At 36.7% G+C, this 71834-nt stretch overlaps 5 protein-coding genes and 1 long non-coding RNA gene across 10 annotated transcripts; 2 read left to right on the top strand and 4 right to left on the bottom strand.

Annotated features, from left to right (window-relative positions):
* Nucleotides 1–14105: 14105 nt before the first annotated feature.
* Nucleotides 14106–14573, bottom strand: LOC141680653 (uncharacterized). The gene has a single exon (XM_074486823.1). The coding sequence runs from the start codon at nucleotides 14571–14573 to the stop codon at nucleotides 14106–14108; it is 468 nt and encodes a 155-aa protein (XP_074342924.1).
* Nucleotides 14574–15960: 1387 nt separating this feature from the next.
* Nucleotides 15961–17774, bottom strand: LOC141680652 (uncharacterized). The gene is made up of 3 exons (XM_074486822.1): nucleotides 17384–17774; nucleotides 16636–17248; nucleotides 15961–16552 (listed from the first exon to the last, which is right to left on the bottom strand). Exons 1-3 carry the CDS (start codon nucleotides 17772–17774, stop codon nucleotides 15961–15963), a joined length of 1596 nt encoding a protein of 531 aa, XP_074342923.1.
* A 356-nt stretch (nucleotides 17775–18130) lies between these two features.
* On the bottom strand, nucleotides 18131–26259 carry LOC141679115 (putative pentatricopeptide repeat-containing protein At5g08310, mitochondrial). Of its 5 annotated transcripts, XR_012558033.1 has the most exons (5): nucleotides 23616–26259; nucleotides 23413–23499; nucleotides 22776–22956; nucleotides 21837–21981; nucleotides 18131–18936 (listed from the first exon to the last, which is right to left on the bottom strand). XR_012558033.1 is itself a non-coding variant. In XM_074485607.1 (3 exons), exons 1-2 carry the CDS (start codon nucleotides 26122–26124, stop codon nucleotides 23459–23461), a joined length of 2550 nt encoding a protein of 849 aa, XP_074341708.1. In that variant the 5' UTR covers nucleotides 26125–26259; the 3' UTR covers nucleotides 21988–22956; nucleotides 23413–23458. The 5 variants fall into 5 exon arrangements, 1 of the variants encoding a protein (XP_074341708.1); XR_012558034.1 differs by lacking the exon at nucleotides 21837–21981; XR_012558036.1 differs by lacking the exons at nucleotides 18131–18936; nucleotides 21837–21981 and having other exon boundaries at nucleotides 21988–22956; nucleotides 23600–26259.
* A 1259-nt stretch (nucleotides 26260–27518) lies between these two features.
* LOC141678406 (sugar transport protein 10-like) lies at nucleotides 27519–30051 on the top strand. Its single transcript, XM_074484716.1, has 4 exons — nucleotides 27519–27752; nucleotides 27913–28238; nucleotides 28331–28957; nucleotides 29302–30051. The coding sequence occupies exons 1-4, from the start codon at nucleotides 27620–27622 to the stop codon at nucleotides 29821–29823; spliced, it is 1608 nt and encodes a 535-aa protein (XP_074340817.1). The 5' UTR covers nucleotides 27519–27619; the 3' UTR covers nucleotides 29824–30051.
* Nucleotides 30052–35625: 5574 nt separating this feature from the next.
* On the bottom strand, nucleotides 35626–40547 carry LOC141677144 (uncharacterized). The gene is made up of 3 exons (XR_012557346.1): nucleotides 40432–40547; nucleotides 40293–40352; nucleotides 35626–36116 (listed from the first exon to the last, which is right to left on the bottom strand). It is a non-coding gene; the product is annotated as an uncharacterized LOC141677144 (long non-coding RNA).
* Nucleotides 40548–41560: 1013 nt separating this feature from the next.
* Nucleotides 41561–44999, top strand: LOC141677454 (squalene monooxygenase SE1-like). Its single transcript, XM_074483398.1, has 8 exons — nucleotides 41561–42214; nucleotides 42645–42756; nucleotides 42868–43042; nucleotides 43247–43415; nucleotides 43603–43821; nucleotides 43947–44222; nucleotides 44354–44632; nucleotides 44732–44999. Exons 1-8 carry the CDS (start codon nucleotides 41888–41890, stop codon nucleotides 44834–44836), a joined length of 1662 nt encoding a protein of 553 aa, XP_074339499.1. The 5' UTR covers nucleotides 41561–41887; the 3' UTR covers nucleotides 44837–44999.
* Nucleotides 45000–71834: the final 26835 nt, after the last annotated feature.

Raw genomic sequence — 71834 nt, 5'->3', positions numbered from 1 at the left:
GCCTTCAAGTTGCCCAAGAAGAATGTTGCTGCTGGGTCCGGATCTAATGCCTCAGCAGAGGAGGGATCCCAGAGCAATGCGGTTCCAAATCCGGAACCTGAAGTTGTTGCGAATCCTGCTGGTCCAGAGCTGGATGCTGAAGTTGAGTTTGGGGATGAGTTTGCTAACCTGGAGGACCTTGGTCCTTTAGGCGAGGCTCCGGGTGGAGAATCTGTGAAGAAGAGGAAGAGGCTCCGTACCCTTGGGAGTAAGCCTCCCCGGGCCAAAAACTTTGAAGCTGGTTCCGGGTCCGGGGCTGGCAAGGGGAAGAATGTTGAAGGAGAAAGTCCGGATGAAGGTGGTCCGGAGCTGGAGGAAAAAGTCGCTCGCTTCATGGCCGAGATTCCTACTCAAACTGAGTGGAGGAGGATGAATGAGTCCGAATTCGATGCGACTATGAAGGAGTGTTCCCGGATCTGGGGTCAGGTATTTCTTCTTTCTGTTCTTGTTTCTTGTGTTGTTTTGCCTTAGGATTTTTTTCTAAGTTTTTCTGTTTTTTGCAGCTTGGTGGGTATATGGCCGGATCCGCCTCTCTTGCGTACAATGAGCTCAAAGGTCTCAGGACTGCTGTTGCTGATAAGAATGTTGAGATTAGCCGGCTCCAGGACCAAATCATCGTGAAGGATAATTCTTTGTCCGGGTTGAATAAGCATCTGAATGAAGTGACTATCCGGGCTGATAATGCTGAGAAGGAGGTTTCTGACTTAAAATCTGAATTGGCTGAGCTCCGGAAGCAAATGTCTGTTGTTCGTCCGGAGGCTGAGGTTATAGATGAATTTAAAAGATCTGAGGAGTACGATAGGGCCCTTGCCAATGCTGGTGCTCCGGAGATAGCTCGCTGCTGGCTGGTTGCTGAACGACACATCAAGACTAATCCGGAGGCCGATTGGGATAGCTTCGTCTCTGAGTTTATCAAGGCCAAGAAAGATATTGAGCTCGGATTGGGGGAACCGGAGCCATTCGACGGCCCCTGTCCCAGTTTCCTTCCTTCTAGTGCTCCAGACTCTTGACTTTATTTTTTATGAACTTGCTATTTGTTGAAGAATTTTGATACATTTGATTCGTGTAATATTCGTACTTTGCTCTGGGCTCGTTTGAGTTCGGTGAATCTCTAATGATTGCTTTCCTTGCTGTTATTTTACTCTGTTTCTGTAGTTTGTTTTTGCCTTAGAATATTTTTCCAAGTAAAATTTGTTGCTCTAGTCCTGACTAATCTTCTTGTCTGGACTAGTGGAGGCCTTTTAGTTAGAAAATTAATTCTAAGTAAAAGTGGTTGCTCTAGTCCTGACTAATAGCTTTTCCGGACTAGTGGTTGCTTTTATTTAAAAAATTAATTCTAAGTAAAAATTGGTTGCTCTAGTCCTGACTAATAAATTATCCGGACTAGTGGTTGCTTTTAGTTAGAAAATTAATTCTAAGTAAAAATTGGTTGCTCTAGTCCTGACTAATAGCTTGTCCGGACTAGTGGTTGCTTTAAGTTAGAAGATTAATTCTAAGTAAAAATTGGTTGCTCTAGTCCTGACTAATAACTTGTCCGGACTAGTGGTTGCTTTTACTTAGAAAATTAATTCTAAGTAAAAATTGGTTGCTTTAGTCCTGACTAATAAATTGTTCGGACTAGTGGTTGCTTTTAGTTAGAAAATTAATTCTAAGTAAAAATTGGTTGTTCTAGTCCTGACTAATAACTTGTCCGGACTAGTAGTTGCTTTTAGTTAGAAAATAGGTTCTAAGTAAAAGTGGTTGCTCTAGTCCTGACTAATAGCTTGTCCGGACTAGTGGGTGCTTTTATTTAGAAAATTAATTCTAAGTAAAAATTGGTTGTTCTAGTCCTGACTAATAAATTGTCCAGACTAGTGGTTGCTTTTAGTTAGAAAATTAATTCTAAGTAAAATTGGTTGCTCTAGTCCTGACTAATAGCTTGTCCGGACTAGTGGTTGCTTTTGAAAAATATGCAAATTAAAGAAAAAGCTTTTCATTGATCATTCATACAAGATAGAAGGAGTAACAGATTGGTTGCTTGCCATATTGGCTACAAGTATTTTGGTTGCTTTGTTTGCTTTACTACTGGTAAAATTTCCTTAGCCTTAGTCCATGCCAAGTGTTTGGGACTTCTGAGCCATCCATGTTCAGGAGCTTGTAGGTTCCTGGCCTGAGGACTTCTTTGATCTTGTATGGTCCTTCCCATTTAGGCATTAATTTTCCGGTGTTTGTGGGATCTGATGCTTCAGTGTCTCGAAGAACTAAGTCTCCAACTTGGAAGTTTTTGACTCTTGACTTCTTACTGAAGTGCTCTCTTGTTTTCTCCTTGTATTTCTCCATCCTTTCTACAGCCTGGTCCCGGACCTCATCAATTAGTTCCATGTTTGTTTTGAGTCCTTCTTCATTTGCTTCTTCTTCAAAGTTTATTGCTCTGTGGGAAGGAGAGCCCACTTCAATGGGCAGCATTGCTTCTGTTCCATAAGCTAGTTTGAATGGAGTTTCTCCGGTGCTTGTCCTTGGGCTTGTCCTGTAGGACCAAAGTACGCTTGGTAGTTCTTCTGGCCACTTGCTTTTGCTTTCTTTGAGTCTTTTCTCGATACCTCGGAGCAGGATTCTGTTGGTTACTTCTACTTGGCCATTTCTTTTGGGATATGCCACTAATGATTTTTTGTGCTTGATCCCGCGCTCTTGGAGGTAGGACTCGAACTCTGATCCAATGAATTGCGGCCCATTGTCTGATACTAGGACTCGTGGTATCCCGAACCTCATCAAAATGTTGTCCATAAACTTTATGCAGTCTTGCTGATTGATTGTCCTCATTGCTTTTGCTTCAACCCATTTTGTCATGTAGTCAATAGAGACTAGTAGGTACCTGAGGTCTCCTTTTGCTCGAGGGAAGGGTCCCATAATATCAATACCCCAAACAGCGAAGGGGATAGGTGACAGGACTGAGGATGGTAGGACTGGGCTTATCTGGGATATATTGCTGAAGAACTGGCATTCCTTGCACTTCTTGACGAATTCTATTGCATCCTGATGAATTGTTGACCAGTAGTAGCCTTGTCTTATGATCTTATGAGCTAGAGCTTTTGCAGACATGTGGTCTCCGCATATCCCTTCATGCACTTCTGCCAAGCAGTATTTTGCTTCTTCTGGGCCAATACATTTCAGGATAGGAGATGAGAAGGTCCTGCGGTATAGTACTCCTTCGAGGAAGAACTTTGCTGCTTTTGCTTTCAACCTTTGAGCTTTTCCTTTGTCTTCTGGGAGCTCCCCTTTGTCCAAGTAGTTTATGAAGGGAGTCATCCAATTTTGAGTGCTTTCTATTTCCAAGACCTCTCCAGATTTAATGGATGGTTTGTGGAGTTCTTCGAAGTAGACGGAGCAGTCCAGATCTGACAAATTCCGGACTAATTTGGATAGGATATCCGCTTCTTCATTTTCTTCTCAGCATATCTGAAGGACTTGGTGGCTTGGGATTGAAGCTAAGTAGCTCTGAACCAGTGCTTGGTACTTCGCCAGAGTAGGGTCCTTTGCTATGTATTCTCCATTTGTTTGCTTGACCACTATCTGGAAGTCGCTGTAGATTTTTAAGTCCTGGACCCTAAGAGTCCGGGAGAGCTTTAGTCCTGCGATCAACGCCTCATATTCTGCTTGATTGTTTGTTGCTGGGAAGCTGAAGGATATAGCTGTCTGAATCTTGAATCCCTCTAGACTCCTGACCTCTCACTTGTTGAAGAACCATCTACCTTTAAGGTCTAGGCTCCCGAACTAATTTCCTTTTTTGGCTCCTGATCCATGTCCATTGGTTCTTGGTCTTCTTCTGGGAAGTTGCATTCAATTATGAAATCTGCCATAGCTTGAGCTTTGATCGCAGTCCTGGGAATGAAGCTTAGATTGAACTGGCTTAATTCCACATCCCAATTGACAAGTCTTCCCGAGATATCTGGCTTGTGGATTATTTTCCTTAGTGGTTGATTTGTCACTACTCTGATTTCCCTCCCTTGGAAGTAGTGCCTGAGTTTCCTTGAGGTTGTAACCAAAGAAAAGGCAAACTTCTCCAATCTTGGGTATCTTGTTTCTGCATCTTTTAAGACCTGGCTTACATAGTAGACTGGTTGCTGTGTTCCATCCTCTTCCCTGATTAGGGCCGCTCCTACGGCTTGTGCTCCTGCTGACAAGTATAAGTAGAGAGGCTCTCCTGGCTTAGCTTTAGTTAGGACTGGTGGCTGAGAAAAGTAGGACTTGATTTCCTCGAATGCTTTCTGGCACTCCGGATTCCAGTTTACCTCTTTCTTGTTGGTTGCTCCTTTGAGTAAATCAAAGAAATGTAGGCACCTCTCTGCTAGTTTTGAGATAAATCTCCCGAGTGCTGCTAGTGATCCTGCTAGCTTCTACACATCTTTTTGGGTCCTGGGAGCTTTCATCTCCTGGATTGCTTTTATTTTTTCCGGATTGGCTTCTATGCCTCTATTGCTGATCATGAATCCTAGGAACTTGCCTTCTCCTACTCCGAAGGTGCATTTCTCCGGGTTTAGCTTGAGTTGGTTCTTCTTTAGGTTTTCAAAGCATTCCTTCAGATGTTCCACATGCCCTGGTATAGTTATTGATTTGGAAATCATGTCATCGACATAGCACTCCAAATTCCTCCCAATCTGGGACTTGAATATCTTGTTCATTGCTCTTTGGTAAGTGGATCCTGCGCTGGTAAGCCCGAAAGGTAGCATCACATAAGCGTAGACTGCTCTGTGAGTTATGAATGCTGTCTTAGGGATGTCCTTTGGGTTCATCTTTATCTGGTTGTATCCGGAGAAGGCATCTATGAAACTTAGCATTACATGTCCTGAGGTGGCATCTATCAGTTGATCACTGTTTGGAAGAGGATACGGGTCCTTCGGGCATGCATCATTTAGGTCAGTGTAGTCCACAGACATTCTCCATTTGCCATTGGACTTCTTAACCATGACCACATTAGCTAGCCACTCCGAATATTTGATTTCTTTGATGATTCCTGCTTTGAGTAGCTTTTCTACTTCTTCGTCAATGGCTCTTTGCCTCTCCGGAGTAAAGTTCCTTCTCTTTTATTTTACTGGTTTCCTGCTGGGGTTGACATCCAAGCTGTGCATTGCTATGGACTCATGTAGTCCTGGCATGTCCCTTGGACTCCAGGCGAAAACATCTCTGTACTCCTGGAGCAGGGATACTAATCTTTCCTTGAAGGACTCCTCGAGTTCGGACCCAACTTTCACTTTTTTGCTAGAATTGCTTTCATCTACCTGGACTTCTTCTGTTTCAACTGCGGCTTCGATTTTTGCTTGTTCTTTGTTTGAAATCATTTGATGAATCCAGGCTTCAGAGTTCTTCTTTAGATAGTTGTTTGCTTGTTCAGGTTCTTTGGTTACTTGCATGGTAGGACAAGGTTGGTCTAGGACTTGACTTGTCTTGTCCAGTACCATGACTTGGTTGCTTGCCAGTTCTTCTAGACTTGTTTTGTTTGCTTCTTCCCTTGTCCGGGGTCGGTGTTTCTTCATGCTTTGTTGTTTGCGAAGGACCGTAGCCTTCCTCTTGTTATCTTGACGGGTTTCTGTCATAATTAACCCCTGGTTGTAGCATATTTCAACAACTCCATAATCTCCTTTAATCTCTCCGACTCCTGTCGGGGTTGGGAATTTGATCTTGAGATGGGAGATTGAAGTTATTGCTTGCATCATGGTTAGAGCTGATCTGCCAATGATTCCGTTATATGAAGAAGGAGCGTTGATCACATAAAATTTGATGACATGAGTCACTTGGTTAGGAGCAGTTCCAAAAATGACTGGCAGGTACAAAGTTCCTTGGATCGGGACTAAGTTGTGCCCAAAACCATAGAGTGGGTCCTCCCGGGACTCATTTGAGCGGACGCTTCCTAACTGCATTCTATCCGCTGTGTGCTTGAAGAGAATATTTACTGAGGAACCATTGTCTATGAGCATTCTTCTCACTTCATTATCAAAGATGTCCAGAGTGACAACCAAAGCTGCATTGTGATGAGGGTGGACTCCTTCGTAGTCCTTGCTGCTGAAGGATATCACCAGGTCTGGGAGTGATTGGATTGAGAGCACTTCTTTGCCGAAGTCCAGGCTCCGGGGTGGGGAGTAGGATCCGCCTAGGACCACATTGACTATATTCTTTCCTTTCTTCTGCGCTTCCCCTCTGTTGTGGTCCCGAACTAAGTACTTGTTCATATTTCCCTTCTTCACTTGGTCCTCAATGAAGTACTTGAGCGATAAGCAATTCTCGGTCTTGTGGCCGTGGGTCTCGTGATAATCACATTGCCTATTGTAGGGCCTGCTTTCCGGAGGAGTTTGCATTGGCTTCGGAGGATAATAGAAAGGCTTGTCTTTGACCTCTTTCAAGATTTCCTCCCGGGTCATATTGAGAGGAGTCCAGTCCGGCTCCTACTTCGGCTCCCGAGCTTGCTTCACGGGTCCTGGGTCGCTGTTCGATTCCTGCTTAGGACCAAGTCTTTGGAAAACCGGGTTGGCTTGTCTTTCTTGGATTTGGTTGCTTTGCTTGAATTTCTTGTCCTGATGGTAACCCCCTTTCAGTCGGTCATCAGTGTTTTTACTCCCGGACTCCCCATTTCGGGTCATCCTCATTGCCTGGAGCACATCTGTTTCCTTAATGAATCTGGCATCCATGGAATAAGCTGCTGCCAGACTTTGCGGCTCCTTATTGATTAGCTCCACTATATATCTCTCATTGTGCTCTGGATCCAAGTTTCTTCTGAAAATGCTTAAAGCTTCCCTCTCATATAAACTCGAAACTTTATTGATTGCTTTCTGGAACCGGCGCATGTATGCAGAGAGGGACTCGTTGTCATGCTGCCGGATTGTCTCCAAGTGACACATGTGCATTTCGTGCGTTTTGTTTGCCCGAAATCTCCGAAGGAAGGAGGCTCGAAATTCCTTCCAAGAGTGGATGCTGCGGGAGAGGATTCTCCTGAACCATCTCTGGGCCCCTCCCTTAAGAGTTGAAGCGAAGAACCTTGATTTCGTCAAGTCGTTGTAGTAGTATATCTGCGCTATCTGCTCAAAGTAGTTTAGGTGCTCCTCCGGGTCTCCTAGACCATCGAAGGAGTCAAAGTTGTAATGTTTCAAGTCCCGCTGTCGGGGGATAGCTTCCAAGGAGTGGCTGAAAGGAGTGAGCGTTTCTCCAATCTCTACTCCTGAGTCTCTGTCCATCTTCCTCTGTAATTCATAGATCATGTCTTTGAGGTCCTTCTGCTTCTCTTCTTCTTCATCATCAGAAATCAGCTCTGGAGTAGGGTCTCTCCGGGTTCTTTTGCTCCTAGACTTGGCCAACAGCTTCTCTTCTTCTAATTGCATTCTCTTTTGGATCTTCAGCTCAAGCTTTGCTTCTTCTTCTTTCCTGATTTGCTCCCGGACTTCTTCCAACTTCCTCTGTTTAGCAGCTTCTGCTTCTTTCTTGCCTTGATCTTTTTTGCTTTTCTTTCCTTTAGCTACAATGCGGTCGAACACAGACCTCTTTGATTGCTGGAAGTCCCCGGACTCCTCCGGCTCCTCCTCTAGTTCGGCTTCTTCTTGGAGCCGGGTCTGCTCCTTCCTATATAGTCTGATTGCTTCTGCTAGTTCATCGCTTGTAAGGTTGGCCATGTGCTCTTCGGCTACCGGGACATTGGTGTACTTGTACTGATTGAGCTCTATGAGGGTCCTGACATCCCTGGTGTTTACAATTCTCTCCACTACGGGAGTATGTAGTGGTTGCTCTTGGAATGTTTCTTTCTCGGCTTCTGGGTCGAGGGACTGGGAGTGGTCCGGCTCCTGGACCTGGGCACTAGCAGATGGTCTTCCAGAGGTATTCTTTTCCTGGTCTTGCCATTTCTCAACAATACCAACAACAAATAACAATAATATGCCAACGGGAATATCGGTCTATGGTTGCTTTATGAAATTTGCAAAAACTACCCAGAATAACAACAAAAACTAACAAATAGCTTCAAGTTTGAATAAATAGACTCTTTGAAGAGTTTGTTGATGAAGGTGAATCCAGGGGCACCGAGACCCAAGGATGGAGAGCCCCTCCTTCTAGCGCCAAATGATAACTCCTGGTGGCGGGGCTGCTCCTTCGTCGCCGTCCTGGATCCTCCTCCGCTGCGTAGGTGGTGTAGCTGTGGTTGTGTGCCTACAAAGCAACGCCGGAAGGGGGGTTGGAGTCCCGCGGCGCCTCCGGCGTGAGAGTAAGAACTAGCTTTGAGGAAGATGAAAATGAATATGAATGTAAGGTGGCTGTGTGTGTATGAGTGTGAAAGAATAATTAACCCCAAAACCTCACCTTCTTGGGCTATTTATAGGCCAAGGGTAGGGTTTTGGGCTTGGTACCTTTAGATCATAGCCATTGGTTCTGGGAGCGGAGGATACCTGACTGGAGTGGATGTTTTACACGTGTCAGTGCGGGATTGGCCGATGAATGTTCTGGGGATCCTCTGACACGTGCCCTGATTATTTCCATGATTGATGTGTGACAGTTGTCCCCATCACGTGCCTGGGCCAACGTCTCACGTGCTGGGATTTACCAAGGTTAGGCTTGCGGGACTGCGCCGGTTAGGAGCGGTAGTATGCGTGACTACTCCTTTTAGGAGCTGCGTGGAGTTAGGGGCTTAGGAGTAGCCCTCCCATGAGTCATATGGAGTTGGGAGCTTAGGAGTAGTCCCTCCAGGAGCTGTATGGAGTTGAAGGCCTAAGAGTAGTCCTCCCAGGAGCCATATGGAGTTAGGAGCTTAGGAGTAGTCCTCCCAGGAGATGTATGGGGTTGAAGGCCTAAGAGTAGTCCTCCCAGGAGCCATATGGAGTTAGGAGATTAGGAGTAGTCCTCCCAGGAGATGTATGGGGTTGAAGGCCTAGGAGTAGTCCTCCCAGGAGCTATACGGAGTTAGGAGCTTAGGAGTAGTCCTCCCAGGAGCTGTATGGAGTTGAAGGCCTAGGAGTAGTCCTCCCAGGAGCTATATGGAGTTAGGAGCTTAGGAGTAGTCCTCCCAGGAGCTGTATGGAGTTGAAGGCCTAGGAGTAGCCCTCCCAGGAGCTATATGTACTATCACACATATGCTTGCAATCTTGCCATTAGCTATTTGGAATCAATTTGTGATTTCCATGACATCTACTGTTCAAGAGACTTCCAAAAATATTTTAATTGTATAATGTTTAAAAGACGAGGCGTCGCAATAATATTAAAATACTTTTGAATAAAAAATTTCCTTTAGCGGAATAATGACTTTTGTTTTAATGCACTAATTTATATGTTTTGTATATGTATTCAGGTAAAACATTATGGTTTTCAATTCAACAGTTTTAAAATAACTTATATTAGTATTTATATCTTTTAATTTTCAAAATTTTAAACTGCGAGGTGTCGCCGTAAGGCGACGCCGAGTAATATTGCACTATTTTTTTATATTTAAGTTATATATATATAGTAATACAGTTAGAGAGTAATTGTCAAAAATTGATTTCAAATTCACATGTGTAAGCAATATATGTAGAAATGTAACATTGTAGTTTTCAATTCAACTGTTTTAAAATAACTTATATTGAGTACTTTCATTTTTTAATTTTCCAAATTTTAAACTACGAGGTGTCGTCGTAAGGCGATGCCGAGTAATATACAACTAATTTTTTTATATTTAAGTTATATATATATAGAAATACAGTTAGAGAGTAATTGACACAAATTAATTTCAAATTCATATATTTAAGAAATATATATAGAAATGTAACATTGCAGTTTTCAATTCAACGGTTTTAAAATAACTCATATTAAGTATTTACATTTTTTTAATTTTCCAAATTTTAAACTGCGAGGGGTCGCCGTAAGGCGACGCCGAGTGATATTGAACTAATTTTTTATATTTGAAATTTATATACAGAAATACAGTTAGAGGAGTAATTGACAAAAATTGATTTCGAGTTTACATGTTTAAGCAATATATGTAGAAAAACATATGTGTGAAAATTAACTTTAATAGATTTTTTTAATCTCAATATACAAATATAATCCACTGTCAACTTTCATTATTGAAGTAGATACCATTGTATAATGCTATACAAAATTGAAATATCTGATTAGTAATGTTTAGACAATAATAAAAATCAACCAAGTTTTTCTATATGTCAAATATATTCACATAATGTGTACCAATCTAATGCAAAGTTTAAGCATGAACAAGATTGATAAAAATATTCTCATACTTTAAAAATTCCTCATGGTGTACTATTTATGTTATATAATATTTACTGGATTTTTTTAAAAAGTATTTAATTAAAAAAAATATTTACTCAGTTTTGTTATACAAATTATTAAAATATTGACTACTAAAAACGTAAAAGAGAAATGTTAAAATATGAGTTAAAAGACTTTTAAGTGGTTAAAATGTGAGAGAAAGAAAACTAAATTAAAATACTGAGATTTAACGTTAAACTATAATATCAATTTTATATTTCAAAATAAACGGAACCTAAATAACTGTAATAAATAAAACTAGAAGATAACCGTTTATGTTATAAAAATTACAAACTTCGTGAAAAAAAATTCAAAATTGAAGAAATTTGGAGCGCGCGTAGCGCGGACATTAACTAAATATAAATAACCCAAGAACCGTGGCAATAGCTCAAAATAAATGTAAATAACCCACCAAATCCTCTTAGGACCGGCTGTAACATAGCCTCAGTCTTGGCTGGATTCGTAGGGGCGAGCAGGGAACACGTGCCCCACGAAACAAAAAACTAGCGATTTTTTATTAAAATTTTAAGATATAAATATGTATAATTTATAAAGTGCCTACATTATAAAGTTTACGTACCCCTATAATGTTAATAATTTTTTTATAATTTGATTGATATTTAATTCTATTTATAATTATATAGTTATAAATTGAAGATTATATGATTGAAATACTACTTTTCAATACGTAGTATCAAAATAATCGAAAATCCTATTGAAAATGATTAATACAAATTTAATTTGAACCATTAACGTGTAAAATACCCACTTAAGTATATGGTGCCCCCATAGAGATCGAAACCTAGATCCGCTGCCGGTCTCAACGCTAAGTGACCATAACATACAGAGCCCCACAATCAAAGCTATAATGCGTGAACATGAAATATTAGGCACTCCTTGGAGGTGCCAAACATTACCAATTCACCCAAAATATTACTCCCTCCGTCCCGGCCAGTTGTTTATATTTGGTTTGGGCACGAAGGTTAAGAAATATGTATAAAGTAGTGAAAAAGAGAAAGAAAAGTGAGTGAAGTAGTGGGAACCATTGATTTTTAATGTATAAAAAGGAGATAGTGGAGTAAAAGTAGCGTGAAAAGGAAAAAAAGTGGGAAAGTGTAGGGACCCGTTTACTATTTTTGGTAAGTTTTGAAATGTAAAGAATTGGATGGGACATCCCAAAAAGGAAAGTGTAAAGAAATGGTTGGGACAAAGGGAGTGATTTTTTAACTTATCTATCAGTCAAAGTTGACACCCTTTAACTCCAATCGCCAACGGGCCCTCAAGGTGTTTAACGATCCTCATACTAACTCAACTAAAATCAACACCAGGTAAATAAATAAATAAAATATAATTGAATAGGTAAGATTATATATACATTTCTTACCAGAATTGGATTTTAGATATATTGAGGGGTGCCAAAAGGGTGTCAAAAGTTGGCCATTTTTCTTGGCAGTCTTCAAGTGCCCTTGACACACCAATAGTACGACATTCAAGAGTGTCATACCACATATGACTTGGCACCCGCCCTGGCACCCATATTGAAGCTGCCCTTGCACCGCAATATTATAAGAGCTTTTGTAGCTTTTGTACTTATAAAACTCCACTAAAGGGGACACCACTATGAATTGTTGCCTCAAATGCCACATTCTAGAACAAACAGAATCTCAACACCACCACCGTTACCAGTTTTATTTTATATTCGACAGAAATGCAAAATGTGGAACAAAGACATTAAAAATTAGTGAAACCACTGATTCAACCAAATTATGTGTAACTATCACGATTTGTGTTTTTACTCAAATTTGTAGGTTAATAGCTAAATCTATCTTGGTGTGTAATTTGATTAAAACTATAACATAAATAAAATGAGATAAAGGATTGGTGACGCGGAAAATCCCCGTGAAAGGATAAAAACCGCGGGTGGGATTATTGCCTAGCCAAAATAATTATCACTATGAACTTGAGGATACAATGAATACAATTTGCTTGAGTGTGTTGTCTAGTAAGTGTAGGTTGTGTATTTTACAATGTGAATGCACTTATATTTATAACACATCTTCTATATTCAAATTGCCACTATCTCCTATTTTTCCTCCATCATCCAACTGTTGGTTGAGCTCGTTGCTTCTTATCCCATATTTCTAGCACACAGTTTTGAATCCTTCTTCCCGTCATTGGTTACGTCCCGTCCTCTCGTCCTTCTGTCATGTCGTGCTAGTCGTCTTGTCGTCCTAGTTCACGTCATGTCCAAGGCTTGTCAAACTTGACTCCTAACAATAGTCCCTGATTTTATCAATTTATTTGTTAATTGATAAAATCAAATCCTTTAATCTTCTTATCAGATAAACTATGATGCCACCAAGGAGTCTTTTCGATGTGTGTGCTGCGTTGTTCTATTTCCACACGCCAAATCTATCACTTCACCTCATTTGTCAGTTTTCATCTTTCTCAAAAACCCTCACCCGAAGTCTTCTACAGATGGCTAAAAAGAACCTAAAAACACCTATTCAGTTAACACAAATTTCGTCAAAACCTTGTCTTATGCAAACAAATGGGTGCCCACTAATCTTCTCAACTCTCGTGACAGCAATCCAAGCTCCATGAAGAAAGAAAAGCTTGAGAAAGCTAGGCTGTTATTCTATGGGACAATTGAAGCCATGATCCCTGATGCTGACGAAAGAGCTGATTGGTATCGGAAGGACTGGGTTTGCTTCTACTACTATCCGTTCGATGTCGGTATGGTCTTTTCTTTTACTAATCTTGTGAAGGATGTTTTAGATAGCATGCATATTGCTCCTGGCCAATTGATGCCTCTTGCTTGGCGAATTCTAGCCTGTCTTGACACCATAAAGGCGAAGCATGATTTAAAAATTGATGTTAATATTGTGAAATACTGTTACTCTTTTAAGAAATTTAGTGGATATCGTTTTGGCTTTGTGAACAAAAACAAGGATGATCCCCTCATCCTTAATTGTGATGTCGTGAATAATAGGAAGTGGAAACTTGATTACTTTTTTGTTAATAAAGCCTCTATGGGAGATGACGCCGCTTATCTTCTTGATCATTGGACCTCTGATTGTAAGTGTTTTAAAATCTCTTCAATCGTATTCAGTCTATCCTTCTTCCTTAATCTGCTGTTGCATTCTTTTCTTGCATGTGTCTTCATGATTTTATATTTATGTCATTTAGTCATGTAATTCTTTGTCTTTCAGAACCCCACTTTGAATTTGATGAAAGTAACAGCTCCACCAAGGCCATTGTTGAGAAAGTGATGGCACTTTCTGTTGAGGACAGGTTGTGGCCTAACTGCTTGAATCATCATATCAGAAATTATGGGATCGTAGATGTTGAGGATTTCATCAATAAGATGAAGAAGGCCAAAACTACTAGTATTGTTGAGAGACCAATAATCAAATCCGTGGCAAACAGGACTAGGAGTAAGGTCACCATCAACACTCCACGGCTTTCTAGTTGTATACCATACAGCAAATACTCCTTGTACGCGTGTGTCCAATTGGTTGAACTCTCATTGTTGTCCAAGAGCATCACATTTGGCTGTTCCGTCAATCTTTCACTAGCCGATTTCATTATGTGAACAATCGGTACATTGGCTAGGCTGACATCCTTCAAGACATCACCCAATCATGCCAAGGCGTCTGCTTGCACATTTTGTTCCCTTGGTACTTGTTGGATGTTGAACATGTCAAATGAATGTAACACAATTCTGACAATGTCCAAGTATGTAGCCATCTTCTGATCTTTTGCTTCATATGTCCCATTGGCATGGTTGACGATCAGAAGTGAATCACAAACTATGTTATATTCTTGATCTTCATATCCCTGGCTGTTGTAAGTTCAATAATTAACGCCTCATATTCAGCCTCGTTGTTCGTAGTTTTGAAGTCACAACATACTGAATACATTAACACATCCCCCTGTGGCGATTTTAGGACGAGTCCCATTCCTGTTCCATTCATATTGGATGCACCGTCAGTGTATAATATCCATGGGAGGACATTCGTGGTATAGAATATGTGTTGCAATTTCGTTTCTGCTTGCGTCATTTGGCTTGGACTAAAATCCGCCACAAAGTCTGCCAAAGCTTGTGACTTAATTGCCGTTCTAGGATTATAAACAATGTCGTAGGTACTCAACCTAATGGACCACTTTGCTAACCTTCCTGTCAGTTCTGGTTTGCTCAGGACCATTCGTAACGGGAAATTAGTCATGACATGTATTCGATGTGACTCGAAGTAATGTCTCAACTTTGTAGATGTCATTGCTAATGCTAGCACGAGTTTTTCAAGTGACGTGTATTTTGTCTCAGCTTTCCACCAAACTTTTACTCACATAATAGATTGGTGATTGAGTTGCGCTATTTTTTTTTCACCATAACTCAACTCACAGCATGTTCCGTGACTGATAGGTACACATTAAGGTCCTCATTTTGAATTGGCTTCGTTAGTAGAGGAGGATTTGACAAGTAATCCTTTAGTTCTGTCAGAGCAGATTCATGTTGTTCTGTCCACTCAAAGCCCTTATTTTTTCTTAAAACGTCATAGAACAACTTGCACCTGTCTGAGGATCAAGATATGAACCTGTTCAAGGCCGCTACTCATCCTGTCAGCTTCTGGATGTCTTTCAGGTTTGTTGGGCTCCTGATTTCAAATATTGCCTTGATTTGATCCGGGCTTGCTTTCATCCGTTTTCTTGTCACCATGTGGCCCATAAATTTTCCCGAAGAGACAGTCAAGTTGCATTTTGCTGGGTTGAGCTTCGTGTTAAATGCTTTTAATATGTCGAATGCTTCTCGGAGATCTCTGACATGATTCTCTGCTTTTTTCTGACTTCACGACCATATCGTCAATGTAAACCTCCATTGTCTTGCCAATTTGGTCCTTAAACATTTTGTTGATCAGACGTTGAAATGCTGCGCTTGCGTTCCTTAATCCAAAATACATAGCTATGTAGCAGTATATTCCTCTTTATGTAATTAAGGCGGTTTTTTCTGCATCCGAAGGTTCTATTTGGATTTGATTAAAGCCACTTGACGCGTCAAGAAAACTCAGCAATTCATGTCCTGCCGTCGCGTCCACCATCGTGTCAATGTGTGGTAGTGGGTAAGGATCTTTGGGGCAAGCCTTGTTTAAATCTATGTAATCCACACAAACTCTCCACTTACCATTCTTTTTTTGTACTATGACAACGTTAGCTAGCCATTTTGGATAATCCACCTCTCTTATCATTCCTGCTTTCAATAGCATGTTGATTTCTTCATTTATGATCTTGTTTCTTTCAACCACAAATTTTCGACGCTTCTGCTGAATAGGGGTGTACGTGGGATCCACATTTAACTTGTGTGTAATGATTTCAGGGTCAATTCATGTTATGTCTTCGTGTTCCCAAACAAATGCTTCTAATCGTGACGTTAGGAAATCCACAAGATTCGACTCAATGGTTGGAGCCAAATCTTCACCTATTAAGACCTTTTTATCTCCTCATTGGGTCCACTTCGGCCAGTTTCTCTGGTCCTGACACCGTGACTACATTCTTTCTTGAGTCTTCATGGATGACACTTGGCTTTAAACATGTCTTGTAGCATTCTCTAGCTGTTGCTTGATCTCCTAGAATTTGCTGGACTCCCCATGGTGTCGGGAATTTTACCACCTAGTGATATGATGTTGAAGGTATGGCTTTTAGGTCATGGATCCATGGTCTCCCCAGAATAATGTTGTATGTTGAGTCACAATCAAGTATAACAAACTTTTTCAAGAGATTCACCCTTTGTGCATAAGTTGGCAAAACGATTTTTCCCATAGTCCTATTTATTTCTCCACTAAAGCCGACCAACGTCGTCGTCTTTTTTAGCATGTCGCTTTCAGCCAGTCCCATTTTCTTTAATGTTGTGAGCATCATGATATTTGCCGCACTCCCGTTGTCAACCAATACACGTTTGATAAGACAATTTCCCACATGAATGGATATTACCAAGCTGTCATATTGTGGCTCTCTCTGCCCACTCCTGTCTTCTTCGTCAAAATATACTATAGGTATATTACTAACTTGCAAGTTAGTTCTTGCCACATGTACATTCGATTCTCTAGCAATCCTTTTTGCTTGAAAATATGTTGCTCCACATACATCTGATCCTCCAGCTATGAAGTTGATGACTTTGTGGTGAGGAGGAGGTGGGTTTGTCGTGGTGGTGTCTGTTCTCTTCTCACATGTGCTATTTGCTTCATGAATTCTGAGAGGTAGCCTTTTTTGACAAGTGCTTGTATCACCTTTCGTAGTGAAACACAGTCATAGGCTTTATAGCCATAATCTCCATGAAATTCACACCATAGCCTTGAATCTGGATTAGTCTTGGGCTTGCTGGACTTGATGGGCCACTTCACCACATTCCCCAGCTTGCTAAACTCTCTTATCATGACTGATGGTGTTATTTCAAATCCGTAACTATCATATGTTGGGGGCAAATTCGGATCCTTCCTCCAATCCACACGTTCGCTTATCGTGTAGATATATGGTTCATCTCGTTTGTTCCTCATGTAAGGTTTATACTCCCTTGGTATTGTTGTAGATATTTTACGGATAGGACGATAATACATGTCATCTTCTTCCCTCCTGTCTTCTTCCAATCGCACCTGAGCCATGGCTTTGGCTTGGACGTTGTCCATTATGCTGCATGGATATTTAGTGAGTTCATCATAAAGTGGAGAATCTCTTTTTAATCCTCTTCTGAACGCCTCAATTGCTGTTTGGACATCACAATTTGTGATGGTCACCTTTTCCCTGTTGAAATATGTCAAGTAATCTCGCAAGGGTTCTCTGCGTCGCTGAACTATCTTATAAAGATCACTCGTAGTTTTTTCGAATATCCAGTTGTTTGCAAATTGTGCGTTGAATGCGTCCACCAAATTTGCAAAAGTTCCTATGCTTCCATTTGGCAATCCTACAAACCATTATAAGGCTGGGCCCGTGAGAGTGGATCCAAAGCCCTTGCACATGCATGGTTCCTTCAAGTCCATCGTGATTGGCAGAGTAAACATTCGTTGCTTGTATTGAGCAATATGTTCTATAGGATCACTGGATCCGTCGTAGGGTTTCATGTAAGGAACTGTGAATCTCTTCAGGATCTCCACCCTTGCTATCTCATCCGTGAATGGTGAATCCGCGTAACTTGTTGCTGTCGCTTTTTCCAAAGGCTTTGGTACCCCTGGGATACGTTGGATCATTTCTCTCACTTCCTGTAATTCTTTCTTGACAGATTCGGGAATGTGATTCTTTGCTTTTGATCTATGCCTAGATCTCCTCCTTTCATGATTTGTACTCCTTTTGTCATATTCTTCATCGTAGAGTGTTTCTCGTGCACCTTCATCTGCATCCTTGTCTTGCATCGAACCCTCGTTGTCCTCTTCAATTATAACCATATCGTCAGCTTCCTTCTCTATGTTTCCCCATCCAATGTCTTCATCCATATCCAGGCGTCGTATTATGCTTGGTACTTGTTTCTTGCTTGTAATCTTCGTCTTGGATTTTGACGTAGTAATCTCCTTTTTCAAGCTCGCATTCTCTGACTTCAATGCTTCCAGTTCAGCTTGTAGTTTCTTTAATGTCGTTGTCGTCTCTGAGCTTGCATCTGGGTCTTCTTAATTGGGGGTGAGAGTCTCATTCGTCATTACGTAGCACCGATCTGATTATTAGCTAATTTCCCACAGACGCCGCCAATTATTTTTGCTCAAATTTGTGGGTTAACAACTAAATCTATCTTGGTGTGTAATTTGATTAAAACTATAACATAAATAAAATGAGACAAAAGATTGGTGACGCGGAAAATCCTCGTGAAAGGATAAAAACCGCGGGTGGGATTGTTGCCCAGCCAAAATAATTATCACTATGAACTTGAGGATACAATGAATAGAATTTGCTTGAGTGTGTTGTCTTGTAAGTGTAGGTTGTGTGTTTTACAATGTGAATGCACTTATATTTATAACACATCTTCTATATTCAAATTGCCACTATCTCCTATTTTTCCTCCATTATCCAACTGTTGGATGAGCTCGTTGCTTCTTATCCCATGTTTCTAGCTTGCAATTTTGACTCCTTCCCGTCTTGGTTACGTCTCGTCCTCTCGTCCTTCTGTCATGTCGAGCTAGTCGTCTTGTCGTCCTAGTTCACGTCATGTCCAAGCCTTGTCAAACTTGACTCCTAACAATTTGATACCTTGAAGACCTACGAACAACACCAGACTTGGAGGTCCAGTGGTAGGTGCATAAGAAGTAAAGCTCGGTAGCAACACTGTGCAAGGTCTAATTTGGAAACAAAATATATAGGTGCGTACATACATACATACATATATATATATATATATCCTTTTGGAGCTCATCAAAATCTTCCTCTAAAATGAAATTCTTCCGCAAATTTCTTTCGACAAGTTCAATGTAAAAACAACCTCCATTAGAACTTGTATGATCTTCGAAATGCAGTCATCCATAAGAAGAAAGCTGGTTCAGACTAGAGTAGTTTCTTTCCTCATGTGAATAAAAGCATTCATGATCGAACTCTCTGAGCAAACATAGTAAGCATGGTCAAGTGATTCCATAGTTTGATGTGTGATATCACTGAGGTCCTCCAATGGATCTAAATATATAACAAAGTCAAGTAAGTAGCAACACACAAAGTCACAAACAATGGATTCAAGTAAAAATTAAAAGATATATCTCAAACTCAATTAAATCACCTAACATATATATAATTACTATCATCCAAAAATACGGTTAAATAACAGTCAAAAATTCAAAACTCATATGGTGATCAAAACATATAAAACAGAACCAAGCTACGAAGAGTATCTAAACGAATATGCAAACAAAACAAAACAAAAATCAAGGGAATATGCTAACAAATAAAAGTAAAAAGTGAGAGAAAAATGCAAATGAAAAAAATAACTGAAACACTAAAAAAGTTTGAGAAATAACATTTAGTTAGCAGTAGCAGAAGAAAAATGTCGAGACGGGGGATATGATGAGGATGAGTGTGTGTTAGTGTGTGTATTTGTGTATGAAAAGTGAGGGATGATGTAATGCATTTCGAAAATCATAAAAGTTCTAATAGAGGTTGATGTTCACATTGAATTTGTCCTATCGAAAGAAATTTGCGGAAGCATTTCATTTTAGAGGAAGATTTTGATGAGCTCCAAAAGGATACTATCATCGATGAGCTTTTACCGTATGATTATTAATTTAATACTTTCACGCGTATATATATTTATAGATATTTTGGGGACATCAAATGTACTCATCAATGTATTTTGTTTCCAAATTAGACCTTGCTCAGTGTTGCTACTTATAATCTTAAATCATATGTCTACTAGTTTGTGTGCTATCTCAAGACTCTGGACTGGAGAGTAGAGTACTAGACTGCAGCAAGCCAACCACTTCACTTTTCTGTTGGATTTTTGTATCCTAAATCTGAACTACTGAAGTCTGAAGACATGAACTACATGTTTTAGTTTATAAACTAAAACTTAATGTATGTTAATCAAATTAATATGACGGTCTTTAATTTATCTTGCTTTTTTTTAAAAAAAATAAATTAATTTCAAAGTGGCTGTAACTTGTAAGAAATAAGAATCAAAGATGGGACTTCATTTGTGTTTGCAGAAAGCCATAAACAGATTGTTTTTGAATATTTCGGTTTTTATAAACCGAACCGAATAAACCGAAATATTTCGATCCGGTTTCTGGTTCGGTTTATAGATAAGTTCGGTTCGGTTCAATCAGTAAAAATTTAGCAATTCGATTTTTGGTTAATTCGGTTCGGTTCGGTCTACCGAACCGACCGAATGCTCAGCCCTACTCAAAAATGACAAACCGAACCGACCGAATGCTCAACCCTACTCAAGAATGACGGGTTGTTCATGGTCAGACTTAGACAACGTACGTATATGAAGATTCATGGTATTCTCTATTCTCAATGCGTAATTAATAGGTATCCTGACTTAGCTGTCCAGTTCATATACAATAACCAGGTTGTGGCGAGTGTGTTCTTTAACTTGGTCCCTTCTTGGTTCCTAACAAACATCATGGTTAATTGTAAACATCAAGTTTAACAAACATCATAAACGTATGCCAGGGACCGGTCCCTGTCAATCGTATGCTAGGGACCTATTTTGCAACATACAGTTTTCCCAGTTTTCCCACTGTCAGATTAAAAAAATTCAGACCTACCGCAGAAATATTCCGTAGCATGGGCTATTTACCATTTTGCCTCAGCTTCATACAGCAGAATAATTCTGTGTGTCCCTGGCATAAACTAGTTACCATGGACTCCACTTCATTACCAGCATTTTTTTTCTTGCATATACTAGTTCCATGGACTCCACTTCATTACCGTGTTTTTTCTTGTTCGTTTACCTCATCTAATAATATCAAGGAATACCAATCAAACATATGCCCCTTTCTCTCTCAACATACCACCAACAAAAACAACAAAATAATTTCTTGAGAGAGAAACTTTACTAAAATTCACATAAACCCTAGACCAAGTATGATGAAACTACCATAAACACACACACATATATAAGCCTTTACTCCATGGAAAACCAACCATTTTATATTTGAAAACCGTGGAGAACCCTTGATTCTAATATAGAATCTCATCACAAATTGTAAAATTTTATTTCAAAAAATATGAAATTCGATGCTAATCTAGAATAATCATTATATTTGAATATAATAAAAAATTTAACAATTAAAATTTGAAAAAAATAATAATTTTAAATTTGATTCTACAGTGGAATAATTTTGAATAAGTATGATTCTACCATGATTCTACTATAAAACCACTTTAAACGTTTTCATCAAATTTCAATGATTTTTTAAATAAATAAATTGTGTAACTTCGCTTTTTAACTTGGTAATTAAAATTGTTAACTATATATGAATTATGATGAAAAATGAAATAAATTATATATTTTATATTTTTTAATAATGGTTAAAGTGGTTTAACCATATATATATATATGCATCAGACACCTCGATTATTTAAGCGCAAATCAATGGAGTCAAAGCACTAGTTTTCGAATTGATGGAGGGCTTGATGTGATTTGTGAGAGTTTAGGACTTTCTGAACCCAATGATTTTGCGATTTCGGCTGCTGATTGGGAGTCTAGGAAGCTACAATTATCTTCGGATATTTTATCCTGGTCGGGGTTGAATTAGTTGGATAATAGTTTTAGAATTAGTGAAATGAGTCACAAGTTTAGCGAGAATGTTAATGTTAGTGAAAGGGGGTCTAGGTTGAAAGGGACATATGGCACAATAATTCTGCGGTACGGAGGGGAGAGCAAAATGGTAGATAGCCCGCACTGCAGAATATTTCTGCGGTACGGATGAAATTTTTTAAATCAGGACCGTCGGTTGGACGATCTGATGGTGGGGAAACCGTATGTTGTAAAACAGGTCCCTGGCATACCATTGCCAGGTATCGGGGGCCTTAGGCAAGATTGTAGCACATGTAACAGAAGACAATTTCTTGACCTGATGTCCCTGCTTCAGGCTTTCAGAAAGATTGTAATGAACAGTTAACATTTCATCCCTGGCACTTAAATTCTCACTTTTGCTGTGGCATATCTTGAACAAATAAGCTCCATTTCCCCGAATGAATTTGAATCTTCAAGCGCTTCTGTGAATAAGGATCAGCTTTGTGGACCAAATCCAATATGTACTACATTGCTAGACTAAAAATAATGTTTTTTATCCCATATCTTAAGGTTACAAGTTTTTGACATGCTAAAAGGAAGCATTTTCTAAGTCGCTACTACTTAGGTTAAATATCAAACCGGTCACTGAAGTGAAAGCAATATAACGGGATATCATTTTGATCACTTAAGTCACATAAATATCAAATAGATACCTCCATAAATGCGACGAGAAAGTAAATATTATATTTTGTTAAGTTATACACATTTTTCTTCAATGCTACTATATCAAATGAAAAGGTATGAACTCTAGTATTTTAGATAAAATATCTACATTTTAAAACTTTATTTACTATTTAGTTTTAATTAAGTAAGATAAAATAACTGTAAAATTTAAAATAAATAGTAAATAATTTTTTTAAACTCTAGATATATTATCTAAAATAGTAGAATTTACAATAATTCATTTGGTTGTAGTTGCGTTGAAGGCAAATGTATGTAACTCAACAAAAGAATATATTTATTTTTTCATCACATATTTTGAATTATCTATTTGATATTTATATGACTTTAATGATCAAAATGATACCCCGTTAAGATCAAGATCAGTGAAGGAAGTGATATACGGCCTTCACTTCAGTGACTACTTTGATATTTAACCCATTTTATTACAAACTATCATAATAGACAGAAAACAATATAAAGTAACAAACGAGCCGTGGATAAATCTAGAAATCGTAAATATGTACACAACGGGACAGTTCGAGATTGAAGTCACCTGTAAATTTCATTAGGCGAGGCACATCATTGCTTCTACATAGTACCATCAGCCCGAGGATTCGTTTGCTCGTGCAATTTGTCTTAATTGTTCACGACATTCTTTGTGATGATTTGCTGCCTGTGGAACTTTCAAGGTTGTTGACAACTATTTATCTTAAGTTGACAAATCCACGGGCATCCTGCATCAAAAACTTGATTATTTATTGAAAAAAATATTGTTCTCTGGAATGAAAAAAATAAAAGAATGTCTTCCTAAAGGGAACTGTGAAAGATCTTCATCCTGTACTATGGAATCCACCTAGAAAGCATGAAAGATTAGCCAATGATCCATTGAATGCATTTAATGGACAGACCTATATTCAGGTTTATGTTTCTACATGATAGTTTGAGTTCATTGAGCAAGTATTAGAGCCCTTGCATCGTTTTCCTTCTTCTTTCTTCTCTATTTGTAGTTGATTTTAATCAAAGAAAAATACAGAACTACTTGATGTGATTGCACACCAGCATGGGTCAAAATTGGATGAGATAATTTAACAAACAATGAATTACTTCTACAACCTAATGGACTGAAACACACACACACACAAATAGATTTTCTGTTTCAAATTTAACAAAACTTAAAATAACAAATGTACCTCATCTAAGGGTTCCATATCCACGATGAATGAAAGAATATTACAGCTAATCAAATAGATGTGCTTCATTAATTAAGCAACCCCAACCTGCTCGAAAAACGTTGAGGAAAGCCGTTCAGTGAAAACTTATGCCTGATAATCACGAAACAACTTTTTTGAATTGGGAAGTAGACTTTCAGCCTTGTACCTCTAGTTCCCATTACCAGTATTATTCAGAAATGTAGGAATAGTGCCTTCTTTAAGAAGATTATTGATAGTAGAAGAAGTTCTTGCATCTTTAGACAACTTAAAAACTGCATCTCGTAATCTAACACAGTTCCTATCAAATGGTTCTGGAAACTTATTGTCCTGAGCCATCTTTACTAGGATCCCGATAGCTGATGGTGCATCTGAGTTGGAAAGGAAAGCTTCTAACAACGCAACATAAATAAAGGGATCAGGTGTCATCTGCTTATCTAGCATCTCTTGAAAAAATATAAAAGCTTCATCTGGCCTACCGCACTTGCAAATTCCATTAATGAAAGCCATGTAAGCAATGTTGTTTGGGAGGCAGCCTTTTCCTACCATTTCATTCCATAGCAATATAGCATCTTCTGACCTTCCGGCATTACATAATCCATCTATTAAAGTTGTGTAAGTAATGATATTAGGTTCCCTTCTTTTCCCGTCCATTTTTGAATGACATTCCATGGCTCGATCAATTTCACCACTTTTGCACCAAGAATCTATTAGCAAGTTGTAGGTGACAACTGACGGAATAAGATCCTTCTTTAGCATCTCCCTGAGAAGATCTTCAGCTTCAAACACCCTTTCGGCCTTTAATAAGCCTTTCAGAACAATGTTATAGGCAATCACATCAGGACAAAATCCACGAGCACAAATGCCCTTGAATAGCTCCAAAGCTCTGTCAACTTCTTTGATCTTGAAAAGGCCATCTATAGCTGCAGAATAGGCTATCATATTAGGGAAAAAACCTTCTAGAACCATCTTATCAAGAAAATCGCATGCTTCTATTGCCTTTCCATTACTGCATAACTTTTTCACTAGCAAAGTTGAATGCTTAATCCAGGGTTCGTGCCCACTAACACGCATCTCTCGCAGCAATGTAAGGGCTTTCCCCACTTCCTCTCTTCTACATAAGCACCCAAAAATAGAGTTGTGAGTAAAATGTGTTGGTTTAAGTCCCGACTCCTTCATATCTTTCAAAAGCCTATAGCAATCCTCTAATCTATCAGACTTGCTAAAACTGTCAATCAGATTATTGTAGAGAAGTTGATCACTTCTACACCCAGCTAGCTCCATATCATGGAAAAGCTTGAGAGCCATATCTAAATTAGCAGTCTGGCACAGACCATTGATAACTATACTATAAGAATTTGAGTCTGGATGAACCTGATTCATATCCAGGACAAATTTTTCCACCTCAGGGTGCGCACTAGTATTGTCCCCTATCATTGTCCTCAACAAATGATACGCTTTTTCAACTGATCTATTATCAACTAGGCCCTTCAATAGAGAATTGTATAGCAAAATTATTGATTTTTCATCTAAAGATTTCATTGTTTGCTCAATTAATTTGATAACATCCTTTTCGTGGGGCAAAGAAGATAGAAGTTTTGTGAGTAACTGAACATCAGGACTAATACCTAATTCATTCATCTGTCTGCACAGATGCAACACTTTCTCAAACTCTTTATTCTTACAAAGCCCTCCAACTAGAACATCATACAATGAAAACTCCGGCAAAATTCCTAAATTCAACATTTTATCAAACAGCTGAAGAGCTTTATCTGTTTTACCCTCCTTTACAAACCCATGTATTAAAACATAAAATGTCTTCTCATTAAGTCTTACATCGACCTGTTCCATCTTTTCAATTGTCTCAACCGCCTCATCAATTTTCCCCCATTTACTAAACGAGACCACTAAAATCGAAAGCACACGCGAATCAAGCCAACCCGATTTACTAATCACATTATAAACTTCCAAAGCTTTATCAAACTTCTTGGCATTACAATAACACTGCAAAACCGCAGTCAAAGTAAACTTGTCCGGCTGCCATCCCCTATCATTCATCTCCTTCAACCTCATTTCCATTAACTCATCCTCACACGACTTCGCCATAACTTCTAACAAACAATTATAACTATAACTATTTGCAACACAAAGACCCGACACCTTAAACTTATCAAACACCAAAACTGCTTCTTCAACCAACCCCACCTTCCCTAAACACCTAATAAAAAACCCCATTGCCCCAGAACTCATATAACAACCCGAATTCACCAACTCAGACGCAAGAACTTTCAGCTGGGCATTTTGTCGAACACCTGATAGAATAGAAGCCATGGAATTAAAAGTATAAGCATTGTGCTTATACCCACTTAAATTAGAAGCCCATTTGAAAAATTCAAGAGCTATTTTCCAGTTCTTGAAGCTTTGAAGTACAGATTCAACAATCTTGGGAGTGAGAAAAGGACCCAAATGAGCCAATTCTTGATTTTCAGTATGATGGAGTTGCTTTGTAAATGCATAAATGAGTTTATGTGTAATGTCATTGTTATTTGTATATATAGAATCAGAAGAAGAGGAGGAGGAGAAAAGGGTATGTGAAATCTTGAAGTTTTGATTAGATTGAAGTAATAAAGATTGGATTTTTAGGTTGAAATGTTTGAAAAAGATGAGATTTTTAGATGATCTGAAGATTGACATTTTACATATGATGTGTGTGTGTGTGTTTTTGTGTGAGAGAGAGAGTGAGAGAGAGAGAGAGAGAGATTGTTGTTTTATAGCCTTATAGAGAGCAAGATTGAGCTACTCTGTAAGCTTTCAAGCTCAAACTAAATTGCCGCGAGAATCTTTGTCCCAGCAAACAGTTTTAAATTTATTATTTTTCCACATTATATTATTTTTGTTCAGCCAGAAATGAATTGTAAATTTTATTTTATATAATCTGTCCATGAATTTTATTATTGTTTTATTTAATCATACTGCAGGAATTTTAACTGTAATTGCCAAAGAATGTGCATTGATTCAAAATCAAATAGAAAATATGCTTAATGTACCATGTTTAATCAACCTGAACAATTTTTTTTGAGACAAACAGAGAAGGGAAGGGAAGAGGGAATGTGAGGCAGAAGGAATTTACCATTAGCTCATGATAATTGGGAGATCTTACTGAAGTTGTTTACGCTGCCTGTGGATCGTCGTAAACTGTTTACAACTCTCTGTATCGGAAAATTACATTAAGATTTGTCTGTTTTTTAATCAAAAACTATGATTTGTCTCGGATAAAAAATTTGAGAGATTTATTTCTCTTGAATGAATATGAAAAAGGGGAGGTAGATCAAAGAATATAATGTGCATGGCTTTGCAGTCTGCAGACAGTGCTCTTTTACAAGAGACTGCATGGATCTGCAGAAATTTTGTTGAGCTAAAGGAGTAAATACATAAGAAACCAAAAAGAGAATAAGTCAGGTTGTGTGCAACACACTTTGCAATCAAGATTACAAGTTACAGACAAAATAAAATGGGCTGAAACATGATGAGAACTCAGAAGAACTAAAACCAAGTCCAGCTGAGTCATACTATCTATCTCCTAATTGGAGATCCATTTAGAAAACATGCAAGATTATACCGGCAATGATCTTACAGACATTTGGTTTACAGCCCTACAGATGATGTTCTACTATTCCCCTGTAAATAATCTTTTTTCAAATTCTAATTATCCGAAAATAGGCTCACTGTTCAGTTCACCTTACTTTATATCTATATTTTTTCCGAAAATAAGTTCACCTTATCTTGTATCTGTATTACAAACTATCAAGAATAAATTTATCCAAAACTCAGATTGTATACCAATATATAGTAAGTTGAAGTGTGTGACTTGTTTGGTTATCCCAAAAAGTTAAGTGTTCCTTTTTTCAAGCAAAAGTGAAGAAGACTTGTTCAGAAATTTTTACTGGATGGCAATTGTTGGTAGTATGTAAAAGCGGGTCCAACGCTTGTCCTTTGTTTTCAAAACAAAACACACACACACAACATTTATAAAACCAACATTTGTCACTTGCTTTACAACATTACATCCCTCTTTAGAAAAATGCATGAGTATGGAAGTGTGAGATTACACATAGTTTATATAAATAAGTGACAATTTCTTATTGATTAATCAACTCATATATACACACCAGGTTACACAGTAAGGAAAATGGCAGGTGGAGGATTCGTAGTCGAATCCACTGTTAAACGATATGAAGGCCATCTCACGGCCTACGTTGTTATTAGTTGTATTGTTGCTGCCACCGGAGGCCTCATGTTTGGTTATGATATTGGTATTTCAGGTAAGCAAAACAAAAATTGAACACTGAAAAAGGTATAATGTCGTGCCAGGACGTAGGTTAGGGGAGGGTGAGACGTACGCAGATGTTATGACATTGTTTGTTTTTGAGGTTTTTTAATGAGATGATTAAAAGATGTTTGTTTGTGTTTATTAACATGCAGGGGGAGTGACATCTATGGAAGAATTTTTAAAGAAGTTTTTTCCATCTGTGTACAGAAAATCTGAAGCTTCGTCAACAGATACTAATCAGTACTGCAAATTTGATAGCCAATTGTTGACGTTGTTCACGTCTTCGTTATACCTAGCAGCACTTGTAGCTTCTTTTGCAGCATCTGCAAGTAACAAGCTTTTTGGGCGAAAAATAACTATGCTTGTTGGTGGGATCATCTTCCTTGTTGGTGCTTTCATTAATGGATTCGCTCAGGATGTTGCCATGCTCATTATTGGCCGCATTTTGCTTGGCATTGGCGTTGGATTTGCTAACACGGTTTGTATCATATTATGTATTAATGTTACATAAGGTAAACAAGTTCTGTAATGAATGGACAATTTATAAGCTTTTTTTCACATAATATGCAGACAGTTCCTGTATATTTATCCGAAATGGCTCCACCAAATATAAGAGGAGCACTGAATATTTGTTTCCAAGTGGCCATTACCTCTGGAATTTTGATTGCAAACCTTGTGAACTATGGAGTTTCAAAAATGAAGCACAATGGATGGAGATGGTCCTTGGGATTAGCAGCTGTACCAGCACTTATTATGACTTTTGGAGCCATTTTCCTCCCTGACACCCCCAATTCATTTATACAGAGAGGGAAGCATGATAAGGCAAAGAGTATATTACAGAGCATCCGGGGTACTCAGAACGTTGATGAGGAGTTTCAAGATCTTTTAGAAGCAAGTGAAGTGGCGAGACAAGTGAAGCATCCATGGACAAACATCCGTAAACGGCAATACAGGCCTCAACTAATTATTACTCTATTGATTCCATTTTTCCAGCAGTTAACTGGCATTAATGTGATCATGTTTTATGCCCCAGTTCTGTTCAAGACAATAGGTATGGGTGATAATTCCTCCCTTATGGCTGCTGTAATCACTGGCCTTGTTAACGTCATTAGCACAATCGTGTCACTCCTCACCGTTGATAAATTTGGAAGAAGATTTTTGTTTCTTGAAGGTGGAGGGCAGATGTTAATTTGCCAAGTAAGTGAACAATAGCTGTTTACTTCTCTATCCAGTGTTGTCTTTCTTATCTTTCCAGTTGACTGAGATGTTCAGAAATAGGGCTTACCTCACTTGCCATATAGTCATTCTATTTTTCGTCTAAAACTCGACTATAAGCAGTGGCTGAACCAAGAGACACACGCTGCATTCTGTAGTTAGTACTCAGTAATCAGTATTGTAAATTTCAACAAGAATTTGAGTGGTTTAGATGATTGCTGGAGGATTTTTAAGCAGAATGTCATGCATTGTGGTTTATAACTAATAAAGCTTCATTAATAAGTGTTCTTACATGATTTGTGACATCCAATCTTGATTAACTGCAGATAGTTGTCGCTCTCCTGATTGCATCCCAGTTTGGAACATCTGGTCATGGAGAGTTCAGCAAACCTGTAGGGAATGCAGCCATAGCATTTATCTGCTTATACGTTGCCGGATTTGCTTGGTCCTGGGGTCCGCTGGGATGGCTTGTACCAAGTGAAATCTTCCCTATGGAAATCCGATCAGCTGGACAATCCATCAATGTATCAGTGAACATGCTTTTCACATTCGTCATTGGTCAAGTCTTCCTCACTTTGCTGTGCGCCTTCAAGTATGGACTATTCTTTTTCTTCGCTGGATTCGTGATAATAATGACTGTTTTTATCTTCTTCTTTGTCCCCGAAACCAAGAACGTTCCAATTGAGGAGATGAATAGAGTGTGGAAGGCACATTGGTTTTGGAAACGGTATATTCCTGATGATGCTGTAGGCCTCGCCCACGACACTGATAATAACGTCCAGAGCAATAACAACAGCAATGAAAAAGATAAAGGCAAGAACGTTGAGCTTGGTTCAACTTCAGTTTAAGATAAAAGGATACATTTAAAAAATAGGTGGGTAGATTTTAGTGAATTAAGTTTCAAGAAGAGAGTACATACAGTTTTAGTTTGTGCAAGATACACAAAACAAAGAAAGAGCTTATGCCATTTTACCTTAATACTTCTGCATTCACTAGCCATGTACATTTATAAGTTTTGATGGATAATAATGTAGAATGGATTGATCTCTCTTCGTTAATCAAATGTAGTGCAACTAGTTTTCGATGTTAGTCCTTGCTCCCGAGTAAAAAGGAATGAAAACAAGTGGAAGGTAAGCAAAGTACTTTCACTTCCCCTCATAATTTTGCTCCCGAATTTTAGAAAGGAATGAAAACAAGGGGTAATCAATGCAAATTAGACATACTTTCACTCCAATAATGGGATGAAAGTATTTACCTCCAAATCATTTAGCTCCTTTCCTCTTAAAAACTCAGGAGCAACGTCTTAATCTCGTGATGATTGAAGAAGATCGCGATGAACACAATCTTACCCGTCCTGAACAAAGCAAGAGGATATAATACTTTCAGTAAATATGCTCGATTAAGTTTGAAATTGAGTTTTTATAAGCTTGTTTTAGTTTAGGATAGGAAATACACATTTGCAAGTTAATCCTGAGATAATCGCGATAAAATCAGATAACTGGCAGCTTAAATCTGAGCACCATCTACTAAAACAGAGGTGGTAACTTTCAGTCTGTCGATCGCCAGCTTCTTTTAGTGAGAAAGTTAAACCACTTATCTGTCTAGGACTAGGAGTGTGATAGCGCAATTTCAACAAAATCTACATGCGTGATGAATGATGATTGTGACTGCAGATTCAAGCAATCGAGTGTTGACGGCAATGCAGGCCTCGACTAGTTATTACACCTCTTAATTTCGTTTGTCCAGTAATTAACTGGCATCAATATGATCATGTTTTAAACCCAGGTTTTGTTCAAGACAATAGGTTTTGATAATAATCCCTTCATTTTGGCTACTATATTAATATATCTTAAGCACATGGGTTTCAATCTTCACCATTCATATGTATTGCACAAGAATTTTGTTTCTTGAAGTTAGAGGCTATGGCTACAAACAAAATAAGTTGTTCGCAACAAAACTCAGGTGCCATACTTTTAGACATGTTCAGCTTGAACTCGCTAGTTTAGCTCGTGATTGACTCAAACACGTCGAATTCAGCTTAACTCGATTAAAAATTTTATCTTCTTTAAATATCATTATTCTAAAATCCCAATATTCGATACTGAATAAAGTACCATAGTAATAGTGCCATGATTCTATTAGTCTGTTTTTTAGGCAACACTAGAAACTTGGACTCTTTTATTATATTATCATTTTAGCATTTATCAATAATCAGTCATGTGCTCATCTACCTTCTTCATCTATCATTCACCTCCACTCATCAAAGTTGAAAATAAACATAAATTGGTAAAGAATAAATGTAACAAACAGTAGTAGAAGTAACAAACATCGCCATCTGAATTTTCATGCAACCTATGATTTTTGGGAAAGTGCTCATACACTTTTTAAGAATTAAAGAAACAAGGGGGTTACTTTTAGAACTTAACATGAAATTGTACAAAAAAAAAGAACAAATTGCATGTGATTTGGCCGGTAGCCGAGTGATATGAGGATGTGATTTTGGTGCGAGTTGTGTGACCAAGATTAATCTTATAACTCAACTGGATTTTTACTCACTACTAGAAAAATGTCCTTAGACATCGGTTATAAATCGATATCTTTTTTTTTAAAACCGATATCTTCGCATGTGTAGAGAAAGGTCGGGGTCTTTAACATCGGTTTTTAGCCGATGTTAAAGATGTACACAGACATCGGTTTTTTAGCAAACTGATTTTTAATTAGCGCTTTTTTTGAATAAAATGTTAAAACTAGATTGTCAAACATGGTATTTAGGAGGTTAAATAGCACTTTAAACATATAACAGGAAAGCACTTTTAATTGATAGACATCAGATTCTTAAACAAATTGATGTCTTAGTCCGTATTTTACATCGGTTCATTTGCTAAACCGATGTTAGACATGTATTATAACATCAGTTTTGTTTGAGGAAGCGATGTGAAACTTTTACTTTAACATCGGTTTTCTTTCGTTTTACTTTTATATACTTGCACAAACCGATGTGTTTTAACATTGTAGACATCGTTTTCTTTCCAATAATTCGATTTGTTTTGTTGGTTTAGACATCGTTTTTTAGTTTGAGTAGGTGATGTCTTTTTAGTTGATTCACATCAGTTTTATAACAAGAACCGATATTTGAGTTCTTATTTTTTTTAAAATAAGCATGTGTATTTGTGCATAAACCCAGAAAAAGCAAAAAAAAATACCAAATGAACATCCAACAAACAACCAAATTATATACTAAATCAACTTGCATGTCTACAACCAAAATCCAACAGCATTCTCTGATAACCAACATCTAACCATTCTGACGTCCAACAAACAACCAACATCCATATCTACAACAAAAACCAATCCACCCATCCATATTGATCTCCATATTCCAACTAAAATTTATACAACTTAATATACGTCTAAAATTTACCAATATAAGAGACCACTAAAGTTTGCAAAAGCATATGGTTCCCTTACTAGTTTGCAAAAATCAAGTCATTAAAAAGTTCATATCAACTCCTGGATATATTCTGCAGCCTCCATTCGCACCTTGTCAAGCTCGTCTATCGTATAAAACAAACGGGTCTTGGGCGCCCACTAATTTTTAATAAACGTGACAAGAAATTAGCACATGAATTATGTAGAAATGTTTATTTTAATAGTTAACACGTGAATTAGATATACCTTGGTTCTAAATGTCATTTCTCTGTCTGAAATGATTTATTTCATATAGCGCAGGACAACGTAGTCGCATTCATGACCACCAGGCTGTTTGGGCGATCCCTTTACAAAATAACAAAATCAAAGTCAGAAGCAAAGAAAGGGAGACTTCGCCAATCTGGAGAAACAGACTAAATGTAAAACTTATAATAAGATTCTTTATTTTTGCAGGCTTATTTCCCCTTCCAGTTTCGGCATTAAAAGTTTTTATTGCGCTACGTGATATAGAATGACACAATTTCAAAAAAATACCTAAAAATAATCTAGAAGCATATATATCAAAACTGAAACATATTCACGTAGAGATTACCTTCACAGTGCTTTTTCCAACTTAGGAAAATGATGCGACTGAGACAAAGGATTGCAGATATAGATGTCACCCTCCCATATTATGACTAAAATTCAATGTTGACTATTTTTTAAAAAAATATAATAAAGTTAGAATGTGTGGAAAAAAATTACCTAAAAATTAATTGTAATTAACAAAGTAAAAATTTACTTCTCGTTATGTGGCAGGAAGAATACACGATCAACATTACCCTCTTTCAACTGATTAACAATGTAAGATTCAAAACCTTTGTTGAGGGAAAATGTAACACCAGGATCGCAGAAGGCAAACAGATCTAAATCATCATTCTCAGTGACCACAGTATGCAAGTAGCTAAAAAAAATGGGTTCATCAGTGTATGCATTTGTGCAGAATAAAAAGAATCAAAATAAAACTATGTTTACGTCATGTATGCCGCTATTATAGATTATCCGATCATGTCATACTCTAACAAGGCAATTATATTTTCATGTAAAACAAATATTGTTTTCTCTACTCCAAAGGCCTCTGCATTGCACGGAATCGGCAAAGAGGCCCCAGTAGCTTTCATGAAAGTTTTCGCATGTTTGTATAATAAACTGAAGCAACTCGACACGTTCTTATGTGTCTTTGCCCTGTCAAATTCTTCTTGCAGGCATCGCAACTCACTTTTTGCTTTTGACAAAGGTATTTCCTTAACCTTTTTCTGAAATTAATTAATCAATCATTTATTAAATATAGAAACCCCTTTTCTGAACATAATGTGAGAAATTATTGGTGTCAACATACCTTTTTAATTACAGTCGGGAAGATTACTATGTCCCGAGACCATGCTAAATGTGAGCCAACAGCTTTGCGGACCGTCTCTATTTTACCATGTACGGGTACGAGAACCAAGGCTTCTTCTTGGATGCTGTCGTCCACCAAAACACGAACACATCCAGCTGGCATAGGCACTCCATGTATTGATTTGTTCATATCCGAGTCCTCCAAAACCATGCCAAATGCAACCTTGTTCCCAATAGTGTCCACAACCAACTCACATTCTTTTGCACCCTACATTTATAAGGGAAGGCAGAAAATAAATAATTTATGCAAGCATGTGTTGTGTGCACTATCACATATTGATACTACATGCTTCTTACCTTTGGGTCAGATGGATCTTTGTCAAAAGCAATACATTCATTGTCATCTTCAGCCACCAACAATTCCTTCGCAACAGTTGGTTTTACACCTTCATCCAGGATTCCATGACATGATGCTGCTTTCTCAGATAAATTTGGAGAAAATTGAGCCTTTAGAGCTTCAATCTGTGCCGTGAATTCCTTCTTTAATCTCTCCATCTCATCATCCCTCTGTCGATCACGGTCCATCAACTCATCCTTTGTAATTCTTGTACGTTTCTCCTTAGGCAAATTGAAAAATAATATTGGGGTGACGAACCCTCCAACGCCTCGAACCCGTCCTGAATGTCCAGGAGTTTCCAGGGTCGTGCTCAACACATCTACAACACCCAGTGGTTGAAATTCTCCATTTTCCTTCTTCTCCAGCAAGGCATCCTGTCAACAGAAAATAAGAAAATAAAAAGTAAAAGTACTTGCTTCAAAGCTTGTAAATTCTACCAAAATATTTTACTTACAATTTTGGCATTTATTTATTCCACTTCTTCGTCATATGTCCCATATTTTTTCTTACGGCCCTTTTGCCAAAAAATCACCCTATCTTTCTTCTCCCCGGCCTGCAACCTCCCTACCTTTATCTGTTTAAAATATATAAATATTTAAAATCCATGAAAAACAAACAAAAAAGCTAACAACATTGATAGTTTCTTACTTCCTCTTCTTGTAAACCGATATACCCTTTCCTCGACATGCGATGTGGATATTTCCGCTTTTTCACCCGCTCGCTCTGATCCTTACGCAATGGTGTAGCAAAATACCAGTTTTAACTTGCACTTCAAGATAATTAAATAAAAACTAGTGGCATTTTTTACAAATTTATAATATTTATAAATTTATAAATTTATAACTAATTAACTTTGTTTGATGTGCTTAAATTTATTAATATGTCATGTGCTAAATTCAGATCACTAAATTAATAGTAATGTTTTTATTTAATTGTCTAAATTAAATAAATCCAGATCACTAAATTTGTAGTTTTATTGTAGTCTTTTATCTAAATTGTACATTATTTAAGTTATCTACTACACACAATATTTTTTTAAGTCCTATTAAAAATAATATTAATAAATTGTTTATATCTCCCACTTCTTCGAAGTCCTATCTGCGACAAATTTTTTCCAAGCATCCTTGCTCACATAGGAATATTTCTTTGAAGGTTTCCTAAGTTTTTTCTTCTGTCCAACAAACGGCATGACATAGTCGGAGGTCAACATAGTTTTGAATTGCCTCCACTTCACTCCTGCCGACTTTAGCACCAAAGCCTCACATTCGGGAGGAATTTTGAATGTACTCTGAAAACAATTAAAAACAGATTTAACAACAATTAAAAATATATGTAAGTACAATTAAAAACAGATGTAACGACAATTGTACATTGTCCTAAGAATATGTACAATTTTTATCTCAACATTAGACCATAAGTTGGCTTTTAATTCCCGATCCACCTTAGGCCAGCTTGCAATATCGATTGGAATCATAGTTCCAGCTAGCATCCCAATGTAGGACTGAAAGTTGTGTCTAGTATCTCCTTCAGGTTCTCCATACATATTGCATCTGACTTTAATTTTCTTTCTCTGAGCTTTCTTGATCATGATTTTGTACATTCTTGAAATACCTCGCGCAGATCCATACCTCTGTTTTGAAGTTTCAGTACTGGTTGCTGGTTGAGTTTCCGTTTCATTTGGTGTTTCTTTTGGTCCTTCAGACTGACCACTGACTTCTTCTGCTGTTCTAGATTCCCTACTTTTCTTTGGCTTTTTCTGCTTTATAGCTGCTGGTACAGAGTCAGCTGCTTCAGTTGCTGTTTCTTTTGGTTCAGACTGATCACATTGTTCTGCTGCTTTGATCAGTAGAGGCAACCCATTGGCTTCCTCGGTTGTTTTAGATTCACTACTTTTCTTGGACTTTTTCTGCTTCTTAGCTGCCATTTCAATCCTTCAATCTATAAAGTATAACAAAATATTAGTACAAATATATGCAACTGATAGAATATGCAGATAAAACATGAATAATTAAAACATAATGATATACATCCAAAAACAACTGATATAAATATGTGCATTAAGCGAAACATGTAAAGTAGAAGTGCATTCATATAAAATGGTAATATTAAATGATAGAACATGCAGATAGAACATGAATAATTAAACGGAACGATATACATCCAAATCAACTGATATAAATATGTGCATTAAGCGAAACGTGTAAAGTAGAAGTGCATTCATATAAAATGGTAACACAGTACATTAAGCGAAACGTATTAACTCTAGACAAGAAAGAAAATACAGACAACATAGTACATAGTTTTACAATATATAAATATATTGTTCAGTTTTTAACCCAAATTCCCTCAACATTTTCTCTAACCCTACGCTCCATATCATCAGCAACATCACATGCCGGGATATTTATACAGAATGGTTGATGCTCCATTGTCGTGTCTCCTAGGTCATCTTCATTGTAGATATCGTGATAGTCTTGAGTCGTGGATTTTAATACAATGGACCAGGTAGCATCAACCGGATCTTCGATATAAAACACTTGCTTCACTTGATCAACGGAAGCATATTTATCCTTCTTGGGGCCTTGTCGACTAAAGTCCACAAGCGTGAAGCCAAGATCATCCACTTTGATACCTCTGTCATTCGATGCCCATTTACACAAGAATAAAGGGGCTTTGAAAGCATGGTAGTCCAACTCCCATATTTCTAGAATGATGCCATAGAACATCATATCACTCTCGATCGGATTTAAATCCCTAGCACTACAAACTTGAACCGTCTTAGCAACTACAGAAACACCACTGTTCTGAACAACCCTTGATTTATCACGATCTTTTTTGAAGTACCGAACTCCATCAACTAGATATCCTTCGTAAGTCAAAACAGAATAAGATGGTTTGGCAGCCAACCATCTTATCGTTTCTGAAACAGCGGTGCGGTTTTCCTTAAGTTCACTCCTAACCTACACACGTTGTCATTAACTACATATAAGCCACTTATTAATTATATGAAATAAAACTCACAATAAAAGTCAGAATAAGAGAAACCAACTTTTCTTTCAAACCATTCAGCAAACAGCCGATTATGTTCTCCCATGAGCCAATGAACACTCTTTTTCTTTCCTCGATGAATTTCTTCAAGATACTCCTTATGCATTCTGAGAAAAAACATGTATTATATTCACTCACAAGAATACTTACCGAAAAGATATGGTTTTATAAGAAAGAAAACTGAACTTACATTATATAAGGAAATACTTCAGAATTGTTTAACAGGACAGTTAAATGTGCCTCATCTCGCTCTTTCTCATCGACTTCCTTCATCTTCACAATGGATAAGGGACCAGAAAGCCTGACTTGGTCTTTGGGAACACCAGCTGTTTTGCAACTCTCTTTAAGAAACTCGGTGCAGAATTCTACCGATTCCTCACCAAGATAACTTTCGGCGATATAACCTTCTGGATGATAACGATTTCTAACATAACTCTTCATCACTTTATTAAAGCGTTCAAACGCATATATCCACCTATAGCACACTGGTCCATACAAACGCAATTCCCAAACCAAGTGGACTATGAGATGTATCATAACATCAAAAAATGAGGCATGAATTTTTTTTTCAAGCTCACACAAGGTCAATATCACATATGACTGCAGTTTATCTAGTTTCGAAACATCGACTACTTTGTTGCACAAGGAGTTGAAAAAGTAACACAATCGTATTATTGTGACCCTAACATGTTTCGGAAGAACGGATCGAATTGCAACCGGGAGCAACTGTTGGAGGAGGATGTGGCAGTCATGGGACTTCAGCCCATAAATCTTTAAATCAGCCATGGACACGCAGTTTTTAATGTTCGATGCATGTCCATACGGAAGTTTCATATTCAAGAATGACGACAACATTGTTCTTTTTTCATCCTTTGATAAAGTAAAAGTAGAAGGAGGCCAATAGGTTTTCTTTTCTCCTACTTGTGGAGCTAAATCAGCCTTAACACCCATGTCAAACATATCACGACGAGATTCCTCGCTATCTTTTGACTTGTGCCACATATTTAACAGTGTCCCCATCAGATTATCACACACATTCTTCTCGATGTGCATAACATCGAGACAGTGACGAACGTGGTGAAACTTCCAATATTCTAACTCGAAAAAAATAGACTTTTTCTTCCACGGACAATCAACCTTTTTGGACTTCTTTACTTCCTTGTCATAAGAAAATTTAATCCGTTCCTGTTGTGCTAACACTTCTTCACCAGAAAGGGGTGGACGTGGTCGCCGAAGCTCTTGTTCACCGTTAAAAGCCAACTTCTGTCTCCTATAGGGGTGATGGTCAACCAAATAATGACGATGGCATTGATAACACATTTTTTTACTATGACTTAAATATTTGGCAACGGTGTCGTCACCACATATGAGACAGCTCTTGTAACCCTGATTAACACAACCAGACAGATTTGCATATCCAGGAAAATCATTTATGGTCCACATCAAAACTGCTTTTAAAGTAAAATAGGATTTACTATAAGCGTCATAGACATTTGGTTCACCTTCTACCCAAAGCTTCTTCAAATCATCGATCAACGGCTCTAAGTATACGTCAATATCATTTCCCGGCTCGTGCGGACCAGGAATTAATATTGATAACATTATAAACTTCCTCTTCATGCATAACCATGGAGGAAGATTATAAGCTACCAATACTACCGGCCATCAGCTGTACCTATTGCTTAGGCCATTATTAAACGGGTTTTATACCATCTGCTCCTAAAACTAATCGAAGGTTTCTTGGATCACTAGCAAACGAAGGCCACCGATAATTAATATTCCTCCATGAAGGAGAGTCGGCCGGATGCCGCATCTGACCATCATTTGACTGTTGTTTTGAATGCCAAATCAACTGTTCAGCGGTATCAGGAGATTTAAACATTCTTTTAAACCTAGGAATGATAGGAAAATATCGCATAACCTTGGCTGGACTATTTTCCCTAAGTTTACCATCTTTCGCAACCTTCCAGCGAGATAAACGACATTTAGGACACTCAAATGTATTACCCCTGTAGAGTATACAATTATTTGGACATGCATGAAATTTAATGTACTCGAGGCCCAAGTCAGATAAGGTTTTCTTTGCCTCATACGCATTAACCGGTAACACATGATCTTGAGGAAGAAAAGAACCAACAGAAGTGAGAAGATCAGTGAAGGCGCTATCGCTAATACCAAACCTAGCTTTCCAATTATGTAGCTTTAACATTGACTCTAACTTCGTACATTCACTACCCTTATACAAAGGTTGTTCTGCATCAGCTACAAACCTATTGAAGTCATACAAATCATGATCATCCGAATTATAAGTAGCTTCACAAACGTCAACAGTTTCGGATTTAGCATTTTGCTCCTTAAGTAGAAATGTACTACCGACAGATGACCTAACACTCTTAGAACTAGTTTCTCCATGTCAAATCCAATCAGTATAACCCAAACTAAAACCTTTTTTCATATAAATGACCCCGTATTACTTTTACGTTATATTTTCTAAAATTAACGCAACGCCCACAAGGACAAGGGATGTTCTTAGGATCCTTTGAGTTTTCTTCTGCAAATATTAAGAAACTTTCAACCCCTATCTCATATTATAAAGAATCCATGTCTTTGAAAATCCACGACTTGTCCATATATTTTTAAGACAAACAGCAACCTAGCAACCTACCTGTTTGTCATTTCAAACATTAAGAAGTAACACTTAGTTGTTTACTTATTTAGGATTAAACATAATTAAACATATAAATTAATTATGCATATAAATTAAACATACGAATGCTTGTAACACACATAATTAAATATATAAATTAATTATTACAACTACACATGTTTACACATATACAATTCCACATATAAACTAAACAAGAACATAAACAAGAATAAGAACAAGAACATACAGTGAGGAACACAACATAAACAACATAAACTAAACAGAACAAGAACAAGAACATACACAACATAAACTAAACATGATCCATACACATGCATCTATTAAAATTAAACAAGAACAAGGAGGAACACATGCATCTATTAAAGTAACAAAAGATACACATGCATGTGAAATCTTACCTAATCGAGCAAACCCACTTCAAGAATAACCAAACCCAGCTCCAGAGACCTAAAATCAAACTTGAAAAAACATAAAATAAAAAAACAAACTCGATTAAAATCAAAACATAAAATTTGAAATTAAATTTGAAAAACATACTTTTCACACACTAATCGAGTAGTCCAGACTTCCTTCAAGGCTCTTCAGCACCAATCGACCTCGATTTATGAATTAATCGAGTTTATTAATTCATATAAATTTTAGGGGTTTTAGATTAAAGAGAGTGAGTGAGAAGAGAGACAATGAGAGATGAGAGAGAAGAGAGACAAGACGGTGAGAGAGAAGAGAGAATGAGAGAGAAAAGAGAAGAGAGAATGAGAGAATGAGAGAGAGAGAGAAGAGAGAATGAGAGAGAGAGAAGGGGGAAACTGTTTTGGTTAATGGGGGGAAACTGAAAATAAAAAATTTGGTTAAGGGGGAATTTTTTGGTGTATTTACGGGGGAAAAAAGAAGCGGGCGTTTTTTTTTTTTTTTAAAACGATTATAGACATCGGTTGATTTAGATATTGATGTCTTACAACACCTTTAACATCGGTTTTAAAGTAACCGATGTTAATATCGGTGACATTTTTAACCGATGTTAATATCGATGACATTTTTAACCGATGTTAAAGGAGTGATGTTGTAGGCACTATTTCTAGTAGTGACTACTTATTTTTAAAATTTGGGATGGTTGTACTTTTAGATTTAGTTAAGTTAGAAATACATTATTGATGAATGGATCGATTTGACTCAAGTTCGACTTGACTCGACTACTTCCCGAACAAGTTCTTCTAAGAGTTGTTTATTATAGGATAGAGTTTAAACATGAATTTATTCGATTAAAAAACTCGGCTCGGACAAAATTAAAGACCATTTGTTAGTTTTCCAGGAAAGTAAACAATTGTTTATTTATTCTTCAGCATCATTTTTCTTATCTTGTAAGTCGAATAAAATGGTGTACCTTACTTGCAATATTTGCATTTATTTCGTATTCAAAACTCAACTATAAGCAGTTGGAGCAAACCCTGCATTTTCATGTCATTTGTTTACTATATTTCTTATTTTCTGTGATAGATTGATATTTATTTTTATTGTTATATGTAGATATATTACAACAACTCTAACATAGACATTATGCAATTTGAACACTGATTACTGGAGATGTGTAATGATAAGATTTGAAAACAGATGGGAGTTTATGACCATATTAGGTACCACACACAACCAACACCGACATCCAAAATGACCAAAACCACACAAATGCTGCTGAAATACATTGAGAGACATAGATAGAGGTCATATCAATACAGGTACCGTCCGGGCCACCTCTCGAAAGCTTGCTAATCATCCAATTGCTACTCTCTCCTTCCCTAAAATCCTAAAAACGTTTCGTATTTGTGTTGTACACGTTTCTCAATGCACACAAGACAAAACCCTCAAACTAATATAAAAGGCAAATAATACTACGTTTCCTTTTAAAACTTGATCACGGGAAAATCATTCCATAAAAGGAAACCAGTTTTGAAGGCTTCTTTTAGGAGGAGAAAAGTTGGTATTTTGCGGTAATTTTACAATGAATTCGTTAGCTTCATCTTCTTCTTTATCGTGTTATTCCTTTGTTGAGTTCTGGAGGACCGCGAAGATTGATCAGTTTTTTCTTGGAGAGATATTGGCTGGAGTTATTGGAGTTGTGGTTTTGTATGGTTTATTTGGAAACAAAGATAGAAATAATGGTACTGCTTCTATAAAAAGTGCCGTTTATAGTAATGATGATGATATTACAAGGAGTAGTTTTGTAAGTAATGGTCACTGCAGCCCGGGAAATGCTGCTGGAAATACAGATGTGATTGTTGTAGGTGCTGGAGTTGCTGGTTCTGCTCTTGCTTACACCCTTGCAAAGGTTCTCTCTCTCTCTCTCTCTCTCTCTCTCTCTCTCTCCCCCTCTCCCTTCCTCCCTTTCTCTCTGTCTCTGTCTCTCTCTCTTTCTCTCCCTCCCTCTCTCTGTCCCTCTCTCCAGATGTATATATCCTACCTGTAATTTTGTTATGTGTTTCAACAATTATTCGAAATTGATAAATAGATTTCAAATTTTCCCCAATAAAACTCTGGCTAGCTATACATCTCAATGGAAGTTCACTATGCATAAAATGTAAGACTCATATATCAGTTATCTCTTATCCTTTAAGTTATCTTGACAGATAAATCTTAAACTACAACATATGATTTGCCTATATATACCGAAAACTCTCTGTCCGTTGTCTTATTTCTTTTCTTAATTATTTGTGATTTGTAACATCTCGCGCTTTGATATAATTTTGCACACATCATAGGATGGCAGGAGGGTTCATGTGATCGAAAGAGATTTGACCGAGCAAGATAGAATTGTAGGTGAACTTTTACAACCTGGAGGCTACTTAAAATTGATTGAATTAGGCCTTGAAGGTATGCAATTATTCAATGTTAATATATCAATTCATACATCTTTGGAATTCAGTTCACTTTTTTACTTTCTGGCCTATGTTAAATGCAAATTAAATATGTATGGTTCTGCAGATTGTGTGAATGAAATTGATGCACAGCAAGTTTTCGGATATGCTCTTTACATGGATGGTAAAAATACTAAACTTACTTATCCATTGGAGAAATACGACAAGGATGTAGCAGGAAGAAGCTTTCATAATGGACGTTTCGTTCAACGGATGAGGGAAAAGGCAGCATCACATCCTAAGTAATTAACTATTTTCCATCTTGTATCCAAAGCTTTAAGAAAAACATAGATATTTCATATATATATATTCTATTTTAGTGTTTCATGAACAAATTTCTGTTTGCTGTTAGTTAGATATTACGATTCCAACAGTACTGCATTGAATTATATGAATACAGTTTAGATCTTATTAATGTTTTCGATTTTTTTTTAATTGCTATGCAGTGTAAGAATGGAACAAGGGACAGTGACATCTCTCGTTGAGCATAACGGAACTGTAACAGGGGTGCAATATAAAACTAAGAATGGCGAAGAACTGTCAGCATCTGCCCCTCTTACAATTGTTTGTGATGGCTGCTTTTCAAATCTTCGGCGTGCCCTCTGCAATCCTAAGGTCAGTATATTCTTACATAGTTTATCTTGAGTGATATTAATAGAATGGGGAATGTTATATGAGAAATTGAAGTTCCAAGGTAATTTGCATATGTTACACTTTAAAAGCTAATAAGTGATTAGTCAATTAAGGTATATTTGATCTACTACCACACATCCGGTGAATCCTAAAATGTCATTTTTCACAGGTGGAGGTGCCATCGTCTTTCGTTGGTTTAATTTTAGAAAATATTAACCTCCCGCACATAAACCATGGCCATGTTATTCTAGCAGATCCTTCTCCAATCTTGTTCTATAAAATCAGTAGCACAGAAATACGTTGTTTGGTTGATGTGCCTGGACAAAAAGTGCCATCTGTTACTAGTGGTGAATTAGGTCGCTATTTGAAGACAGTAGTAGCTCCTCAGGTATTAAGAATATGATATATTGGTATTCTGATTGGCATTGCTACTTAGTTAACTAATTAACGCCTCCGGATGAGTATAATCTGACATTATTTGTATATATTTCTTCCCGTATGATAAAATTATAGATTCCCCCAGAGCTGTACGATTCTTTCATAGCAGCAGTAGACAAAGGAAACATAAGGTCAATGCCTAACAGAAGTATGCCTGCTGATCCTCAACCCACTCCTGGTGCACTTCTTTTAGGGGACGCTTTCAACATGCGACATCCTCTGACTGGAGGGGGAATGACTGTTGCTTTATCTGATATTGTCTTAATCCGGAATCTCCTCAGGCCATTACGTGATCTCCATGACTCGGCAACTCTATGCAAGTATCTCGAATCATTTTACACCCTTCGTAAGGTGAGTTTCTGAGATTCCGAGGCTCAAATGATTACCATATCATGAAGGACATACATTATTGCAATGTTAAAAGAGATTGGAGTGATTAATTGACAGAATGTCATATTAATATTTTTCTTATCTTTTTTCAGCCTGTGGCATCTACTATCAATACATTAGCAGGTGCACTTTATAAGGTTTTTTGTGCATCACCTGACACAGCAAGGCAAGAAATGCGCTATGCATGCTTTGATTATCTGAGCCTTGGAGGAATTTGTTCAGAAGGGCCAGTGGCTTTACTTTCTGGTCTAAATCCGCGACCTCTCAGCTTGTTTCTCCACTTCTTTGCTGTCGCTATATATGGCGTTGGACGCCTAATGATTCCATTTCCTTCTCCTCGAAAATTATGGCTTGGAGCTAGATTAATCTCAGTAAGTGCCATCAGAATCTTAATATTATCTCCTCTGTGTCCTTGTTATAACAAGGAGCATTGCTAGTAAGACTATATGCTAATGACTTTGCAAATGCAGGGTGCATGTAGGATAATCTTCCCAATAATAAAGTCCGAAGGTGTTCGACAAATGTTCTTCCCTGCAACAGTTCCTGCATATTACAGAGCTCCTCCTGTGTTTTAAGCTTCTGGCATCTCTTGTGTTGCCAGAACTAGGCAAACTGCAGTGATTTTTATTGTTCTTCACAACATCGAAATTCGAAACAATAAAAAATGTAAATTATAATTACATCAATTTAAGAATATTACCATGAGAACTATTGATGCAATGAACTGATGATTTATAATCCATGTGTACCATAATTCATCACTGATTGATTATGCAATAAAACTTTATATAGTAAACTTCTGTTTTACCTAAAAAACAGCCAAATGCTCTCTTCACTTCATGCCAAAATAATAGTAGTAATTTTATTTTTGTCAGTTTTTAAAAGATATAATTATACTTATAATCAAATTTAAAATTTACTATCAAATTTCAATTTTTTTTGAGTCTTATCAAACTTTTTACTTCACCGTATCAAAAGTCAAAAATTAAAACGGCATTTACTTTTATACGTAATACTTTATTTTTTTCGAATTTCCCAATGATTTCTTAAAAAATTTTAAAATAAAATATTTTTCTATACTAATTGTAGTAAGTCCTATTTTCTTTCCTATTCTCACTTTTCCTGCTCAAATACTGAAAATTAAATAGGACGGGATTAGTAGTCTTGGGTGCTTTAACATGTACTACTCCCTCAATCCCATTAAATTCTTTACATTATTTTTTGGCACGCTTTTTAATACTCGTTTAATATATAATTTCATAATATTTTTTTATTTTTTCTGCATAAAATTTTTATATTTAAACTTTTATTCAAAAAAAAAATATTTAAAAAATATAATAAAACCATACTTTATAGAAAACTCGAAATACTTGCAAATAATGAACATAAACATCCTAGTGGGACGGAATAAGTAGCTTATAGCACATGCGATATACGGTTTTTTAAAATTTAATTTTTTAATTTTTTTTAAAAAAATAAAATTTATTTATATTATTTGAATTAAATTAAAACTATTATATATATTAGAATATATAATCATAGTCCATCAATTTGTATATCGTTATATCATATTTTTTGATATTGAATAATTGTTAAAAAATGTAATTATTTTACATTTATGATTTATTAAATCTCTAATCATATTTTATCTATAATTGTATTACGTAATTGATGATTGAATAATAGTAGAATAATGTAATTATTTTGTATTTACGATTATATTAAGAATATACTTATTTTAATAAGATATAATTTTAATCTTCTATTTTTAATTATATCTTATGTTAGGGGTGTACGCGGTTCGAATCAGATCGGTTTTGGGGTAAAAGTCGAATCAAACCGTGAAAAACGGTTTTTGAAAATTGTCATTTGTAACGGCATTTGTGGTTGCGGTTAACCGCGTCAATTGCGATTGCGAATTTGCGGTTATAGCAGATCGGTTTGCGGTTCAACCACTTGTTTTAAAATAATTAATAATTTACAAAAAAAATAAATTTAGAATATTAAAAAATTCAAGTTTAAGTTATGTGATAAATTTACATTCAAAAATAAAATACAAATTAATGCTCTGTGTCGAGCAAGAATATTAAAAATATACAAAAATATGGAGGTAAGAGAAAATAAAAAAGAAAAGGATAAAAATAAAATTACATGTTGATCACATTTTCGTTCTATTTTTGTTATATATATCTTATAATGGCTGTGAATCTTCCGATCGAAGTATTAACATTAACCTAAAATTAGTTAATAAATATGTATACTTATTAATTTATATGATATCAACTACATTTTTGGAAATTTAATTTTATTATAAATATATGTTGCGGTTGCGGTTTTTAAAATTTAAATTCACAACCAACCCACGGTTCACGATTATCCGTAAAATGCGGTTCGGTTGCGAGCAGTTGAATGTCGTTGAGCGGTTCGTCTATACATCCCTACTCTCCTTATAGAAATCGGTCGATTTTTCAAAAATAGCCGATAAATCGCTCAAAAATATTCGTCTGATTTGACCGATTTCCGATAAATCGTAAATCGATATCTCTCTGTAACAATGATTATCCCAGATCAACATTTAAAATTATTTTTAACAGTAAATGATCATATTTTTGTATAACAAATCTCTAGGTCATAATGGATAGGAGTTTGAACGTATTAATACGGGTATGGATACAAAATCACAATTTCCGAACATTGCCGGAGAAGATGAAAATCGTGTCTCACTACTATTAATTTATATATGGGTAGTTGTTACCAGTTTTTTTGTTGAGGGTAGTAATGGCCTAATTGGTCCATGTGACATGAGTCCATGACTAACTAGTGTCCTCATGCTTTTGAAAGGTTCAATGGATTCATACGTTGCTTTTGTTTCGATCATATATCTCATTTTTATTCAAGAAGGGAAAGATAAGTTCATACTTGGCAAAAAATAATAATTAAATTCTTATTATATAATACTAACTTTTCAATTCGTACGATACACGGGTCTTCATTATATTTTTATATTATTTAAATTTATAATAAAAAATTTGAATCATTATCTTATTAGTATATTTATAAATAATAATATAAATATTTGTTGTTGTGAGGATTCGAACCTGAATCTTGAATATTGTATAAATAATAATATAAATATTTGTTGTTGGTGGGGTTCGAACCTGGGAGTTTTAGTAGTGTATAAATAATAATATAAATATTTGTTGTTGTTGGAGTTTGAACCTGAGAGATTAAGTAGTGTATATTCTTTTAGTATTTGAATGTAACGCTCCTGATCATTTGATTAAAAAGATTTGACGTTAATAAAAGGGGATAACCAAACCAACAAAAAAAAATACCAAATTATATATCATTTCGGTTATTATAGTATAATATAAATTACATTAAATCTCGTACGATGCATTGAATTTCCTTAATATTGTATAACTTTTTTATTTTTATTTAAATTGATTTTTTTTAATATTAATCATTAATTTGAACTGAGTTGATAGATTTCATTTGAAATAGTAATTGATTATAATAACTATTATAGCCTTTTTTATTTTGTTAAATAAATATGTCTATGTTTTTTTAGAAAAAAAGGTTTTTATTAAAAAAATAGCTTGAAAAAAAAGAAAAAATGCCCAAAATAACCACTATAGACCACATGAGTTACCGATATACCCTGAGGGACTGACCTTTTTAGAGCATCTCTAACCATAAATAGCTAAAATGGTTAGAGCATCTCCAATGCTAAAAAATCTTTAGCTAAATAATCTAGGTGATGTGACAATTTTAGAGAATATGTAAAAAAAATTACATTCCAACCTAGTAACCCCTTAGCAAAAATTATAGATAATCACTTTTAGTTGGCTATATTTGTACAACCGTAAGAGCATCTCCAACCATGATAGCTAAAATGGTTAGCTAAATCATCATGTAAAATTTTGTTGAATCTATAAGTGTACAATATTTGCTCCGATGCTATTAACTATATTGATTAACTAAATTCAACACTAATATGTTATATGTATTTTTAAATTATTTTATATATATGAAAATTACCCATGTTAAAATAAATTTAAATATTTAATTAAATACAAATAAAAATAATAAATTTATTTAATGAAAAAATATTGAATATATATTTATATAATTATAAAAGACTCTTATATGTGTTAAAAATATATACTTAAATGTGTAATAAAAATTTATATTTAAATTTATGTTACATTTTATTAGATTAGATTAGATTAGATTTATTATTATTTTTATAAATAAGTAATGTTTATTAAAATAATTAATAAAATTGGTCAATAAAAAAATTCATATTTTGACACTTAATATAACATAAAGTTAAAATATTAAATATGAAATAAAAATTTCAACATATATATATGTTATATATGAATACAACACAGAGGGGGTGAATGTGTTTTAGCTTAAATGTTTACTTTTTGATCGACTTTGGGTTTAGCAGTTGGTTGTTATCAATGATTTTGTAGAATAGATTTTAAACATAAATAACAATGCAAATATGTAAAACAAAGATCTTCAAAACTCACTTAATTTTATATTAAAAATCAAGCAGTGTTTTGCTACAAAATCTCTAAGTTCTTGGTTTAGAACTTAGCTTTTTTCTTGAGAGAGAATACAATTTCTAATCTATTCAGTCCTATCTTAAACAAAGCACCTCAGTTAACTTTATATGATAGTTAACTTTGTTTACACAGTGAACAATAAGAAGTGCTAATCACTTTTCTAACCTGTACTAATCACTTCTATTTAAAGGAAAAGTGAGATTTTCATATCTAGATTAGCATATCTTCATCCACTGTGTATTGGTTGATCCTCCTTTGTCAGTTAATCTTCACCATTAATCTTGCACATCTCTCAAGCTGCTTTTTGTAGACTTGCCAATTCAGCTGTGTGAATTGTTTGTTGATTTGCAACCTTGGGTATTGAACTGTTCTGCAATTCTGTACTTAGAGAAATTTCTTCACTTTGAGATCTTCAATTAATTTGTAGAGAACTCGACATCTCGATAGGCATGTTGGCTTGTCGATATCTCTGAAACTTCATTGTTGACTTGATTTATCGACAACTCTGAGTTCTCTAGTAAATTTTCGTTTATCGATAACTCAAAGTTCTCTAATGGACTTTGCCTTATCGATAACTCAGAGTTCTCTAATGAATGTATACTTGTCAGTATCTCTGAGTTCTCGAATGGGTATCTGACTTATCGATATCTCCAATAGCATTTCCTGAGTTCTCGATAGACAATTCCTAAGTTCTCGATAGGTCTTTCTGAGTTCTCGAATGACTTCTCTATAACACTAATTATGTGACTTGTAGAGTGTTAGGTCCCAATTTGTTTGTAGAAGGGGGGGTTGAATGCAAACAATACTGTTTAATCGAATAAAATGCGGAATAAAAATGTGAAACAAAATTCAAGTTAAATAAAACTTTTATTAAACTTGAAAGGTGTTACAACTACGGTATCGGTTACAAGGGATTAATCTCAAATCAATTATTACAAATCTAGAATAAATTCGACATGAACTTTTTCTATTTTTGTAATTAAAAGATCAAATGCTAAATGCGATTTGAGATTAAGTTCTAGGGATTTTAATCCGCTAGATTGATACACAAGAACAAGATAAATAATTCTAGTGGATTGGATTTAACTTTTCAATCTAGAATTTTGATCTTGAATAAAGCAGATGAAGAATAAAATGTTGTGACTTTGTTTTCTGCTGCTTTTTTTCTTGACTTGTGTGTTCTGTATGTTGATATCTTTTGAATGTCTTCTGCTGCTTTTTTTTAATCCAACAGTCGAGTAGAATGTATTGGCATGACAATCTCTTTGAGCTGGCAAGACAATCAGAATGAACTAGCAAGACTTTCAGTATGACTATCAATTGTCATACCGATTGTCATAGTAGTTCAAAATCAGATTGTCTTACTGAATTAAAAATAGATTTTAATATAATAAAAAATCTGTTAAGACAATCCTTTTGAGTTAGCATGACTTTCGGTATGACTATTGATTGTCATACCGATTGTCATACTAATACAATTAGTTGTCTTTATGAATTAATAACATATTTTAAATCAATTAAAAACCTGAAAAACCTTAATATTAATTCTGAATTAATTAATCAATTAATTCAATTAATAAAATAAATTAATCTTTCCAGATAGAATTTATTCTCTTAATTAAATTATATGACTTAATTAATTAATAGAGAATTAATACTAATCTTGAGCAGCATCCATTCTTCTGAATATCTTCTGAAAATTACTGAAATATATGAATCAATTCCACCACTTCACCGTTGACACTCGATGTACTGTCTGGTTCATGAGTGACTAACTTCCGTGATGTTTCTTCACGTCTTGACTTTGATTTTCTTCAGACTAAATCCTTGTAATCAATTGATACCCTGACGAGATCTCTGTCACTTGATTAAATCCACAATCTTGATTTATATCACTGAGGCTTGATCAATTTCTTGAGCTTCTTCCAGTGAATTAAGTCTTCAAGTCTGTAGATGAATAATGTTTCTTAACCCTTTGACAGATGTTACTTTGTGAGATCTCTCTGACGATAGATCCACTATTTACTTATTACATTCTTATTTGAGTTGAGTTAAATCCTCGAATAAACGAATAGGCTATGACATATGCCTTTCATAGAGATCTTGACTTAGAATGTTTTTCACCAAACAGAATTATTCAACTCCAAGCTTCTTCATAATTCTTCTGAGGCATGACCTTCTTGATCTTCTTCCAGATAGAATTCTTAGGCTTGACACTGTTTAGGAAAAATGCTCTAGTCTGCTCCATTTACATTTTACAGACATTAAGTGTTACAAGTATAAATTATATATTAAGGTTACAATACAACTAATCTTAGGGTTGTCAATATGACTTAGTCTTGTTATGATACATGCATGTCTTGCACAACAATCTCCCTCAATTTGTGAGAAGATTGCTTATCACAAATTCATGCCTGTTAACAAGACTAACCCCAAGTTAAAGAATGAAAATAAAACAATACAAAAGCTGATACAACACTTGTACATTGAACATTTGACAGTTTACAATAATTAAGTAAAGACTGAGCTTTCTGATCCTTTCTCAATTATGTTCTTAATCTGTACAAGTATTTCCAATTCTTCTAGGATGGGGGTGTCAGTTAGAGCCTCTATCAGTTTCAGAAAATCTGGCTTAGGATAACTAGCTAACATCCCTATCCTGTATCTTGACAAAGAGCCAGCTTTTACATTTAGAAATTTTCCATCCTTTGATATTCTGCTCTTGCCTGCTGCCTTCAACTCTTCTGATCTTCTAATATACTCATCAATATCATGCTCATACTTTCTCCTCTTTTCAGCTAGCAAAGCTCTATGCTCATCTCTCATCTCCTCTTTGTTAACCACAAACACTGCCAATACTGTTCTCCATGCCTTAGTGGCTGAATCTTTACCATTCATCAAGCTTATCACCCTTTTCAGTTCAACAATTGAGAGAGAATCCATTAGTCTATTTCCAAGCTGTTCAAAGGACCCATCACTGTAGTAGATTCTAACTTCTTTGATGTTAACAACCCAAACTCTGACAATTCTTTCAGCTAGCTGTTGGAAGTAGTCTTCATCTGAATCTACAACATTTAGAGGTTGGAAATCATCTTGATCATATCTGTTCCAGATGGCCTTTTTACCAAATCCATGATCATTGAGAAATTCAGCTATCAGTTGTCTTCTTCTTTGTCTTCTTTGTCTTCTGAGTCTTCTCTTGACCTTGGCTTCTTTTGGACCTATTCCAACTGTTTTGAAGTGTGTTTATGGGGTGGCTTGAATGAAGGTACAATTTTGAGTCTTTTCAGAGAAGTATGGCTGTGAGTAATTTGAGTTTTGAGGAGAGAGTTTGCAGTGAGCTTGTAGAAATATTTAGACTTAGAGGTTTGAGGTTGAGCAGTTTTTGATGAGGTTGAATGTGAAGGTTTAGCAATTGGTATTTGGATATTTAGGGTTTGGAGGGGTTGTGAGGTATCATTCTTTTGTCTTTGTCTCCTTCCACCCCTCATTTGAGTCTCAGATCCACTTTTCTTTTCCTTCTCTTTCTCACTATCACTTTTTCCATCAATTGCCTTGCTAGATTGACTTGAGTTTGAGCCAGAAGGGTTTTGACCATCTTTCTTCTGCTCATCATCACCCAAGTCATCTGTGTTGATTTGAGTTTTAGGCAAATTGGCTTCAGGGTTATCAATGTATCTCCTCAGAATCTTGATCATAGCTTCATCTTCACTAGTCTTCAATTTTTTACTTTTCAGCTCAGACTCAAGCACCATTATCAGTCTTCTGTTAGCCATGACACAGTTTTTAGGTAGTTGGAAATGTTTCAGTTGCTTGGTTGTAGAGCAGATATAGTGCACCCCTTTGCTTGGATGTAGATAGGCTTCTGGGAATGCAGCTTCTTGAGCCTTCTTCAACTCTGCTAGTAGCATTTTCTCTTCATTGGTGATTATCCTGACCTTGTTAATCAAAATATCCACCTCAGATGCTCTTCTAGAAATTAGATAATTGAAATTGACTTGCATACATCTGTCTACACCAGAGTCATTAAGATTGATCACTATCCTTTTCTCCAAAAACTGGTCCTTGACTGGGATCTGCAGCACCCTGATGTAATTGATAGTCTTTTTCGAGGTCTTTTTTTAAGTGAAGAAGTTGTTGTTGAGAGAGTTCCTCAGTCCAGTGAGCAAATTGTCAAACTCTTGTGTCATTCCTGGACCTTGGGCAGCCATAAGGAGACTCTCTTGTTCTAGACCTTGTACTTGACTTTTAAGTTTTGATTGTGCTAGCCTTGCATCTATCTCCCCCTTAGTCTTGGTGACAGGCATGAGTAGGGGAGTAGGAATCTCAGGTCTTATATCTTCAGGCAATGCTGGCAGTGGTATGTTGAGTTTTCCCATAATGGCTCCCAAAGCAACTGTATTATGCATTTGTAAATGCTTATGGGACTCAACTAGGGCCCGAATATCATGTTGTTGACTCTCAACCAATGTGGTTAGAGCTCTGACATGTGAAGATAAATCTGAGTTGGAAGCTTGAAGTGAAGAAATTTGATTTTGAAGTTCTTTTATTTGAGGAGTAGAGGTTTTGGTTGAGAAGGACCCAAAGTGTTCATCAACAGCTTTTCTGACACCCTCCATGAGAAGAAATGAAGGCTCATACCTAGCAGTATGCATTTGATTTAACTTGACTCTGGTATCATTTGAATTTGTGATATGAGCTTGAACTTGATCAAACAGGGCCTTGAAAGAACTCTTCATATTTGACACTTCTATCTCTATGGAGGCCAGATTCATCCTTGACATTTGCTCAGTGAAAAACTGGAATTTATCCTTGACGTCCTTTTGAGAAGGCACAATGTCATGCATCTTTTCCTTGATCAGCTTCCTGATTTCATCTTCATGTCCAGTCAATTTTACTTCTAGGGCCTTTCCAAAGAGATGGAAAGCCTTGAGTTGAGCTTTATGCACATCCATGATGGCATCATAGACTTCAGGAGTGAGAGATTTAACATTGCTTCCCATGATAGTTATGTACTCCCTCCTGAATCTAGCCAAAACTTCATCCATTTCTGCCACATGGTCATCAGACAACCAGACATCTACATTGCCATCCTCTTCAGCCTCATCTACTATCTTCTCCTTCTGTTGTTCAACCTCTTCATTGAAGAATAGCAGTATAGCTTGATAGTCCTGGTTCCCCATGTCTGAAGTGAGAAATTGCTGAGAGAGATTGGCCAAGCCTGAGATTTGATCTACCAACATGTCATCAACTGTAGAAGGCTGAGCTTCTATATCTTGTAGACATTGAGCCATGACATGTGGTTGGCTGGATTGAGATGTGGATGGCTATTGAGAAATGTCTAGATTACCACCTGTAACTGAAGTCACAGTTTGACTCATAGATAAATCTGTGGTTTTGACAGTTTGTTGTTCACCACATGTAGTGGGAACCTCCATTGGAATTGGAGAGGATTTGACTGGGTTACTGTCATGTACACCAACCTCAAACCTTTGTGCACCTTGCAGAGCACTGTCACATAAATGTGATGAACTTGCCTCTCCCATAACAGGGTCATTGGAAATTGTAATCCTAGCTTCAACTCCCAAGGCAATTTCAGCTAGGGTTTTTAGGGGAGTTGTTCCTTCTAGAGGAACCTCCAATTGAATTGGAGAGGATTTAGATAGCTCTCCCTCAAGAGTACTACCCTCAAACCTATTCATCTGTGAAGATGATTGTGCACATGAAGGTGCAAGAGTGATCATGGGGTCTTCAGTAAAAACTGATGAAACCCCCATATTTTTTATGGTGTCATCAAGGTCTACCCCAGCTAGTAGCCTCTCACCATCTAGATGTTGGTTCTGGGTGGTGAGCATAGTTTCATGAACCATGTCACTTGAGTGTTGGTGCACTTGAGAATCAGATTCAAGTGCTCTATATGATGAAGAAATTTGAGAGATTAGAGAAGTTTGCTCAGTTATGAGTGTTGGCAGCTCCCCCTGAATGGATGAGGGAGCTTCAAATGATGTCCCCTCAATGCGTGTGTCATCCTTATTTCTTCTACCATACACTCTAGGTGCAGGTTGTGCTGACTCAGTACAGGATGCATTGGGGTGAATGCTCTTTTCAATAGATACACCCTGTTGAGAGGATGCATCTAGTAACTGTTTACTCCCCATTTGTTCAATTGTGCCCTTTTGGGAGGACACAGAGGTGTTTTGAGTGGTCAACTCAGGTATCTTACTCTTCTTTGGTCTCTTGACCAAGGGTGACTCTGGTTCAGTTTGAACTGTTTCACTCTCATTTACAACAGCAAGGGTTGGTTCCTTTCTCTTCTTTTTACTCACTTCAGTCTTTTGAGAGACTAAAGTGGTTGGTTTGCTAACATCTAGTGGTTTAGAAGAAGGGGCTGCAACTTTGGAAGGTCCCTGTTGGTGTGCCTGTGTTTGTACTTCCACAGGCTCAGGAACCATAGCTGAACTAGCAAGTTGAGGAGCCCTCATATCTGGCATAGGGTAAGGATAAGTCCTGAATCTCTCCAACATAAATGGAGTGATTCTAAGACTTACACTCACCTTATTCTTTGCAGTAAGTGAGCCAAATATTATTTTGGACACTTGCTTACAATTGCCAATTCTACTACTATCAATACCAGCTAACAAATGTATGTCATTTACTTTATGAGCTAAAGTAGACATAATAAACCTTGGAAAAAAATTTGTTTACCTCTATTCTTCAAAGGCATAGTAAGCCTGGTAGTCAGCTCCTCCAGAATTAGAGCCCCAACATTCAGATGCCTGTTGTGAGCTATTGAGAACACCAACTTCTACACCACACTTGAGATGTTATCAAAGCCATTTTTTCTGCAGGTGAAAGCCCTCACTACAGAATCAAACACAAAGGACCATTCCTTCCTAAGGTTTGTCCTGTTCAGGCTTGCCAAGTTGATTGAGCCACTGTAGTTGATGAAGTCCATGAATTCACTCAGCTCATCTGCAGTTGGCATCTCTCCATAGTTCTCAGTTGGCAATCTCAGGGCTGTATTCACATCAGCAGCTGAAAACTCAATTTCTTGGCCTCCAATTGTGCAGGTGACCACCATAGAAGTGACATTCTCTAGAACAACTGTCCTAGTTATAGCTGATGTCCAAAATTCATGAAGAACGTCCAAATACAGCACAGGACTTGCAGTTAAAGCACCTGCAATATAGGATTCAGAAAGAAACTTCACAAACCCCTTGAAACTATCAGGGGCTTGGTTAGCATCAAGAAAAGCAATAAAGTTAGTTCCCTTCTTTGGAATGATAGCTCTAACAATGTTTTGTGCCATTTTTGTGTTTAGAAGAGTGGGTAAGAAAAAGTTTTGAGAAAGGAGCAAAAACGAGAGAGAAATCGCCTTTTGTCTGAAAGCTAGGTCACTTGAGATCTCGAAAAAGTGTAAGTACAGTGTATGTATCAGACTTAAAGAATCTCACCTAATGAGGATTGTTGACCACTTGAGGAGTAGCCCTGCTGGCAAGCTCTTTAAGCCTTTCTCGAAGAACTTCATTCAATTCTGAGCTTCTTTTTACCTTGTTGAGAAGAACCCAAATCTCTGACAAAGAACGATTCTCAAACAGATGAAGTGACACCTTGAAAGATCCTTCACTATGACAATATACAAAAATGCTCATCTCATTTAGGGATCTATCAAAAGCAGCTGTGATCCTTGAGACTTTAGTCTTGATAGCATTCATGTACATGTCATTGTTAGGATTTGAGATTTCCAGCTTGTCAAGAAGATGTAGGAACTGTCTATCATTGTTAGTGCTCAGCTGAGGCATATCAAGTACTCTCCTAGCTTCATCCCATTTCTCACCAATCTTCAGTCTGACATCTCTTCTCCTTTCTTGAGCCTTAATGTCATGAAGATGTTGCTTTTGAAGAGTTTCTGTTCTTTGTATGTCTTTCCTCATGTCAATGATCTAGGAGACCTTTTTGAGTTCAGCTTCTTTTCTTTTCATCTCTGACTGCTGCTGCTGAAACTCTTTCTCAAAGATAGGATCCACTATAGCTTCCTCTTCCCAATCTCCAAAATCATTCCTCTTCAGCTTCAAATAAACCATCTTTATCTTCCAAGACTGGTTCAGTGGGAATGTCAAAAATGTCAAAGTCATCCTGTTCTCCACTGTAATAGACATCATCAGCCTTTCCTTTGTCCCCAGCAGAGGTATCTTTTTCTTTCCCCTTTCCACTACTCCCTTTCTTCTCCCCCTTAGTTGAGGGATCCTCTACTGACTTTCCCTTAGATCCTCCATGACCTCCATCACCTCCCGAGCCTGAGCCTCCACCAGACGGCCCTTCAAAGTAAGTCCTTTGTTCTTCATTGGGATAGTGAGAATTTTTGATCATGTAGTACAGGTGCTTCATCCCTTCATTCAGATGTTCCATACCTGTCTCTATCTTCAGAAATCTAGAGGAATCCAGTGAATGATTCATTTCAACCAAATCTTCAAGAGAAGTCATCCTTGTATGTAGAGAGCAGAAGTCAGAAATGTCATCAGCTGATAAAGTTGGAGTTTCCTGAATGGAATTGAGCTTTGGTGTGACAGTGTTCTTGAGATCTGAGATAGCATTCCTTATGAGTGCCAGCTGATTGTTGACAGAGGTGGAAGAAGAATACCGTTCAACCACTTGTGCTTTGAATGCTTGAGCTTCAGCTTGGCTTTTAGCAAGTTCTTCTTTTAGAGCAGCAATTTGAGCTAACAGGTTTACAGTATCAGTGTCTGTGTGTGCTCTCACCTCAATTTCACTCATGTTTGGTTCACTCACCTCACATGCTTGTGTTTCTCTCAATATAATTGCTCGTGAGGAGTCTTCCTGTTGCTGTTCTTCTGTACCTGCAGTTAAAATCACCCTAGCCTCTTCAAGAGAGGTCAGTGGTGGTGCAATGGGAATTCGCGAGTCCCGATCCTCAGTCAAACCTATCATTTCATGTGAAATAGATGTCTGAATTGCTTCAGGGATAGATTGACCGAGTTGCCCTCCACTTTCTCCAGATAAATCTGCGAGTGGAGAATCCCGTGAGGGAGCCAGAGGTGTTTGATCTGGGAGGGGAGAAAATGACTCTATTAAGGGTGGCTGGGAGTCAGATTTTCCCTCAGAAGCATGTGACTGCTCTTCTGCCGTAACTATGGCAGGCACTGTAACAGACTCTATGTGCACTCCTCGCTCTGTGTCCTGAGTATCATCTGTGGGTATGTATGGTTCCATTGTGAGTAATGGAATTGTGCTTGACTCAGTACAAGATGCCATGGCCCTATGGCGAATTTCAATAGATTCATCATGTTGAGAGAATGTCTCTAGTAACTGTTCATCGGCCATTTCAAAGTCCATGTCCTGTTGGGAGGACAAGGATGGGCTTTCAAATGCCTCAGTATAAGTTCTTCTTTTCTTTGGAGGAGGCAGAGCTGAGGGTTCACTCACATTTAACAATGCACTACTTCCTATTAACCTTCTGGGTAACATTTTAGACAGTGGGGGAGAGGTTGAGATAGAATGTGACTCTGTGTTTGGCTCTATGACCTGGGATTGAAGCTGTGGTTCTACAACTTCATGGTCAGCCCTATCAACCACTGAGGGTCTTTCAACAGAAGTAGGAATGGAGTGAGAGTGAGGAATTACTACCTGTAATGGAAGAGCAACTGATGTTGGAGGAGCCTGGGTGGCTTGAACCACTGGAGGTTGAGGTTGCTGTTCATGACCGGAAAGGTTGAAAATAGGTAAAGGAATATAAGTGGCCATGAAAGCAGATACAAGTACTGAAACTTGCATGAATTTAAAGGTTGTGTCTTGGCGGGTGTAAATCTTTTTGCTTACTGGAGGGGGTTCGGTTACTGCAGAGTTAGCAAAAAGGGCTTTGTGTTCAGGTGTGAGAAGATGATCTGCTATAAGCATGAGAAAACGAGCATAGTAACATGATACCCTACGATTTGTAGAATGATCACGTAAAGTAGTAGTGAGACGTCTCAAGAGAATGGGAAAAAGTAGTTTGCCAAAATTGATCCTTTGATTGAAAACAACCGCAAGGCCAATATACTGCAGAGTGGAAGTGATGTTGTGAAAGTTGGATTTAGTGTAGTTGGCAAACACTTTAGAAAGTGTATCGAAGAAAATATCCCATTCAGACACCAAATTGGATTTTGAAAGTTTGGTTAAATTGATCACCCCCTGATAGTGAATAGCATGGAAAAAGATTGTGATATCATTTTCAGAGGGTAAATTACAGAAATTGTCCAATAGAAAATTTAACGCCTGATTGATGACTGATTCATCAACTACATACTGTGTGTTTGCCATGGTGAATGAAAAAGATTTTGAATCATCGGCCACAGTAGAGGTTGTGCAAATCAGTCTAAGAAGATCGACATTTAAAATCACATTTGATTTAATAGCAGAGCTAACAATCGAATGGTCATTTAAAAATCTAATCCAAGGCTTAAATTTTTCAACATCACATTTTTCCGGATTAAAATAACCAACCTGATTATGTGCGATAATTTGGAAATTGAGAGCCATTTTAAAATAATAATAAGACACACACTTTCAGAATTTTAAGAATAATATTAAGAAAATTCGAATTAATTAAATTAATTTAATAATTCGAATTAAATTAATTATAATCGAAAAATTTAGACATAAATGTATCTCGTTAAAATTCCTAACTCACAAACACAGTTTTGAAAAACCAAAAGACACAAATCAGAAATTAAAAATAAAATAAATAATAAAAAATACCCAAAATCAAAAAACAGAAACTGATTTTGATTTGATTGATTTCTTTTAACAAAAATCCAACAGCACTTCTGTATGTATATACTTGTATGTATATATCACAGGAGTGATGATTTTTGTATGTTGAGTAAAAACTCGAGCAAGAAACAATGGTGACTGTGGTTGAATCGAAGAGAGAGAGAGAGAGAAGGAAAAACTGTTGAAATTTTTGAAAAACAAAGAAAATGAACTGTTGAAACTTAAAACACACACAAAAATGGGTTAAGTAGTATAACTGGTATGACAATCCGGGATTGTCTCACCGATTGTCATATCGATAGTCTTACAAGGCAAAAACAAATTAGAAAATAGAAGAAATAGGAGTAATAAAAATAATAAATACTAAATATATATAACTGGTATGACAATCTGATAGTCATACCGATTGTCATACCAGTACAAAATAAAACATAATATATCTGAAATTAATTTTATTACTGACATGACAATCAATAGTCATACCGATTGTCTTGCCAGTTATAAAATTAAACTGATTAACTAAAACAAGTATTAGTACTGGAATGACTTTTAGCAGGACAATTTAATTATCTTGCCGATTGTCATTCTAGTATAAAATAAATTAAGTATTTTAAATATACTGAATAATTAACATAAAAACTGTTAAAAAAACATAAACATAAACAAAAAATATATAAAATATTACAATTACAGAAAACTGAAATGAATATGGCAGAAAATATTTACATAATTAAAATAATTAAAATATTTCAGAGATAATAATATTTTCAGTCCAAAAATAGATTTCTTTTGAATTTTAACAACTTAAATTCATAGAAAAATATTTTTAGAGAAAATAAAATATTCTGAGACATTAAAATTAACAATTTGAGTAAATAAATAAGATAAGATAATAAAAAATTCCATAGAAATAAGCAAGACATATGATAGAATGATAAAATAAATTTGCAAATGAATTTTTCTTTTATGAAAAATTCATTTGTAAATTCATTCAAGAACAGATCTCAGATATTAACTAAATTAATCACTAAAACTATTCAACATGCCCAATTTACCAACTAATCTGGTAAATATGGATTCATCAAGTGGTTTAGTGAAAATATCTGCTATTTGTTCTTCTGTTGGAACAAAAAATAGTTCAACAATACCACTCATGACGTGCTCTCTAATAAAATGATACCTGATGTCAATGTGCTTTGTCCTCGAGTGCTGCACAGGGTTGTTGGTGATGGCTATTGCACTTGTATTGTCACATAAAATAGGAATTTTGTTCAATACAGAGCCATAGTCTCGTAGCTGGTTCCTAATCCACAAGATCTGAGCACAGCAGCTTCCAGCAGCAATATATTCAGCCTCGGTCGTTGAGTTGGAAACTGTTTGCCGTTTCTTGCTGTACCATGAGACTAGCCTGCTTCCTAGGAATTGACAACTTCCTGAGGTGCTTTTCCTATCAACAACACTTCCTACGTAATCTGAATCTGTATATCCAACAAGGTTAAAACCAGATTCTTTAGGGTACCAAATACCTAGATTTGGTGTTCCCTTAAGATATCTTAAGATTCGTTTAACAACAACGAGATGAATATCTCTAGGATCCGCTTGGAACCTTGCACATAAACATGTAGCATATATAATATCTGGTCTACTTGCAGTAAGATAGAGTAACGAGCCAATCATACCTCTGTAGCTTGTGACATCTACCTTAATGGAGTTTTCACATGGTCCAAGCTTGACAGCTGTAGTTGATGGAGTCCTTGCTGATGCAGAATCCTCTAGATTGTACTTTTTGAGGAGTTCCTTGAGATACTTGGATTGACAAATAAATGTTCCATCTAACCTTTGATTTACTTGTAATCCAAGAAAGAACTTCAGCTCTCCCATCATGCTCATTTCAAACTTGATGTGCATTAACTTAGCAAATCTCTTACAGAGATTATCATTAGTAGACCCAAATATTATATCATCCACATAGACTTGGACCAATATAGTATCATTCTTATGTTCAGTTTCCAGACTTGTTGACTTTCAAACTGATTGAGTTCATCTTGCATAGCAATCACCCAATCTGGATCAGTTAGTGCTTCTTCAATCTCCTTAGGTTCCATCTCAGAAAGAAATCCTGAGAACAGACACTCATTTTGAGTAGCACGTCTAGTTCTGACTCCAACATCTTGATCACCAATAATCAACTCAAAAGGGTGAGCTTTATTCCAGACAGTCTGTCTTGGAAGATTTGATCTTGATGATTCGCCTTGAAATTCATTGTGATGTTGTGTCCTACTAGATGATCCTTCAGCATCTCCCCCTGAGTTGTTGCCATGTTGACTTGAAGATTCTCCATCAGTAGCAGTGGTATCTCCATTGTTACCAAAGTTTCCATCACAATTACCTTGAGTATCATCATGATTAACAGGTTCTTCACCAGCAACAACCTCAGGTTCTTGACCATGTTCTGATTCTGAATCTGACATATCATCAAACTTCAGTTTCTCAGAAGGATCTTCAGTTTGGATACTAGGGAGTTTAGTGTCATCAAATGTAACATTGACACTTTCAGTTACTTTGTGTTGATCAATGATATACACTCTGTATGATCTTCTTCCATATCCAACAAAAATACCCTCATATGCCTTTGCCTCGAATTTACCACGACGCTCATCTTCATCCTTGAGCACGAAGCATCTGGCACCAAATACATGAAAGTATTTTATAGAAGGTTTCTGTTCATTCAAAATCTCATAAGGAGTTTTCATGAAGTCTTTGTTGATTAGAGTTCGATTCTGAGTATAACATGCAGTATTGACAGCTTCAGCCCAAAAGTACATTGGAAGACCTGATTCACTTAACATCGTTCTTGCAGCTTCAATCAATGTACGATTCTTCCTTTCTATCACTCCATTTTGCTGAGGGGTTCTAGGAGCTGAGAATTGTCTGGTAATCCCTTTGTCTGTACAGAATCCATTGAGAAGTGAATTCTTGAATTCTGTTCCATTATCTGACCTTATTGCTCTAACAGGGATGTTAGAATCTAACTCAATCATCTTGATATGATCAATCACAACTTGTGGTGTTTCATCCTTAGAGTGAAGAAATAAAACCCACGTATACTTGGAATAGTCATCAACTATCACAAGACAGTAACACTTCTTTGACATCGAAAGGACATTAACTGGTCCGAATAAATCCATGTGCAATAATTGCAGAACACCAGTTATGGAAGATGTGTCAGTGCCTCTGTGACTTGCTTTCTTTGACTTTCCTTTCTGGCAAGCCTCACATAGTCCTTCTGGAGAGAATTCCAGCTGAGGCAGACCTCTTACCAATTCTCTTTTTACAAGAGAATTCATTGTTTTGAAATTGAGATGAGAAAGTCTCTTGTGCCATAGCCAACTCTCATCTGACGATGCCTTTGCATAGAAGCAATTGACTTCAGGATTACTTCCAGAGTTCATGTCAGCTACGAACAGATTTCCTTTTCGGATTCCCATTAAGGAGGGTTTTTCACTTTTCTTGTGCAGAATCTGACACTTCAGCTTATCGAATAAAACATTGTAGCCGTTGTCACAGAACTGACTAATGCTAAGCAGATTGTGTTCAAGTCCTTGCACAACATACACATTTTCAATGATAACATTTCCAGCTAGCAAACAGCCATATCCCTCCGTTAAACCTTTGATGTTATCTCCAAAGGTAACCACTGGGCCAGCTTTCTCAACCACATTTGATAGCAGGGCTCTATCTCCGGTCATATGTCTTGACGATCCGCTGTCAAGAATCCACACTACCGGTTGTACCTGTTTAATGCCCTCTTTTCTTGACGATGATGTGTTTGCATCACTAGCCATGAGAGCAAGATTCCCAACTTCTTCATCTTCACTGTCAGTATCATCCCAGCTTCTTCCCTTTGCCAGGTAAGCCCTTTCAGATTTACTCTTTTGATTAGAATCGTAAGAGTTCTTCCTTGCTTGTTTTGGCTTCCTGCATTCTGTGGCAAAGTGTCCCAACTCATTGCAGTTGAAGCATCGAATGGTGCTTCGATCAACCATCCCTGTTTTATACCCACCACTGCTGGTGTTAGAGGATGAAGATCCACCTTTCTGGAATCTGTTGTAGTTGGACTTGTACTTGAACTTGGGATTCCTTTTGAATCTGACATTTGAGAATCTCTTGACAATCAGGGCCATTGACTCATCCTCCAATTGCTCCAGTTCTTCCAAGGAATAATAATCATCTCCTGATTGATTTGTAGTAGGATGATCAAATTTTGCTACTATCACATTATCTTCAACCTTAGAAGACTGTACCATTCTTTCTGACTATTGAGATTGTTGTTGATATTGTGGTTGTTGTTGTTGTTCATCAGCTACTAGAGCAGTAGATGTGCTGACCACTCTTCCTTTCCCGTAAACTTCCTTCTGCTGAATCTGCTCCAACTCATAAGTCTTTAACACACCATAGAGCCTTTCCAAAGAAATCTCACTCAGATCTCTTGCTTCTCTTATGGCAGTGATTCTATTTTCGAGATGAGTTGGCAGTGTTAAAAGGAACTTTTTGTTGACCTCCCTGATGGAATAGTATTTACCATTAATGTTCAGGTTGTTGATCAATGCATTGTACCTCTCAAACACTTCAGTGATTCCTTCTCCTGGATTGGATTTAAAGTATTCATACTCAGAGGTTAGGATTTCTAGCTTATTCTCCCTAACTTCCTCTGTGCCTTCATTAATAATCTCAATAGTTTCCCAGATATGTTTGGAATCTTTACAATTCATCACATGTCTATTCATCAAGGGATTAAGGGAATCTACTAAAATTAATTGAAGGCTAGCATCCAGGGAGGCTTCTTCTATTTCAGCAGGAGAGAAATCCTCAGGATCTTTCACATAAGTTCTCGCTTTGGTGATCACCACATCATTTTCTATTACCTCTGGTTCAATAACCATAGGAATTTTTGGACCCTTCTTTAACACTTGCAAATATTTGGGATTAGACACTTGTAAAAACAGTAGCATCTTCTTCTTCCACATAACATAATTTTCTTTATCGAAAAGTGGAATTTTAACGGTTCCAACTTTTTGTGTAGTCATTATGAATTTTTTTGAGTGAATAAAAAATTCAAGAAGTGAAAGAAACACAAAAGTCTAGGATCTAGATTTGTACGTTAATCAGAAGGCTCTGATACCAATTGTTAGGACCCAATTTGTTTGTAGAAGGGGGGGTTGAATGCAAACAATATCGTTTAATCGAATAAAATGCGGAATAAAAATGTGAAACAAAATTCAAGTTAAATAAAACTTTTATTAAACTTGAAAGGTGTTACAACTACGGTATCGGTTACAAGGGATTAATCTCAAATCAATTATTACAAATCTAGAATAAATTCGACATGAACTTTTTCTATTTTTGCAATTAAAAGATCAAATGCTAAATGCGATTTGAGATTAAGTTCTAGGGATTTTAATCCGCTAGATTGATACACAAGAACAAGATAAATAATTCTAGTGGATTGGATTTAACTTTTCAATCTAGAATTTTGATCTTGAATAAAGCAGATGAAGAATAAAATGTTGTGACTTTGTTTTCTGCTGCTTTTTTTCTTGACTTGTGTGTTCTGTATGTTGATATCTTTTGAATGTCTTCTGCTGCTTTTTTTTTAATCCAACAGTCGAGTAGAATGTATTGGCATGACAATCTCTTTGAGCTGGCAAGACAATCAGAATGAACTAGCAAGACTTTCGGTATGACTATCAATTGTCATACTGATTGTCATAGTAGTTCAAAATTAGATTGTCTTACTGAATTAAAAATAGATTTCAATGTAATAAAAAATCTGTTAAGACAATCCTTTTGAGTTAGCATGACTTTCGGTATGACTATTGATTGTCATACCGATTGTCATACTAATACAATTAGTTGTCTTTATGAATTAATAACAGATTTTAAATCAATTAAAAACCTGAAAAACCTTAATATTAATTCTGAATTAATTAATCAATTAATTTAATTAATAAAATAAACTAATCTTTCCAGATAGAATTTATTCTCTTAATTAAATTATATGACTTAATTAATTAATAGAGAATTAATACTAATCTTGAGCAGCATCCATTCTTCTGAATATCTTCTGAAAATCACTGACATATATGAGTTTGCAGTGAGCTTGTAGAAATATTTAGACTTAGAGGTTTGAGGTTGAGCAGTTTTTGATGAGGTTGAATGTGAAGGTTTAGCAATTGGTATTTGGATATTTAGGGTTTGGAGGGGTTGTGAGGTATCATTCTTTTGTCTTTGTCTCCTTCCACCCCTCATTTGAGTCTCAGATCCACTTTTCTTCTCCTTCTCTTTCTCACTATCACTTTTTCTATCAATTGCCTTGCTAGATTGACTTGAGTTTGAGCCAGAAGGGTTTTGACCATCTTTCTTCTGCTCATCATCACCCAAGTCATCTGTGTTGATTTGAGTTTTAGGCAAATTGGCTTCAGGGTTATCAATGTATCTCCTCAGAATCTTGATCATAGCTTCATCTTCACTAGTCTTCAATTTTTTACTTTTCAGCTCAGACTCAAGCACCATTATCAGTCTTCTGTTAGCCATGACACAGTTTTTAGGTAGTTGGAAATATTTCAGTTGCTTGGTTGTAGAGCAGATATAGTGCACCCCTTTGCTTGGATGTAGATAGGCTTCTGGGAATGCAGCTTCTTGAGCCTTCTTCAACTCTGCTAGTAGCATTTTCTCTTCATTGGTGATTATATTGACCTTGTTAATCAAAATATCCACCTCAGATGCTCTTCTAGAAATTAGATAATTGAAATTGACTTGCATACATCTGTCTATACCAGAGTCATTAAGATTGATCACTATCCTTTTCTCCAAAAACTGGTCCTTGACTGGGATCTGCAGCACCCTGATGTAATTGATAGTCTTTTTCGAGGTCTTTTTTTAAGTGAAGAAGTTGTTGTTGAGAGAGTTCCTTAGTCCAGTGAGCAAATTGTCAAACTCTTGTGTCATTCCTGGACCTTGGGCAGCCATAAGGAGACTCTCTTGTTCTAGACCTTGTACTTGACTTTTAAGTTTTGATTGTGCTAGCCTTGCATCTATCTCCCCCTTAGTCTTGGTGACAGGCATGAGTAGGGGAGTAGGAATCTCAGGTCTTATATCTTCAGGCAATGCTGGGAGTGGTATGTTGAGTTTTCCCATAATGGCTCCCAAAGCAACTGTATTATGCATTTGTAAATGCTTATGGGACTCAACTAGGGCCCGAATATCATGTTGTTGACTCTCAACCAATGTGGTTAGAGCTCTGACATGTGAAGATAAATCTGAGTTGGAAGCTTGAAGTGAAGAAATTTGATTTTGAAGTTCTTTTATTTGAGGAGTAGAGGTTTTGGTTGAGAAGGACCCAAAGTGTTCATCAACAGCTTTTCTGACACCCTCCATGAGAAGAAATGAAGGCTCATACCTAGCAGTATGCATTTGATTTAACTTGACTCTGGTATCATTTGAATTTGTGATATGAGCTTGAACTTGATCAAACAGGGCCTTGAAAGAACTCTTCATATTTGACACTTCTATCTCTATGGAGGCCAGATTCATCCTTGACATTTGCTCAGTGAAAAACTGGAATTTATCCTTGACGTCCTTTTGAGAAGGCACAATGTCATGCATCTTTTCCTTGATCAGCTTCCTGATTTCATCTTCATGTCCAGTCAATTTTACTTCTAGGGCCTTTCCAAAGAGATGGAAAGCCTTGAGTTGAGCTTTATGCACATCCATGATGGCATCATAGACTTCAGGAGTGAGAGATTTAACATTGCTTCCCATGATAGTTATGTACTCCCTCCTGAATCTAGCCAAAACTTCATCCATTTCTGCCACATGGTCATCAGACAACCAGACATCTACATTGCCATCCTCTTCAGCCTCATCTACTATCTTCTCCTTCTGTTGTTCAACCTCTTCATTGAAGAATAGCAGTATAGCTTGATAGTCCTGGTTCCCCATGTCTGAAGTGAGAAATTGCTGAGAGAGATTGGCCAAGCCTGAGATTTGATCTACCAACATGTCATCAACTGTAGAAGGCTGAGCTTCTATATCTTGTAGACATTGAGCCATGACATGTGGTTGGCTGGATTGAGATGTGGATGGCTATTGAGAAATGTCTAGATTACCACCTGTAACTGAAGTCACAGTTTGACTCATAGATAAATCTGTGGTTTTGACAGTTTGTTGTTCACCACATGTAGTGGGAACCTCCATTGGAATTGGAGAGGATTTGACTGGGTTACTGTCATGTACACCAACCTCAAACCTTTGTGCACCTTGCAGAGCACTGTCACATAAATGTGATGAACTTGCCTCTCCCATAACAGGGTCATTGGAAATTGTAATCATAGCTTCAACTCCCAAGGCAATTTCAGCTAGGGTTTTTAGGGGAGTTGTTCCTTCTAGAGGAACCTCCAATTGAATTGGAGAGGATTTAGATAGCTCTCCCTCAAGAGTACTACCCTCAAACCTATTCATCTGTGAAGATGATTGTGCACATGAAGGTGCAAGAGTGATCATGGGGTCTTCAGTAAAAACTGATGAAACCCCCATATTTTTTATGGTGTCATCAAGGTCTACCCCAGCTAGTAGCCTCTCACCATCTAGATGTTGGTTCTGGGTGGTGAGCATAGTTTCATGAACCATGTCACTTGAGTGTTGGTGCACTTGAGAATCAGATTCAAGTGCTCTATATGATGAAGAAATTTGAGAGATTAGAGAAGTTTGCTCAGTTATGAGTGTTGGCAGCTCCCCCTGAATGGATGAGGGAGCTTCAAATGATGTGCCCTCAATGCGTGTGTCATCCTTATTTCTTCTATCATACACTCTAGGTGCAGGTTGTGCTGACTCAGTACAGGATGCATTGGGGTGAATGCTCTTTTCAATAGATACACCCTGTTTACTCCCCATTTGTTCAATTGTGCCCTTTTGGGAGGACACAGAGGTGTTTTGAGTGGTCAACTCAGGTATCTTATTCTTCTTTGGTCTCTTGACCAAGGGTGACTCTGGTTCAGTTTGAACTGTTTCACTCTCATTTACAATAGCAAGGGTTGGTTCCTTTCTCTTCTTTTTACTCACTTCAGTCTTTTGAGAGACTAAAGTGGTTGGTTTGCTAACATCTAGTGGTTTAGAAGAAGGGGATGCAACTTTGGAAGGTCCCTGTTGGTGTGCATGTGTTTGTACTTCCACAGGCTCAGGAACCATAGTTGAACTAGCAAGTTGAGGAGCCCTCATATCTGGCATAGGGTAAGGATAAGTCCTGAATCTCTCCAACATAAATGGAGTGATTCTAAGACTTACACTCACCTTATTCTTTGCAGTAAGTGAGCCAAATATTATTTTGGACACTTGCTTACAATTGCCAATTCTACTACTATCAATACCAGCTAACAAATGTATGTCATTTACTTTATGAGCTAAAGTAGACATAATAAACCTTGGAAAAAAATTTGTTTACCTCTATTCTTCAAAGGCATAGTAAGCCTGGTAGTCAGTTCCTCCAGAATTAGAGCCCCAACATTCAGATGCCTGTTATGAGCTATTGAGAACACCAACTTCTACACCACACTTGAGATGTTGTCAAAGCCATTTTTTCTGCAGGTGAAAGCCCTCACTACAGAATCAAACATAAAGGACCATTCCTTCCTAAGGTTTGTCCTGTTCAGGCTTGCCAAGTTGATTGAGCCACTGTAGTTGATGAAGTCCATGAATTCACTCAGCTCATCTGCAGTTGGCATCTCTCCATAGTTCTCAGTTGGCAATCTCAGGGCTGTATTCACATCAGCAGCTGAAAACTCAATTTCTTGGCCTCCAATTGTGCAGGTGACCACCATAGAAGTGACATTCTCTAGAACAATTGTCCTAGTTATAGCTGATGTCCAAAATTCATGAAGAACGTCCAAATACAGCACAGGACTTGCAGTTAAAGCACCTGCAATATAGGATTCAAAAAGAAACTTCACAAACCCCTTGAAACTATCAGGGGCTTGGTTAGCATCAAGAAAAGCAATAAAGTTAGTTCCCTTCTTTGGAATGATAGCTCTAACAATGTTTTGTGCCATTTTTGTGTTTAGAAGAGTGGGTAAGAAATTTTTTTGAGAAAGGAGCAAAAACGAGAGAGAAATCGCCTTTTGTGTGAAAGCTAGGTCACTTGAGATCTCGAAAAAGTGTAAGTACAGTGTATGTATCGAGAAGCCTGGGTATTTATAGAAAAACTAAAATACTTATCGCGAAGTCAAATAAACGTTTGATATTAAACTTATCGAGAAGTAATTTGGAATTTGAAGAAGGTACATTCGATAAGTCATTTTATTAATTCTTTTCGAGAACTAAGAAATGATTTATCGAGAACTCTGATAAATGCCCAGTTTGTCCGAAAATGGACCAAAAATGATTCTAATTTATTTGAATTGAATCAAATTGAAATCATAATAAATTTTCCAAAAGTATTTGTCTAAAATAATTCATTGAATTAAAATTATTTAAGTTCTGAGTTATTGATAAGTCTCAAAATATCCTTGTCGAGAACTCTGTGAATTAACAATATTAGAGAACTCTACATGGTCTTATCGATAAGTCATAATAGAGCTTATCGAGAAGTCAATCGAGAAGTCTGCAAATAGACTTATCGAGGACTCACTCGAGAACTCCAGAATGATTTGTCGATAAGTCATTTTAACTTATCGAAAACTCAGTTCTCTATACCTTTGAGTACTGTTATTCTGCCTTGTGTTAATTTTACACATTTAAGATGTAAATTAACAACTAAGCAGTTTACTTAGAATTTGAAATATTCTAAGTTAATTTTTGAGTTTAAAAAAAAATATACAGAGATTCTGAAATATTTATAATTCATATTTCAGTTAATTTCCAATTAAATCAAACTAGGTTGATTTATTAGAATTTAATCTGCTGCAACACATTAGCTGAGTTCTTGCCTTAGGATAAAGGATTGAGCATTCCAATTTCACTCACAAGTCTAGTGAAGGTTGCTTCATCCAAAGGTTTAGTAAAAATGTCAGCTAATTGTTTCTCTGTTGGAACAAAAATGAGCTCAATGATACCATTTGCAGCATGTTCCCTGATAAAATGGTACATAACATCAATGTGCTTTGTTCTAGAATGATTAACTGGATTAGCTAATATAGATATGGCACTAGTATTGTCACACATAATAGGAATTTTGTGTAACACTAGACCATAGTCCATTAGCTGATTTCTAATCCAAAGCACCTGAGCACAACTTCCAGCAGCTATATATTCAGCTTCAACTGTGGAAGTTGACACAGATTGTTGTTTCTTACTATACCAGGATACAAGTCTTTGACCAAGAAATTGACAGCTTCCACTAGTACTTTTCCTATCAACCCTGCATCCAACAAAATCCGCATCTGTGTATCCAACAGCTTCAAAATCAGTTCCCTTATTGATCCACACTTAAAAAAATTAAAATAAACTAAAAATAATTAGTTTGATTTGGTCGGTGTATTGGCCTAAAATAAAATAATATAAACCACTAATCCGAGATAAATCAAATTAATATTAGACTAAGTATAATTCGTATCCTATTGATGTGAACCAAAAATCAAATTTTAATTAAAATATAAATATTTTTTTAAAATACACATAGAATTATCAATAAAACTATATCGTTCAATCAGTAATATTATCTTTTTCAAATATCTTTTATAGAATTACTGTTAATTGATTAAGTAATCAACATGCTAAAATAATATTTTTTAAGGTTTCAACATAATGAAGACATTATATTTTAACTCACAATAAAATAACAATTTTATTATAATAGCATTTCCCTCCTTACCGATGCTATCATTTTAAATAAGTTTAAATGTTCTAAAAAGTTATGAACATATACGTCCACTAATATAATTTTTATGAAGTCATCCATACTATATCTATTCTATATTATAATAGACGAAACATTAAAAGTTTGGTAGTTGGTCGGTCGGTACTTGCTGAAATTACCGAATTACCCTTACTAAAAACTTTTATAAAATTAATTTTTATTTTTTCATTTTAGATCAAACTATCACATGTCCCTCTACCATAGTAGAATCCATCTGGCTTTTGAATAAAAGACCGTCTCTAAAGGCCTCGCTCTCAAATACTCATTACTCAAGGAGTCAAGGTCCATACAAGGTAAATCGTATCCTTTTCTTTCAGT

This window comes from Apium graveolens, chromosome 8 (genome assembly GCF_009905375.1).
Source record: "Apium graveolens cultivar Ventura chromosome 8, ASM990537v1, whole genome shotgun sequence".
Taxonomy (NCBI): domain Eukaryota; kingdom Viridiplantae; phylum Streptophyta; class Magnoliopsida; order Apiales; family Apiaceae; genus Apium; species Apium graveolens.
This window is presented reverse-complemented; position numbering and strand designations above follow the sequence as displayed.

Bases quoted from the DNA above. Each gene is read 5' to 3' on its own strand.
- LOC141680653 (XM_074486823.1), bottom strand. From the start codon at position 14,573: ATGACATCTACAAAGTTGAGACATTACTTCGAGTCACATCGAATACAT.
- LOC141680652 (XM_074486822.1), bottom strand. From the start codon at position 17,774: ATGGATGAAGACATTGGATGGGGAAACATAGAGAAGGAAGCTGACGAT. The intron at 17,249-17,383 runs GTGATCCTATAG...AATGGTTTGTAG, and splicing joins GAAACCCTACGACGGATCCA to GATTGCCAAATGGAAGCATA. The intron at 16,553-16,635 runs GTGTGAATTTCA...TTGTCAAAAAAG, and splicing joins AATCCAGATTCAAGGCTATG to GCTACCTCTCAGAATTCATG.
- LOC141679115 (XM_074485607.1), bottom strand. From the start codon at position 26,124: ATGTCAATCTTCAGATCATCTAAAAATCTCATCTTTTTCAAACATTTC. The intron at 23,500-23,615 runs GTAATGGGAACT...TTTTTCGAGCAG, and splicing joins TACATTTCTGAATAATACTG to GTTGGGGTTGCTTAATTAAT.
- LOC141678406 (XM_074484716.1), top strand. From the start codon at position 27,620: ATGGCAGGTGGAGGATTCGTAGTCGAATCCACTGTTAAACGATATGAA. The intron at 28,239-28,330 runs GTTTGTATCATA...CATAATATGCAG, and splicing joins GCGTTGGATTTGCTAACACG to ACAGTTCCTGTATATTTATC. The intron at 28,958-29,301 runs GTAAGTGAACAA...GATTAACTGCAG, and splicing joins GGCAGATGTTAATTTGCCAA to ATAGTTGTCGCTCTCCTGAT.
- LOC141677454 (XM_074483398.1), top strand. From the start codon at position 41,888: ATGAATTCGTTAGCTTCATCTTCTTCTTTATCGTGTTATTCCTTTGTT. The intron at 42,215-42,644 runs GTTCTCTCTCTC...CACACATCATAG, and splicing joins TTGCTTACACCCTTGCAAAG to GATGGCAGGAGGGTTCATGT. The intron at 43,416-43,602 runs GTCAGTATATTC...CATTTTTCACAG, and splicing joins GTGCCCTCTGCAATCCTAAG to GTGGAGGTGCCATCGTCTTT.